Source organism: Medicago truncatula, chromosome 5, assembly GCF_003473485.1.
Source record: "Medicago truncatula cultivar Jemalong A17 chromosome 5, MtrunA17r5.0-ANR, whole genome shotgun sequence".
Taxonomy (NCBI): domain Eukaryota; kingdom Viridiplantae; phylum Streptophyta; class Magnoliopsida; order Fabales; family Fabaceae; genus Medicago; species Medicago truncatula.
The window spans coordinates 6,490,280-6,562,368 of record NC_053046.1 but is presented as its reverse complement, the minus strand read 5'-3'; the positions used below and the strand labels follow the sequence as shown (position 1 = coordinate 6,562,368).

The 72,089-nt window shown below is 32.1% G+C and overlaps 5 protein-coding genes across 7 annotated transcripts in view; 1 reads left to right on the top strand and 4 right to left on the bottom strand.

Annotated features, from left to right (window-relative positions):
• Positions 1 to 5,219: 5,219 nt before the first annotated feature.
• Positions 5,220 to 10,554, bottom strand: LOC112421812 (uncharacterized). Its single transcript, XM_024783618.2, has 3 exons — positions 10,381 to 10,554; positions 7,454 to 9,302; positions 5,220 to 7,242 (listed from the first exon to the last, which is right to left on the bottom strand). Exons 1-3 carry the CDS (start codon positions 10,443 to 10,445, stop codon positions 5,365 to 5,367), a joined length of 3,792 nt encoding a protein of 1,263 aa, XP_024639386.1. The 5' UTR covers positions 10,446 to 10,554; the 3' UTR covers positions 5,220 to 5,364.
• An 18,815-nt stretch (positions 10,555 to 29,369) lies between these two features.
• On the bottom strand, positions 29,370 to 34,366 carry LOC11407349 (uncharacterized). The gene is made up of 6 exons (XM_003611726.4): positions 34,181 to 34,366; positions 32,907 to 33,142; positions 32,568 to 32,826; positions 30,829 to 31,008; positions 30,599 to 30,754; positions 29,370 to 29,911 (listed from the first exon to the last, which is right to left on the bottom strand). The coding sequence occupies exons 1-6, from the start codon at positions 34,208 to 34,210 to the stop codon at positions 29,744 to 29,746; spliced, it is 1,029 nt and encodes a 342-aa protein (XP_003611774.1). The 5' UTR covers positions 34,211 to 34,366; the 3' UTR covers positions 29,370 to 29,743.
• A 10,408-nt stretch (positions 34,367 to 44,774) lies between these two features.
• Positions 44,775 to 53,343, top strand: LOC11409904 (patatin-like protein 1). 3 transcript variants are annotated; one of them, XM_039834891.1, is made up of 8 exons: positions 44,775 to 44,924; positions 50,513 to 50,574; positions 50,665 to 50,849; positions 50,996 to 51,182; positions 51,282 to 51,446; positions 51,779 to 52,072; positions 52,835 to 53,010; positions 53,089 to 53,343. In XM_039834891.1, exons 1-8 carry the CDS (start codon positions 44,876 to 44,878, stop codon positions 53,150 to 53,152), a joined length of 1,182 nt encoding a protein of 393 aa, XP_039690825.1. In that variant the 5' UTR covers positions 44,775 to 44,875; the 3' UTR covers positions 53,153 to 53,343. The 3 variants fall into 3 exon arrangements, with proteins under 3 accessions (XP_039690825.1, XP_003611772.1, XP_003611771.1); XM_003611724.4 differs by lacking the exons at positions 50,513 to 50,574; positions 50,665 to 50,849; positions 50,996 to 51,182; ... (2 more) ...; positions 52,835 to 53,010; positions 53,089 to 53,343 and adding exons at positions 45,083 to 45,270; positions 45,465 to 45,651; positions 45,789 to 45,953; ... (1 more) ...; positions 47,104 to 47,279; positions 47,389 to 47,613 and having other exon boundaries at positions 44,816 to 44,986; XM_003611723.4 differs by lacking the exon at positions 44,775 to 44,924 and having other exon boundaries at positions 50,357 to 50,574.
• A 4,552-nt stretch (positions 53,344 to 57,895) lies between these two features.
• LOC11408586 (protein PLANT CADMIUM RESISTANCE 2) lies at positions 57,896 to 59,430 on the bottom strand. Its single transcript, XM_003611722.4, has 4 exons — positions 59,094 to 59,430; positions 58,908 to 58,979; positions 58,367 to 58,579; positions 57,896 to 58,255 (listed from the first exon to the last, which is right to left on the bottom strand). The coding sequence occupies exons 1-4, from the start codon at positions 59,296 to 59,298 to the stop codon at positions 58,164 to 58,166; spliced, it is 582 nt and encodes a 193-aa protein (XP_003611770.1). The 5' UTR covers positions 59,299 to 59,430; the 3' UTR covers positions 57,896 to 58,163.
• Positions 59,431 to 60,097: 667 nt separating this feature from the next.
• Positions 60,098 to 72,089, bottom strand: part of LOC11409903 (exocyst complex component SEC8) — a 23,047-nt gene continuing 11,055 nt past the window's right edge. Inside the window, exons 12-25 of the mRNA XM_003611721.4 lie at positions 71,423 to 71,553; positions 71,280 to 71,329; positions 69,259 to 69,359; positions 68,105 to 68,217; positions 67,779 to 67,886; positions 66,521 to 66,718; positions 66,248 to 66,333; positions 64,077 to 64,254; positions 63,915 to 63,992; positions 61,903 to 62,004; positions 61,710 to 61,784; positions 60,733 to 60,828; positions 60,595 to 60,644; positions 60,098 to 60,524 (exon numbers count right to left, since the gene is read on the bottom strand). Coding sequence (XP_003611769.2) covers positions 60,437 to 60,524; positions 60,595 to 60,644; positions 60,733 to 60,828; positions 61,710 to 61,784; positions 61,903 to 62,004; positions 63,915 to 63,992; positions 64,077 to 64,254; positions 66,248 to 66,333; positions 66,521 to 66,718; positions 67,779 to 67,886; positions 68,105 to 68,217; positions 69,259 to 69,359; positions 71,280 to 71,329; positions 71,423 to 71,553 — 1,454 coding nt within the window. The 3' untranslated portion in view covers positions 60,098 to 60,436. The remainder of the gene's footprint in view (positions 60,525 to 60,594; positions 60,645 to 60,732; positions 60,829 to 61,709; positions 61,785 to 61,902; positions 62,005 to 63,914; positions 63,993 to 64,076; positions 64,255 to 66,247; positions 66,334 to 66,520; positions 66,719 to 67,778; positions 67,887 to 68,104; positions 68,218 to 69,258; positions 69,360 to 71,279; positions 71,330 to 71,422; positions 71,554 to 72,089) is intronic.

The following is a 72,089-nucleotide window of genomic DNA, read 5'->3' as shown; positions in this document are numbered from 1 at the left end:
GGTGTTACATAATACATAGGATTCGATGGATCATAATTTCTTGAAACCAAGCTAGGATTAGGAACCGGAACCGGAACCGGAGAAATGCCAATGCGAGTACCTTTTCATTTAGGTTGTGAAGATTTTTTTCGTGGTGAAGATTGACTTTCCGGATGTTGAGAATCAATAGTCTCCCACTTAGATGGGATCCTACGTGTAGTTTTGATTTTTTTGGGAGCTCCTTTGGTTGGCACCTTTATTGGAGGTGGTGACAACATTGTGGTCTCCGGAAACGCTAACGACCGCATACCCTCTTTCATTTCTAGTTTCATTTGAAACGGAACTCTTTCGAGACATTCTTGGATACCACACCACTTCTCCGCGACCGAAAACAAATCTTCATTACTTTCTTCTTCACCCATATACAACTTATGCCAATGCGGGTGTATCTCATCCAATCTAATGGGCTTGTTGTGACGGATTTTCATAGCAATGAAGCATGCACAAGGTAGGTCATACGATGTCCTTTGAACACAACCACAAGTTTTCTTCTCGATGCACAAGGTTTTCCTAGCACGCGCTTCTTCCACAAAAATAAAGTTCATGGCTTGTCTAGACATGTGACCCCCCAACCCGGAGTACAAAGTGACATCTTTGTACCTATGTTCCAAGACCGTAACGCTCCTACCAAACGATGATTGTATCTCCCCAAATTGGTTTGCCAACATCTCATTTATGTTATGCCAACAAGTACCCAAATCACCTTTGGAGGTGGACAAATATTCCTTCACCACACCATGAGCTCCTTCAACTCTATTCGTGGTCCTACACCCAAGATGTAACACAAGGTTCATCCATGCCCTCACTAGTTTGTCCTTAAAAGGCTTCAAAATGGTAATTTCAACATATTCAAGAAACTTTGGATGATCCTTACAAGCATCTTGGAATTCCACTAGATTACCCGCATATAACTCTTAAGTAGGAGATTCAGCCAATTTTTCTCATGCATCAAATATGGTATCAACTAACTTACTATGACTCTCCTCGTCGACAATCTTCTTTTGCTCATCCACCACAACAACATTTTGTTTAACTTTGCAATCGGTGATGATTCTTGATCTAACATTTTTGCCAACATGGAAATAACAAAGTATTTCAGTAATATCGGGGAGAACATTTGCTACAGCCTTCATCATACTCGGGTCCCTGTCGGTCACTACCACCTTGGGCATATCACTATTTGGTTCAAGAAGTTTAAGCAACATTTGCAAAGCCCAAGTAGAGATATCCTCCACCTCCGACGTCATAAATGCAAAACCAACCGAATATGTCAAATAGGTTGAGGTGACTCCCACTATTTCAAACAATGGCATTCTATACAAATTGGTTTTGTACGTGGAATCCATTATCAAAACAGTCGAAAAAGTGTTAAACAACTTTACCGAAGTTGGATGAGTCCAAAATATGTCTTGAACGGTTTGACTTTCCGGTTTTTCTCTTACGTAATGAACATATCCATTCTCTTCCAACTTTGAGATTAGATATTGCATCTCCGTCAAGTCACCCCTTTTTGCCTTTTTGAATTTGTGACGTTCATTGTAGACTTGCTTGATATTTGTGATGGACTCTTTCCTTTTCTTCTTCAAATTAGTCAAAATATTTTTTGATTTCACCGAAGAATCGGTCAAGTCATGTACAATCTTCTTGTCGTCCTCCATTAATCTTCCGGCAAGAAGGTGCCCTGCTACACACCGCACCATCTCATGGTTGTGAACGCCATTAAGAATAGCCAATTTCCAAGCATTGTTTTCCCTCACGACATACCCACGCACCTTGAACAAACACCCACATTTTCTTGATCTCGTTGCTTCATGCTTCACTTTTGTCTTCGGTAATTTATGTTCGCCGCTCCGTTCACAAACCAACTCCAACATAGCATTTCTACCTTCACAAGATCTTCTAATGATAACCGTAAATCCAGCCCTATTTGCTTGTCGACGGACCCTGTAACACCCTGTTTTCCCAACTTCAAATTTTTTACATAATAATCAGAGTAATCAACTTAAACAGGATGTCACACTACTTTAAAAGATAAATATAGTAGAATTATTATTTATTTAAACATCTTTCATCAATAATTCAAATTACATCGCAGCGGAAAAACATTTCATTATTCAACAAAATGGCACCACGGCCTCAACATAAAGAACTTATTAAAATTTCATTCTGGGTAGTTCATCAACATAATTCATAATAATATGTAACAAATGAAAAACAACACAAATATCCTCATCCCGTTACGTATCAGAGCGACCCTAAGACGACGCGTGAGAGAGTCAACTCACTTCAACAGCTAATCCTGGTTATCTGCACGTTACCCACGTAGAGGCAACATTCAAACAGAAGGGGTGAGATTTCACATTCAATAACAATAAGCGTATAATTCTTTAAAAGAATTTAACGACACATAACAACACATATTCATCTTTAGTAAAACTAATAAACAATAATTTAAGTGAGAGAATTTATCAACACAGAACAACAACAAATCATCATCAACAATGCTTCTCATAAACAACAACAACAATAAATAATATTGATACTTCACATAGTTCCAACTATAAATCATCAATCAACTTCAAATCATCATTAACCATGCTTCACATAAACAGCATAAACAACGACAATAAATAATATTGATACTTCACATAGTTAAATAATATTGATACTTCACATAGTTCCAACTATAAATCATCAATCAACTTCAAATCATCATTAACCATGTTTCACATAAACAACAACAATAAATAATATTGATACTTCACATAGTTTCTCATTAACAACTCATTAGTAATTGACAACTTGACAACAACGACAATGCGACACTATCGACATCAACTCGACAATGCAACGACAACAACATCAACTTGACAATGCAATATGCATGTGGTACCAATCAAGGCATCAAGCCCCAACGTATAGAGCATAAATATACTCACAGAGCATCAAGCCCCCAACTTATAGAGCAAATAGGCTCACAGGGCATCAAGCCCTCAACTTAATAGAGCAAATAGGCTCATAGGGCATCAAGCCCTCAACTTTAGATAAGTATGCATGGACTCAACAACCAACAACTTTAACAACATCGACGACAACAGCGGCAACCATGTTAAACCCTATTCCAGAATTATAAACCTAATTCCTATAACATCAAATCTAACAACAACTACAAGGTTAAACCCTTTTTCAGAATTATACAACTTAGAATTAGAGAAAGTTAGTCTCACCCTTACCTTAGATTGATCGATTGAAAGGTTATCTTCTCTGGTTCTCCTCTTCTCTTGGTTTTCTCCCTTATTCTCCAAAAACAGGTCTCACGTAAATCTTTCTCTTCTAATTCTAACTCTCCCTTTTATATAAATCTTTAACCTACTTATTTTCTCTTATTTCCAAATCTGCCCCCAACGTCTCAATATTTTATTTTAATATAAAATATTTCTATAACAAATAACAAATATATCTCTATAACAAATATATTTCTATAACATATATATTTCTACACCCAATAAGAAATATATTTCTACACCAGATAACATATATATTTCTACACCAAATAACAAATATATTTCTACACCAGATAACATATATATTATACTAATAAATACCAACATATAACATAACAAAATATCACTCATCAAAATAAATCGACTAAATTATAAAAAGACATCTAAACTCAATAAAATAAATAAATAATAAAAAAGGGCGTTACAGACCCAACCGAGCAATTCCTCTTTATCTTTTCATGTTTCTCGTGTCGAAAAGAAATGAGCCGTGTCCACTTCGTTGTCACGAAGTTTACACACATCGGAATTGACGCTTGAAGCCTCTACTTTAACGGACGCTTCAACCTTCACGGAAGCTTTGACCTTAATGGGAGCTTCAACCTTAACGGAATCGACAACATTACGTTTTCGATCACCCAGATCATCATCCGCATTCTCAACTGTATCTATAAATAAACAACATATAATTTGTAAACTAATTAATAAACATGTATCTAATATCATATAATAACATAAACAAACAACAACAACAAAAAAAAAAAAGGAAAAAAAAATTGGGCAGTAGCTACTGCCATTTGAAAATTTTGAAAGTTTTCTAAGTTACCAGCGGCAGTTAACAACCGCTCACACCAGCGGTAGTTAACTGCCGGTACAGCTCGAGACAGTACAAAAAAAAAACCAGAAAAATCAATGAAATTTAATGACTTTTAACGTTGTAATATCTATTCTTTGATGCATATTGTGTGTAGAAACGTCCTAGCAATCGATCAGCAATGATTTGGAACCAAGATTTTGACACAAAAATATTTGAAATTGAATTTTTTTTAGGAATGGTAATGGTGAGGTAAGGCAATGAGTGAATAGGAGAGGTAGGGGTTTTCTGGTTTTGGGGGGCAAAAAACAACGGCAGTTAACAACTGCTGAGTCCCAGTGGCAGTTAACTGCCGGCGCATCTTCTAACGGTTGTTAACTACTGTTGGGAACTTTTTAGTAAATTACTTATGTCAATAGGAAGTTTCCTACATAAAAAACAATTTTCTCCATTTTATACTAATGTGATGTGATATTTCCTCAACCCTCCAACAAACTTGGCCAACAATAACGCAACTGAAATTGAAGATGTTGTCATTGGTCAATAGTCATAGTCAGTGCATCCAAAAATGAAAACACTATCCAGAGAATAGGTCCTGGTTAGAGAAAAACCCGTACTACAAGCTGTATACCAACCAATGTAAAACAAACTTTTGGAATCCAATGACTAGTACTTCGTAGGATTATATAGCACATCAATAATGCAGTTTCTGGCCTAGGAACACATTTACGTTTACAAAATTACTTAGATTACATTTCCTACATGCTAAAGAAAAACAATCTTACTAAATTCATAACCTTAGCATTTTTTTCTCTCACAACCAACGAGAGATCATATGACAACTAGACCGAGGAAATTGCTCTATAGATCAATCGCACGAACTTATCGGGAGATACATCGCTATCTACCTATCGACTTTTTTCATGGGTTGGGCAACCTGGGAGGCCTATTGAGCAACCTTCCTAGACTAATATGGACCAAATATCATATAGCCCAACCAAACCAGAACCAGGTCCAACATTTCAATATTTCATTTTCTCTGATTCTCAAAAAAAAAATTTTATTTTCCCTTTACTACCAAAAAATGTATAGGATTTTTGTCATGCACTGATTTGGTTAAAATATTCACAACATCATAATTTGTTTTACACTACTAGTTGATCATAGTGAGTGTGCATGAGTGTAGTAGTAGTAATAGCAGCTATGCTAGCTTTTTATTTTTCAACTTAATTATCCTTCTTGAGAATTTGTCACAAGGGCTTGAGGACCCCTTACAAAAAAGCTGTCGAAACTATTGTTGGTCACAGGACTCGGCTTCATGTGAGTAACATTTTTCGGAACTAACAAGTGAGGTAAAGAAAAATGTTCGCCCCAAATATCATATTCATACTCATCTGCTGGTCCTGTCACTTCTTCAGCTCGAACATCTTTTTGGTTATCAAGTTCTGATCCAGGAGCTCTAGCATGTGAAGTAGCAACAGTACATTCTGATGACAACAATGAAGGTGTATGAGTGCCAGCGCGAAAGGGAGAAGTAGCATGAGGTAACTTAACAGTTATATTAGCAGTCGCAGCGCGTCTTGAAGCTGAATGTGACACTTGAGGAAAAGCAGGCTTCAAAACAGAACCTTGGTTGTTCACAGAATGTTGCGCAGCCACCGATGTTGTTGAACCAAGAGTCTCAAGGGGTTGCTCTACATCAGAAGACAATGGCCAGTTATATTTAGGCATAGTAACTGGTGATAAGGGGGATGAGGGTGTAGAATTGCCACTTTGACTACTTGAAACTTCAGACAATGCTGTTAATTTCGCACCAAGATTCTTCCTCTTTCTTCTTCTACCTTTATCTTTACCAGTTTTGACCACAAGATGACCATTCTCAGATGCTTTCATTTGTTCGGAGCTTGGAACTCGAGTATCCAGAGAATGATGGTTTTCAGAAGTCTGTGTCGGATGTTGAGACGTTCTATGTTCCGACGGATTTCCTATACCATATGAATAACTACCACTCTTCCTCTGGTTGTGATCCAGCAAAGAGGTTTTCCCACCATCTTTCATAGCGGTGGTGTGGACCAAGTTACCGTCACTCATGTGTGAGAAATCCAAGGAGTCCAACACAGTGCTTTGAGGGGATATGAACCAAAATACAAAACATATTAAAGATGCAACAAGAAGGAATCCAAAAAGAGTTCTTTTAACCCGCGTCCAAAACACGGACTTCTTGCAGTTACTTAGCATATCATGTGAGAAACTTGCCTTCATTGGTAACAGGAAAATACCAGTATCCAATGCAAGTTCAAGGTCCCGATGCACATAAGCTGTAGAAAAATCGGTTTGGTATGACATCGTAAGTTTGATTGACTCCCCCGGTTCAAGAGTGAAACCCCTGCAATTAAGAATCTTAAATCCATCCAACCCACATTCTCTCCCAGAAACTCGGATACTTTTAACCTCCAAGGGCAAGTCTCCCGTGTTCTTGGCATATAACTCTTTCACTAAAGGTTGTGAACAGAGAGAAGTTATCTCTTTTGTGTGAAGTAAAGAGTAGGGAAGAGAAAAATTGAGCAGCTTAGGCATTTTAAGATCAAAGTCTACACTATGAACATGCTCAGAACTCTCATCAAGAGAAACTAGAGAAAGCAACCCTCCAAATCCTCTTAAAGGTATTGACTCAACACCTGAAAGATTGTTTCTTACCAATGCAGAACCACTCCAGCTGCAACGATCGGATGGATAAAAAATAATTGGCCCTAAAGTTACATGATCGTAAGGATGCACATAAGCCTCGGTCAGCGCATTCTCTGGTACTGAAAATCCAAACTTTGTTGGAGTAGCACCTTCATCGACGACCAAACTGCCAGAAGAAGAAGGGTTTAATAAATCATGTAGTCCCTTACACTCGTTAATTAGTTCTCCTGAATTCAAGATAAGCTGCATCATAACTGGATGTTGGCTTGGATTCTTCACAGTGATCCACCTAGAGACATAACTTCCGACCTGAATCATTGGAAATAGCATCTCTCGGTCTTCAAGTACCGACATGCCACTCATTGTTCCTTGAGACTTCCAGTTTTCAAGAACTAGCTCATCTCCTGTTGTCTCTAAAACCTGTATACAAAAACAGCAGATAGAAATGTTTTAATGATTATTCGAAATTGGAAATATCAATAGATGTATACTCAACAATGGATGATTTAAAGAAAGGTAAGTAAACTTAATCCCAATATGATGTGTAAATTCCATTGCAGTGCATTATGAACATGCAAACACAGAACAACTTGCGATAAATGGAAAATGAAGGAGAGTAAAATTAACATACCTTGACATTTGGTGGCAATTGCATACTTCTGCTGACATACCCTTCCCTCGTATTGCGAGCTTCGATGTGTTTAGACTTGTCTTCTACTCCAGCAGATGAAAGCCTGTGATGTTCAGAACAAATATATAATATATCCTCACATGGAATCACAATCAGGGGACTACTCGAGTCATTTGTCAGAATTGACAGTTTACAGTTCACTTGGGAGTCAGAAACTTTAGGTGAATCCAAGTGAAGGTGACTACAGTAAATAATGCCAACTTGTGTAACGGTACCAGGGAAAAGCAATAAACCTTCCTTGTACTTGATATGGAAAAGCTCCATGTCGGCAACTTCTAGAACTTTAACAAAACTTAAAATGAAAGAGGCATCATTCCTTAGAGAGATAGTGAGAGCAATTTCACCACTATCACATGTGGCAAGACCCTCAAGAGTTGCTGAAACAAATTTACCAACAGTGTCAGAGGCAGAATGACTATCAACTTCAGCTTCAATAGGAACCATAATAGTATCAGACGTGTCTTGTGAGGATCTCAGTAAATGCAAACAAAATGCACCAAAGATTTTTCCCTCAAATCCAACTGTAATATCAACCTCGAAGAGAGTTTCGGAGCTATGTGGACCAATATTCCACTTCCTATGTGGCCTAATTGCTACTATTGGTGACCCTACTTGACTACTCCTCACAACCAAACGATCCTTAACGGTTGGGGAGAGACGGGTATCAAAAACCTGAAAATGATTTACGCTACAAATTCCTTCAGTTTCAACAGAATAATTATCCCCCAAAGATATTGATATCCAAACTGTTATTTCTTCCAGGTAAAGCGGTTCATCGAAGGGATTGAACAACGAAAAATTCCTGCTCAATCTTCCACCAGGAGAGATTTCCACCCCCAATAATGGCTGAATTCCAAAAGGAGACTCGGTAGCATGTCCTTTAGCCTCTACTACAAATCCACCAGAACTTGTCTGCAAAATCAGGCTTGCTGATGAGAAGCCGAGACTCTTAGGGAAGAAAACAAAACAAATTATAGCTGATTCACCAGGCCTTAGCGAAAACTCGCTGAAGTTACAGGGGTAGAACTGTAAATCCGTGCTGAATGGTTCATAGAGGTGCAATGTGCTCTCATTGCATGTATTCGCCACAGTTAAAAAAGCTGCTGAAGAAGAATGTAAATACTTTTGTCCCCAGTCCAATACCGTAGGGCCAATCTTTATATTAGGTGAGACAGAACCATCCAAGGAACTTGATTCGGTCGATACCTCAGAGGTCTTTGGCCGAATATGTTTTGACTTCAGCTTAAGTAAAGAGCCTCCGCACGAGGAAATATCATTTTTACTACCAATCTCAGTTTGAAGAGACGGTACCTCATTCAATCCCCCTTTCGAGTTCAGAGAACATGAGATAACCCCTCCACTAAGTAGCCTAAACACACCAAAGTCAGATGACCAGCTTTTGTTAATTGCCTGCAAACTATCTTGAGCTAATTCTACACAATGTGGACTTTTGAACTGACTACCAGATTCTTCTACAGACGCTTCCCTTTTAATTTTATCGCCGCGAAAAAACCCATCCAACAATGAAGGAAAGCAAAACAAATGACTGCTTGGACACACATTTCCAAAACCGTTGTGGGCAGCTGGAAACCCGTGGCTTAAACGAGAGTCACTAACGGTGGTGTCTGAAGAATCGAAATGGTAGCTTTTCTCAAAAGATGCACAGGCATCATAATCTGGTGAATTTTGTACGCCATTCACAGAGCATAATTCATACGCAACAAAGTAATATAAGATTAATGACAGAACCACATGACAAGTGAATTTTCTGGCCAGCTGCAATAATCCCCTATTCGAACCACAAATACATGTTAGAATTTTTCACGCCATAAAAAACAACTATAGCAAAGAATGCTTTCATTGATAGAAATAATGAGTTTAATTTTTATACACCATAACAAAATCACAACCAATCATATGATCAAACTAAGAGTTACAATTGATTGACAGTGTAAAAAATATTTATCTGACGGTGCATATGAATTAAATATAAAAATAATACACGCATTTCTACAAACATAAAAATGTCAAGTGACCAAATATTTTCCTATTCATAATTTCATTTGGCTCCAAAAGAAAATGAAAAGACATTTTGAGAGAAATGTCATTTAACAAAATCTTACATTAATTTATAAATAAATAGCAAAAGGCTGCACACAGAAAGGGTAATGTTTAAAAATTGAAATGGCCCAGTTACTAAGCTACCAAAATTTAATTTAACAAATTGCAGTTACACTTTACACAGCATTGATTACAAAACAAGTAATTCCATTCTTGACACAAGCACCATGTGTTATATACGTTAGATTAATATTAATACCAAGCAGCATATAATGCCAAAAGTAAATAAATAAACAGCATGTACACAAAGATAGGAACCAATTATAGGAATTCAGCTTAACATGCTAGAAATAGAAAAGACAAGAACCCTTATCACCCACCTAAGTGAAAACTCAAAAGTTTAATTAATTATCATACCAAACTTGCTTAAAACCAATCATCTATAATAAGAAAAATCAAAACTTTGGAAACAAAAATAAATAAGGAAACAAAATATACCATAGATAAACACTTAAATAAACCATTTTTGCTTAATCTTAACCATAAACCCAAAATTTTCAAATGAAATTAATCACAGTATTCTTCGCTCTAAAAAAAAAAAAAACTAAAAAAGAAAGTATCTTTACTCAAACCATATATCATAGATGACACAAATAAAACAGTGAAGGACTGAAAATGAAGAAAAAAATTGAAAAAAAAAATGAAAAATACCCAAGAAAGAAAAAACGGTGATGAAGTTGAAGAAAATGAAAAAGTTTGAAAATAGATTGAAAAAAGAAAGAAAGAAGAAGAGAGAAAAGTGGTACCGGCGGCTGAACATGGAGAAAGGGTTGAAGTTGAAGATGAAGATTAGGGTTTGAAGAAGGTCCATGATGGAAGAGAAGAACCCATAAGAAGTTGAACCGTATTTTTTGGGATGCTGCTTACAATAAGATGAATCAATATATGAAAATGAAAATGAAAATGAATGGTTGGTTTTTGTTGTCACTATAACTATAACTATGAAATTTTTCTATATAAGTGTGGTAAAAGAACCACCATGGTTAATTAATTAAAGGGTTAAATATGTTTTTGGTCCTACATTTTACGCGATTTTGAGAATAATCCCTACATTTCAATAAATGTTTTTAAAATCCCTACATTTTTCTTTCGTTGGTGCAATTGGTCCCTGCCTTCAGTGTCATATTGATGAAACACAAGCCATCATAACAAGTTCAAACCCACCCCACCAAATCTCCACCACAACACCTTCCACACCCGCAACAGCAAACACTTTCAACGATAACATCATCGCTTTCGGCCTCCAAATCTTTCCATCTAAACCAACATATTTCACTGGAAATGTCACGAACACTGGCGATCCGCATCTACGACGTTGCGGAGAAAGACCGTGGTGAAGTTCCCCGCCGTTTTCCAGCGAGATTGAACCACCAACATTGACATCACGTTAGAAATTTGACAACAAGGACTATTTACGCTAACGGAGGAAAAATGTAGGGATTTTAAAAACATTTATTGAAATGTAGGGACTATTCTCAAAATCGCGTAAAATGTAGGGACCAAAAACATATTTAACCCTTAATTAAACTCATATACTTTTTATTTGTTATTATGATATTAATAAATGAGTTTCTTTTCTAAAAAATTTAATAAGATAATTTTCTCTCCAGTTAGATATTCAACGTCCGCTACCGCCGTGAGGTCTTTTTGATGGATAATATGTGTTACTATTTTGATAACATTCGTCGAATTTTGACATATGTACTGATTTTAGTGAATCTTTAAAATCTAACTCATGTAAATTTTCTTTTGTTAAATAAATAAGTTCTGTTTATTTATTTTATATTATTTTATTTAATCATCAAAGGTCAAAAACAAGATTGAATGTTGCTGAAAGGCATTTTCGATGTTTTTTAAAATTTTTTAAAATAAGATATTGAGTCAAAAGGTTATTGGAATGGTTTTTAAAGAAAATAGTTTCATCAATTCAATGTTTTTTTAATCAATGTTTATGAGGCTTTTTTGACATTCTTATATGCCTCCGTGAATTATTTGTTATATCTTTCCAACAAAGTTGAATTTGATCTTGTAACCAAAAAAAAAATTGAATTTGACTTTCTAAATTTTCTTGAGAAAATATTTTTCATTTGAATAAGAAATGATTAGTCCTTTTTGGGTAAATTAATTTAGTCTTTTGACTATGAAGATTTTGTCATGTTAGTTAGTTTTTTTTAAAAGAATATTAATTAGTTAAAATATACTAATATCGATCTTTTAAATTAGTAGCAAAGGTACTTTCCTAAAAAACATAGTAACAATGAAAAATAAGTGCTACAAATTTATTTAATGGCTTAAATATGGAAATGGTCCCTGTAAATATCTGGCATTTTGGATTTAGTCCCTATAAAAAAAAAAATTTGTTTTAGTCCCTGCAAATATAGAATATTTGGTTTTAGTCCTTGGTATTTTGTTTTAATCCTTGTAAAATCATTTCATATTGAAATTGGTCCCTATAATATTCATTTTAATCCTCATTTTGAAGGACTAAAATCAAATATTCTACATATTACAAGGACCAAATCCAATATAAATCAATTTTACAAGGACTAAAATAAAATACCAAGGATCAAAATCAAATTTTTTATATTTGCAGGGACTAAAACCAAAAAAATATTTTTACATGGACTAAAACCAAAATATCAGATATTTGCGGGAACAATTTTCATATTTAAGCCTTTAAAATATCTAAAATAAAGCATGCCCAATCTCGAGGTTTGGTTGGGAAAAGTGGCATGGCAAAGTCACAACCGAGACCACTGTTCAATTGACTACCAAAGCACTTTCATGGACTTTTCTTTTTTTGATAATACTTTCCTGGTCTTTACCCCTTTTATTGAAGGTTGTTTCATGAAATATTTCAGCTAGTTTGTAGTAATTTTGAGTTTTTTTATATCAAAATAGCACTAATTTAGAGTTTAAAGAACAGTGTATCGAAAAGGTAAAAGGATTCCTTAAAAAAAAAGTTAAAGAATTGTTGTCGATCAAAAAAAGGTAAAATGCTATAATGATGTACTCCCCCTCGGATTTTAATTATAATCCACTATAAACTAAAATACTTGACTTTTATAATTCATACCCCAAAAAAAAACTTTTATATAATTCATATTTTTGTCACAAATGGAGTTTCCTTATCTCAAAATTTTTCTCGAAGGAAATTAAACCAAAGTTTAGGATTGAGATAGCTTCAAGAATCCAGATTCAGATGGTGTAAATTTTGGGTTATAAAAGAATTTGTGAAAATGCTTAAAGTTTTTTCAAAGTTCTTCAAGAGTTCCATAACAATGGAAGATATGAGTGGGTTAAATATAACATTTATAGCTCTGATTTCAATGAAGATAAAAGTCCTCAATCTTTGTTGGGTTTTAGACCTATTTTTTTTGTTGGATGTGTGTTCAAGATATTTTTAAAGGCAAAATTACACTTTTAGTCCTTTAACTTAATTTTAGGTAACAGTTTGATCCTTTATCTTTTTTTCATTTTAATTTGGTCCTTTTTGTCCACTTTCATATATGTAACGCCCACTTTCGTTTAATTAATTATTTAATCGAGTTTAGACGATTATATTATATTTATATAATATATGTGTGAATTTTGTTGATTTATGACGGTTTAGATGATTTTGATGATTTTGTTGAGATATGAGACTTATTTTATTGTTAAATAAAATAAGATTTGAAAATAAAATAAAATATTTAGTTGAGGGCTGTTTTGAGATTTTAGAGAGTTTTGGGGGAGAAAGTGAGATAAGATAAGATATTAAGAAGAGATATAAAAAGGAAAGACCTAGGTTTAGAAAACGTTTTGTACGTACGACTGTTTTGGAGAAAAAGCCATAGAAGGGAGAAGACCAAGAGGGAGAGCTGCGATTCTGCAAAACAAGGTAAGGATGAGACTAATGATTCAATAATATTGATTCTTATAATTCTGATGATCAATTAACAAAGTTAGGATTGAATTAGAAAAGTTTTGAAATTAGGGTTAATAGGAGAATTTGATGATCCGATGACGTTTAACTGTTAGATTGTTGTAGAAAACGTCCCTTGACCTTAGATTATGCTTAGAATGAATTCTGGAAGGGAAATTAGGCTTTTAACTTTGAGTTTAGGTGAATTTTTGAAGAAAACTGCATTATGCCCGAGCCAACATTCATCGCTCGCCCTGGCGAACGAAGATCCTCGCCTCGCGAGTGATGAAGTTCATCGCTCGCCACGCGAGCCAATACCCCTCGCCTCGCGAGTTACAAGTCGTAGCTCGCCACAGCGAGCAACCTTACTCGCCATAGCGAGCATGACCAGAGACTTATATTGGTTAATATTATTGTGTTATGAAATCTCACCCCTTCTGCTTGGAAATGTTGCTCTTCGTATGAGTAACTTGCAGGCGATCGTGCTTAGTGTGCAGTTTGCTGTCGTGAGTGGCCTTGCCTCACTGAGTCGTCTAGGTCACTCTGATACGTAACGGGATGGGGTTTTGATATGCATGCTTCATTGCCTTACGTGATTATTTATGATGTTGATTAACTGTTTTGAGATATTTTGATGGGGCCTAAGTGCCAAAACGATTTATGAATTTCGAATTACTTTCCGCTGCAGTGCTTAAGATATTTTTGTTGAAAGTTAAATTGTTATTTAAATGATTTTTGGATTATGTTTGAATGTGATATCCCGTTTATGATGTTTACTCTGATAACTGTTTAGAAATTTTCATATTGTGAAAACGGAGTGTTACAATATACATTTTCAAGTTTCAAATCTAATATTCTTATCCAAACATAGACGAGGATCATAGATTTGAAGACTTAAGGACCATAAGAAAATAAAATCATGAATTTTAAGCTTAAAAATTCATATGAAAATGGAGACCAAATTGAAATGAAAAAAAGATAAAGGACCAAACTGTTACTGAAATTAAGTTAAGGGACTAAAAGTGTAATTTTGCCTATTTTTAAAATGCTTGGAAAATTGTATGTAAAGTTTTTTTTTTATGGGTCTTGCTAACCAATGCCCTCAGGGCAATGGTTAAGAATTTAAAAATAGAAATAATTTATAAGTTTTATGTAGAAAATGTTACTTTTTAAACTTTCAATGTCTTGAATGCATCATTTTCAAAACAAAACTTCATTTTTAAACTTCTTAACTAGTGCCATCAGGGCAATAGTTAGCATTTTCCTTTTTTTATTACCAAGTTATAGGTAGAAGTTTTCAAGGTCGTTTATCAATGATTAGTTTTTGTCAAAGAACTTATGGAACACATAAGGTTGATTCTTGATTCTTAATTGAATTTTTTTATCCTGATACCTCACCATCAGGGCGGATTTGGGATGAAATTATGATCTAAGATATATGTATAATTCTGTTTAAAAATATGCGATAATAATTTTGTATAATCACATTTTGACAAACATTTATTGAAAAGAAACTAAGATATAATTGATAAATAAATGAGAAATGATATTGAAAAACAAAATATAAAAAATTACACTAATACAAAATCAAGGATAATTTCAACATTTCATCATTAAACTTAGAGGTAGTTTTGAAAATACTCCACACACCCTCTTCTTTAGCTCTTTCTCTTGTGCGTTCTCTCTCTATTCTTTTCTCTTCTTTCCCCTCTCCTTCTTCTCTTTTTCTATGTGAATTCTCCTCCTCCTTCTTCCCGTTTCGCTCCATCACCCACCAACAACCTTCACTCCCTTCAAATTTGGACCCATGCACCACCTTTCACACGATCGTTTATGCTCCTGCACCATCTCAACGACAAATCAGTTGCAGAGAGCGAAGGTTGCAGCGAGGTCGGAAGGAAGATAACCAGGGAGGAAGTAAAGAGTATATGTTGCGGTGAGGTTGGAAGAAAGATGACCAGAGAGGGAGAAAAATACAGAGTAGTGATATTTGAACAATCATTTTTGATAATTATGACAACTTCTTTTTCCTCTATTTCTATTGATAAAAAACAATGGAGTGAGAAAAAGAAAGAGATAGAATAAAAACATAATGTGAATATGAAAGAGAAAGTTGTCAAAAAATTATCACAAAATAATTGTACAAATATCATTTCTCATTTTTTAATTTGATTAAAAATTTCACAAGTGGTTATCATAACCCTGTGGATGACCATGCATTAATTATGTCACTAAAAAACAATGTTCCATACATTTTTTATATCTCCTTTTTTTTACAATTTTTTTCATATCTACTTCGTAACACTTTATGTTCTTTAAAAAGAACAATATATCTTTCACCAAACCCGGAAATAGATAACTAATATTCATGAGGTAAAACAAATTATTATTTTTTTGATCAGATGAGGTAAAACAATTTTATAAAATATAACTGCTGTAATTTAGTGCATGAATATGAAATATCTCTTGCTAAAGTCAAAGGACATATATTGGTTCTTCTTGCTTCATCGTTAAGAATTGCTATTACGTACTATGTTTCAGCTTTAGCTTTACCAATGTCAAATACTCCTTGGTCAATTTAAATTATTTAATAGACATTTGTTGAAGAAGATACCAGTGAAAAAATGTCACTATCTTCTACACTGTGGCGCCTACAAGAATACGCAAGCAATAATACACACCCCCTTTTTCGTAGCCATTTGGAAAACAAAGAACGGCGCAATAAACATATACTACACTGGTTGAAAATTACAAAAGCTTAAAAAGATTAAGGCTATATTTGTTACGGATTAAAATAAAAGTGGCTTCGATACAAAATAATTTAGAGATTATATTTTAAAGATTTTAAGAAAAATCAGAATCTATTTTGTGTTTGTTTACCGTGATAAAAATTATTTTTTTTAAATAAATAATCTAATTTCTTTTGATACAACTATATAAAAGAGATTTTGATCTTTTAAAATATATTTTCTCTCTCCTCTAAAAAAAATTATTTTTTGAGAAGCTGGTCTTAACAGCTTCTCATTTGAAGCTGTTTTTAGATTCTATTTTTTTTAAAAGTTGTAACAAAAGGATACAAAACTCTTAGAAGTGATTATTTATTTAAAAAAAGTGATTTTTTTTTTTTAAAAAAAATTATAACAAATGGACTCTAAATATACTACAAATAATTTTTTTAATCTAAAACATACTTAAATGCTCCTATATTTTTTTTATCTAATAAATTTGCATATCATATTGGTGCAAAATGAAAAACCAAACAAAAATATTAGTGCGAAATGAGATTCTCAGCAATCAACCTAATCACATATTCACACATTTGAAACATCGGTGATCATCTGATCTTAATCAAATAATTTTTTAAAGGACCTACTCTATTTTATATTTTATATAATTTAAAACGCTAAACTTAAATTTGAACTAATTTTGATTGTACGAGCACCAATGTTATAATTGCGTGAAAAACTTGCCGTAGTACTGAAGTGTAATCCTAATAATTGATGACAAAAATATTATGTGATATCATTTTCTGCATATAGATATGTTATATTGATTCCTCATGTTCTAAGATACAATTAAAAAAACAAATACTCCTTCCATTAGTTTATATAAGAGACTAGTTTAAAAAATTGCACAGGCCAAGAGAATTAAAATTTTGTATCAATAATTCTAGTTTTTTTTAAGACAAATGCTACTATGTACTCCTTTATGTTAATATTTTTCGTTTGTCGAAATTCAAAGCATGAATTTTTTACTCTTAATCCCATAACTCAATCAAATGAGTTATAATCTCTCTTTTTTTTTCTTTCCAAAAACCATCATTCACATTACAGTTTTTTTTTTTTTTTTTTAAGAAACTAAAATGGATGAAATTACTGAAACTCTGGAGATTTCAGCATAAGGAGTGCCAAAATCTAAGCTAAAGAGTCAATTACAAAAATGTCAAAAAGGCCAAAACAGAAACAAAAAAAAGGCTACCATGTTATATAAATATTATCAAGCAAGGTAAAGGGTTCAACCACCATGAATGGTAGGAGAAAACAAAACTAATACTCTATCGATAATCGATTACGGGCAGGGGCGTAGCCCTTCACTGACATAAGGTAGCCATGGCTACCCCAAAATAAATATTATTCTTGAATCGTTAGGTATGTTTTTATATTTAGCTATCCCAGATAAATAATATTTAGATACCCCAAATAAATTTAATTGTTGAAAATTAGCATAAATAAGAAAATATTATTACACGATTGATAGACTATTTGTATTAATTTGTCACTTTCAGTCTCAACAACAACAAATATAGAGAAAACTGTTTTAAGAACAAAAATTTGTTAAACAATAGTCGAAAACAAATTAAACATATAACGAGTTTCTTGCAAATTACTTATTTGTTTAGATTGAAAAGAACATTACTAGTCTATTTTATATACAATCAATTATAAATAAAATTCACTTTTTAAAACATGTTGTACCCAACTTTTCTAAATAGCTTATCAATTTTTATTTTCTTTGTTATTGCTTTAACTTTCATTTTATGTAAGTACAAATTATTTTGATTTTTTGTTAACATATTGGTTAAGTTTGAGATTAAATTTGGATTTAATCTCTGAAGTACTCACAATTTTTAATTTAAATTTCTAAGATTTTGTTTAATGTTAATCATTGATTCGTTGTTATCGGAATTAAATAATGCATGACTAAAAAGCACTCTTGAATTGCAAAAATTTGTGACAAAAATTGAATAATTTTTTTTTAGTGATTAAACCTAAAAAGTTATATTTTATGTTTACATTTAATACGTTGGTTTTATAACTTTTTTATGTTTTCTTTAAATTTGACCCCTGCGTGAAATTCATGCTAGCTTCACTGCGGCTGATTACGGATAAAAATCTCCTAAACCAATTACGTGCAAATGCATGAACTCTCTCCATCTATTTATTTTTTTTCATTAATATATCATTTTTATTGAATTTTACTCCATTTAACTATTCTAATAACTACAATTAATAAAAATATTTTAATAAATAATACAAACTTTATTAAAATCAATTCAACTAATATCTTTTTTAAAAATCACGCACAACCTTTAAAAGACAATTAAAATGAGATCGAATAAATCGTGTATCTAAGCTACTTGTACCGGTGATGTTTGTTGTTATTATAAATTTTATTTTATAGGGAACACAACAAATGTATAAAAAAATTGGATAAACGAATACATATTTTAAAAGAGACCTATAATTAATACTAATAACGAAAGTGGCAAACATTTTCTTACAATGTAATTATTTAATATTTTACAATTTCTTTATTTTTTATTTTTGACTTAAATAAGCAAAAGGTACATGTAAGTTAGCGGTTTTTTATTTTAGTCCATGTATCTTTTTTTTGTTGCGAAACAACCCTTGTATTTACTTAACCTTTTGAAATTGGTTCTTGCCGTCTATTTCCGTCAAAAAAATGCATTGCTGGCTTGAGGGGAAAAATGACAAAGAAGAAAAACTGCGAAACAATTATTGTTTTTGGAAAAGAAGAAATTGGGGGATGAAAAAATATGTACTTAATCAATGGAAGAAAAATGGCAACAATAAGAAAATCAACGCGCCACAATTTCTATCTAAATTTGCCGTAATTTGTGCTTTCGTTTGAGCTAGTATAGTTAAAGCAATACATAGATACGATGATGATGGCGATGATGAAGATGAATATTTTGCTCAAAAATATTCATCCCAAATTCATGATACTCAAGTTCATGCTGCTACTCAAGCAAACAACACCTTAACAAATTGAATAAGATGCCATTTGATATAAGAAAAATATAAGGGTTGATTTGCAAAAAAAAAATACAGGGATTAAAATAAAAAACGTACTACTTATAAAATCAGTATATGGAAAATGAAGAAATTGATTTCCCCACGGCCCCCTCTAAACCGAGAAAGAGAAACACATCATCATCATCGTGAAACATCTTGGCGGCGCTGTCACCGTCATCTAGGCCCGTGATAATTATCATCACTTTCTTGAATGTTCTTCGTTGGATCTTAATATCCCACTCATCCATGACCGTTAGATTGCAACAACGTAAGCTGAAGCATTCATTGGTAGGGTCACTTGTGGGCCCCTAAAAAGGATGTCAACAATATGACAATGAGATGCCAACGTATTGGAGAAGATTCCTACCTTGTCCCTACCCAGATTCCCTAGGGTATACCCACACATTTATGTGACATTGTGATTCATGCTCATCCAACTTGCATTTCGTTTCTTTCAACTTTCAATTTCAACTCTTGCAACTCCACCCCATACCCATATTAATAAGGCTATTATTGAATCTGTTAATAATTGTCCTAAAAATATTGTTTATGAATTTTATTATAAGAAACTTTATCTTAAAATTATATTAGTAAATCAAATATGTAATGAATCTATTATTACTTAATTTTTATGTAGAAGTTAGTATCATTTTAGTTGTTTAAACAACGTCTTACAAATATTTATTAGAATATTTTTACGACAAATCATCAAGTGGTGAAATCCTACTTAAATTCAGATATACATGTTTTCCTCCTACCCATAAATACATAATAACATATGTATGTTTAAATGTCGATCTTCTATCTAATGGGTTATTCAGAAAGTTCACATGCGTCTCTTTCTTCATTGATACTCCCGCCCACCTAAATATATCAAAAAGTATATCCTTAACAAAGTTATATGTGTACTTAAAACCGGAAAGCTTCTTACAATGAATAGCATGCTCCATAAAAGTATCCAGACATGCCTTACGACAAACATGACACACCTCATCAATAAGAAATAATAGAATCATTTTGCAATATCTAAAAATAATATGGTATTCGATTGGTGACATATGCTGACCTAACCCATCAATCAGGATAGCTAGAAATTTTTTTTGAACATGTGCCGCTTACAAACATCATAAAACCATCTTCTATCTAATGATCATGTCAAACTTAACTTCCATATCTTAAACACTTTTACACCTGACCACAAAGATGTGATTACTTTTAAAGGTTGTTGATGCTATAATTTAATGTTAAAACATTTTTGCCACTCAATCATTAAACACAACAAGCTGTAAATCGTTTCCATCATTTTCTCCTTCTTGTGTTGCACAGATTCTCAATACAAGTATAGTATACAGATAGAAGGCCTAATATTATCGAAACTTTATTACTACAATTTACCTCCTTCCTTTAAATTTTGTATTCCTAACTCAACAAACAGTTGAACTACCTAAATTACTCTTAATTCAAATAAATGGGAAAAAAAAAAAAAAATCAAACTCGTTTCCTTACAGCTTGTCGGAACGCAAATGAATTTCTTCAATTTAAAGCTATTCCATAAACATAAAATTTCATTTTTCGGAACAGAAATATGTATTGACAAAGTGGAAGTTGAAAAGTCACATAAAAAAATGGTGGAAGTTGGAATTTTCACAAACTCAATATTGAACTTTTATTCGGACAAATTTAAGGTTCGAGTTCGGCGGAATACTAGCAATTTTAACATAAACTCGGAATAAAAGTGTGTTCCGAAAAATTCAAAGTTTAATTTGCAGGAACAGAAGCACGAGGACTTGAGTTTGTCGGAACCTAAATGTGTTCCAATAACATTCCGAAAAAGTCAACATTAAATTTACCAAATAGTTTTTCAATTCTGGCAATTTGAAAAATTCATCATGTTTACAGACAAACTCGTATGGTGAGAGTTGTCTGGAATTCGGCTTGTTTGAAAGTTTAGAGATAAGGAAATGACTTTGTAAAAAAGAAAGGATGAAGTGGAATAATTGAGAGCTTTGATGATTTACTTTTCTTAATAATATCAAATTCTTCTAAGTTTGGAGAACTTAAAAATTGTATTAGAGGAGGACTTTGAAAGGTTTGGAAGACTTGAATAAATTTCCCAATTTAATCTAATACATAGTATATATTGTTATAACTTATAAGAGTGTTTCTAACCGGATAAGATGCAATAAATGGACCTCTTTTTTCAACAAAAACTATCATATTAATTAGGGAACTTTTACTGTACATCCGCAAATTACGGTGTATCGATACTCTCGCTTACAATTTTTATAATTTAACTATCATGTTTTATGAAGAAAATAGGTGTTTGTTAACATATATATTTTAGAAAATATCATTTTATAAGATAAAACATCATTTCATTTTTTATAAAAATCATACTAAATTTTTTTTACATTTTATTGTAAAAAATAATCAAAATTCTCTATTATGAATAATAAGAATTCAGAAAAATCAAATTTTATTGCGTTGACATTTTTGGTAAATAAGATTTAGTTATTATAATTATAGGTGATAGAAAATAATTTTTTCCTACAAAAAATAACTCATTTAACTATTAATTTAAGAATTTGGTGTACCAATACACTTAAATTGTTGGGTGTACCATAGAATTTGCCTATTATAATTATCCTTTTCTTGAAAAATGATAATTTTCTCTATCATATTAATATTCACTATTTTATTTTTATAACTATTTTTTTAAGTGCATGGAAATTATCCATGAAATAAATGGAATGCTAAGTGCATAGAAGAAAATTTATTTAGATAGAGAAGCCAAAAAAAATTTTAACGTAGAAGATTATGAAAGCAACAAATTTTGGAAGGACTTAGATAGCAAAGACCAAATTTAACTCCAAAAATTTGGATAGTGGCAACAAATTCAAGGACTAACTATGACCACTCTTTTTTGTTGTAATTTCATGATACAACTCGAAAAATTTAACTAAGATTTTAAATATAAAATAGGATTTAAATTTTGTTGCTTGAGCTTCATTCTTCCTCTTTTTGATGGTTGATGACGGAACATAACCTTCCTTGTCTGGACAAGTTGTAACATTGTGACCACTTCTATTACAAAAGCTACAACTTCTTGCTTCTCTTGATAATTCGATTCCACCTTTTGATCGTTTTGTTTTGGGACGACCTTTTGTTATTGAACGCGGAGGATTGCTAATAAATTCTACTGCATTCTCCACATTCTCAATATATGGACCCTTGCCTTTACGTCCTACTTCACTAAGCATGACATTTACTTTGACTGGTCTTTGAAATTCATCACGGCAAAGAATACCCCAAAACTCAAAATGCTCACAACTACAACCAACAACATCACAATCCCATAAGACTTTATGCTTTTGTGAATGTTGCTCCTTGTAATATTTCACAATAAATTCTACATGCTTTTCTTCACATATTGAGTTGCATTAGTTATTAAAGTAAAACATGTCATTAGTTATTAAAGCATCATTTTCTACATTTTTTTAATCAACAAAATTTTATTCATGCATAGCTTGAAGATGCCACACCTAACAAATGCATAAACCACACTTGTGAAGAGCAAAACACCTAACAAAGACATAAAACATGATAGCCAACAGCCCAACACCTAACAGATGCATACTACACGTGCTCCTTTTGTCCAAAACTATCCTCCAAAACATAGTATAAACACAGGAAGGTTTTTACTCTACTCTACTCTAAATTTTTGGAGTTAAATTTGGTCTTTGCTATCTAAATCCTTCCATAATTTGTTGCTTTCATAATCTTCTGCGTTAAATTTTTTTCTGGCTTCTATATCTAAATAAATTTTCTTCTATGCACTTAGTGTTCCATTTATTTCATGGATAATTTCCATGCACTTAAAAAAATAGTTATAAAAATAAAATAGTGAATATTAATATGATAGAGAAAATTACCATTTTTCAAAAAAATGATAATTAATATGATAGTTTTTGTTGAAAAAAGAGGTATATTCATTGCACTCTATCCTATGCAATGTTGCATAGGTTAGAAAAACCCTTGTTATAATTCTCTCAGTATTAAAAATATATTAATTGTAATCTTATTATTGATAAAATTTCCAAACAAAACCTAGGAAAAGTTGATTTTAAAAGTGTCATGAGCAAAATTGAGTTTTTTAGGATTTGTGGAGGGTAGGAGTCAAATATGAAGGCTATGAAGTAAAATTCTACTAATCTAAACAGTACAAACATTGTGTACAAGCCCACTTCAATATGGAAATAAACTTGGAAGATTGCTTTATACCCACCCCCATGTTGCTCATGCCCTTAATAAAGCCGATTGGTAGATTGCTTTCAATGGATTTTTTATTTATCAAAACGTATTTTCGGATGGATTGATTATTGGGGAATACGTTCTGATAAATTAACGGATTTTGAGCAATCACGAAGGGCCTATATAAAAACCTTCATAAACTTGATGGTATTATTTTTCATATATACTAGCGTTCACACAAGCACGCTCCCATGCTCTTTTTATTACATCAATACATTTAAATTATGGGCGCTATTTTTTAATAAAATTTTGATTTTATGTAAAATTATATTTATAGATGTTTGTGATTTTGAAACTGTGACAAACTATTACTATCCTTGTCAAAAAAAAAAGGCTTAAGTGCAGTTTTGCCCCCCGTATTTTGACAGAATCAGAATTTTACCCCCCCAATTTAATGTTTTTCTGAATTTTGGCCCCCCTATTTTAAAAATCTGAATTTTACCCCTCCAATTTAATATTTTTCGGGAGTTGGCTGATGTGGCTTAAACAATATTAATGAATTTTTTCTTCGTTTATTCCCTACATTTTATCTTTATTTTCTAGAATTTTTTCTGCATTTTAAGGTATTTTTTCAATTTTTTGTAATTAAAAATTATTTAATTTAAATAATTAATTAGGTGGATAATAAGATAATATTTTAAAATCCAAATCACCACTGCCACATCAGCCAAAATGCACTCAAATGTGGTGGGGGGCAAAATTCCGAAAAACATTAAATTGGGGGGGTAAAATTCCGATTCTGTCAAAATAGAGGGGGCAAAACTGCACTTAAGCAAAAAAAAAAAAAAAACTATTACTATCTTTTACCAAACTTATTTTGGGCTTCTATAAATATTGGATCAAGAGTAATGTTATGAACACTCTATTTTCAAGGATTTCTCTAACATCCATTCTCTTATTGGATGAAACTAATGTATGTCCCACCATTTTTAGTGGAACCCATTTCTAATGTGTGAGACTCACCTTAATTTAAGCCAAAAATAAAGCGAGTGTTTGAGAAAGTGTTGAAAAGAGAGTGTTGCTAACATTACCCTTGAATCAATCCTGAGATTCGGTTCAATTTGAATTGTTTTCTTAAATAACAAATTGTCTAAAGAGCATTGCTATTTTCAACGACAAATGGTTTCCCGAGAACTTAGCGAATAAACAACTACCAATGAATAAGCATGTATTAGCGGAATTCAAGGAAGGTAGTGGAAAAAATGAAGTCAACAAAAAAAAACGTATATGTAAAACACATGTTGGGACAGTTTTGGGACAATTCAATTCGCTACCTCCCTTGAATTCCGCTAATACATGTTTATTCATTGGTAGCTATTTATTCACTAAGTTCTCGGAAAATCATTTGTCGCTGAAATTACCAATGCTCCTTGTCTAAATTAATATTCATTACTAATAAGTTGATCCACTGAAAACACGCAAATCAAATAAAATGTTAAATATGTTTGAGATTCTATCATCGGTTAGAAGTGTAGCGCAACGTTTGTATATACCTCATTCCAAAATATATGAAGTTAATTTTCCTTATAATTCATTTTGGAAGGAGAATGGAGTGGATTTTTTTTTTATTTGTCACAAGTTTCCTCCAAGGGATGTCATCATGTTCGAGTTATGGTTTGATATTCACATCTTGATTCGTCACATCTTAAGAAATTGGTCTCTTCAAATTGGATGGTGTGATGCAACATTTTTCATGTATAAAAAACATGAGTAGTGTTATTTGAACAACCAAATGAGACAATTTCTTTTTTTTTTCTCTTTTCAATTGGTCAAAAACAATGGAGAGAAAAAAAGAAAGAGAGAGAATAAGAGTATAACGTGAGTATGAGAGAAAAAGTTGTCAAAAAATTGTTAGAAAATAATTGTACAAATATCATTTCTCAAAAAACGTACACGCTATACATTTATTAAAGTACAAGGTGCAAACTGCACTAATACAATAATACATGCATGCATAGTAATGAAAACCCAAACTTGTAGAATAATATGGATTTTTGTCCCCAGAATACATCTTATCACTAATCTTTAAATGAAATAGCATTGGAATATATAAAAGCATGTATTATTCGAAAGAAAAATACTAGCAACACACTCTAATTCATTAATTCTTTAGGGAATGTCCAACACCGGGGCTATGTCCCGGGGTTGTTGGTCGAAAAGCTTCAACGGATCCCTCTAGATTTCTACCATTATTCTGCAACTGCCTTGGGCTCAAAACAACACTTCTCGTCATTGTCTCGACCGAGGCAGCTTTGGGTGAACCAATGCTCTTTCTCAAACTTCTTCCTTCTATGGAGAGTAGTTCACATGAAATCAACAAGAGTACAAAGATCAAACAACTACGAGTGAAATGTGCCATGGTTATGTGAGAATGAGAAAGTACTAATGAAGAAGGAATGCTAAAGAAGAGGAACTAAGAGAGAGTTTGGTTAGGGTTTTAAAGACGGCTCTTGAGGAATTGAAAGGAAAAATATTTGATATGTGAATGTTCACTATAGCTCATTGGTATTTAAAGACCATGAAAAGCATAAGCATGTGTTCCAAACAATGTGGGAAGATTAAAAAATAATATAAATGGAAAGAACTAATGAAGAGCTAGCCAAGCATCAAGGAAAGATTCCATTACCATATTCGCAATTTCAACTAAAAAATGAACTAAGTCATGGCTCATGCAACTTTTTAGAATCTAAAAAGTTTTAACCAAAGTTAAAGGGTAAAAAGAGGTAAGTATAAGTCCTTCAAGTTTGGAAGGCCTTCCTAGTGGGAATGGGTTTTTGTTATTTGACGGTAGAATATGCATTGTAATATGGATTGGTGAGTAGACAATTTCACCAAAAATGAATACTTACAAACCAATAGTTGTGCTTACACTATAGAATAGCCAGATATGTGTCTAAGAATAATAAATATGCACCATTCTTTATGTTCAGCCTTTACCATAAGTCATTACTTGCCCTCGTGGTTAATGTAGATTTTAAGAGAAGAAAATATCGAAAAGAATCGTTTCAAAAAGAAGAGAAGAAAAGAAATGTTTATATGGAGATCACCATAGTAAATATCTATACTAGATTTGGTTTTAAACTAATTTTTGTGTAGCTTTGCTTATTTCCACTCTATCACTAAATATAAGTACCTTTTAAATATAAACTTCATTTTCCCTCAAAAAAAAAAAAATATAAACTTCATTTTAATTTACTATTAAGTATTAACATTATTTATTTATCTTGAGAAATATAAATTGTAGAGAGAGTTTATAATTGTAGAGCCATTCTAACTAGACACAATAACTTTCAGCTAGTTTTTACTAAACCACAAACTAATGAAGTAATGATAGTGCTCATACCCAAGATCATTAACTTAGGTTAATACATGTTTACCCCTATAATATTAGCGATTATCGGTTTACTCTCTGTAAAAAAACTGTTTAAATTCCAACTCTATAATTTGAAGGTTATTTGATTTTGGACCTTCATAAATTTTGACTGTACAAAATCGATGACATAGCAGGGGGTATACCGAAAATACGTTAAATTTTGTAATTTTATGTCATGAAAATCCAAAACCAAATAATCTTCAAATCACAGGGTTTGAGTCTAAACAATTTTTATTAAAGGAGGATAAACTAGAAATTGCTAATATTACATGATAAACATATATATTAATCCTTTATCTTTCATACTCATCGCAGTAACTTTCATTTTCTCTAGTTTTAAATTTAATTTGATTTTCAATAATTTCTTGAGTAAAAAAACTCTTTTTGTTTATATTTTTCTTTAGCACGAGTTGTACAACTTTACAAGTTGTCAAAGATTTTGAGAGTTCAGTACTTAATTAAATAAAAATCTTGAAAAAGGTAATGTAAGATTGTTGATTATGTATTTAATTAATTTTCTACCTGTCACTCTACAGAAGAGATGTCTTTTTTAAATACTATATAGAACATTGAAATTGTAAAGCAGTGATGCAACTTGCATTGTGTAACAATGGCAACTATGGCAAAACTGTAATGCACCTATTCACATGCTGGGAGGTTTGACTCTATCTGTAAATTGTCGATTCCTTTAGTCCTTGGGGCTTGGACATAGCAATTGGAACAATATTTTAACCAATCTATAAGGAATCTAGCTTACACCCTACAGAATCCATGTCTTTCTAATTTGCGGCTGGTTTTAGTTTGCAAATATAAGAGTTTTTAAAAAAAAAAACGTTAAGATTTCTTCCACTGGAGATAATTATATTCAAAACTCGATAAACATAACAACTCTTTCAACTTAACTTTGAACATTGGTACGTCATATTGTGAAAATTTAACTCATTCAATAAAACTCGGCATGTTAGGTTAACTATTTTCAATTTTAGTAGTGCAAAACAAATTTATTGATCTTAACATTTTCAAAATTGTTCTTTGTAATTTATGTCCTTAATTTCTATTTATTTAGTGCTGAACCGAAATAACCATCATTACCGTTTAAAAAGATTTATGTCATGTCAAATAATCTAACACACTTCAATCTCTACCACCATATAATAGGAGTAAGGACTCCTCTTCAAATTTTTTAAAACTGCTAACAAAGTTTTTTAACCAGAAAAAAATGAAGAATTTACTACTAATAGTTTGTATGTACATGTTCATAAAGTTTTGATTGTCACCATTTTAAAACAAACATGTACTTTTATACATAAGACAGTAGTAAAAGAATTCTTGCTCACAGACAATGTCATATTTTTTTTTTAGGTCTAGTGGCTAGAGCTCACACAATTTAATTGTGGAGAAGTGGAGTATCCGGGGTTCGAACTCCAGCCCCTGCATATAATATCCAATATCTCTACCAACTGAGCTAAACTCACGGGGATAGACCATGTCATATTATATGATTTCAAATGTATAAATTAATTTAGCATTTTTTTTTACAACCAATCTTTGTTTTTTTGGTAGCTAGAAGAGATGACAAAGTCATCATAAACTCACACACACAAAGTGGAGGTATTGGGGTTCGAACCCCGATCATACGTCCAGCCTAGCAATTTCGATATTGACTTATGAGACTACAACCAATCTTTAATAATACAAAGTATTACTAACTCAATAAACTAGTTTAACATTAGTAAAGCTAGTTTAGTTATTTTGTCGTTTGTTTTGTCAAAAAATGTAAATTGTTGTTTAATATGAAAGAATATACCACTAATTTTCATGAAACCGCTTTGACAGTTGGATTGGTTAGTTTTCTCTTTACATTTTTGGCATTTCCCCCCAAAAAATCCAATACTAACCAAAAATTAAAACTAATTGTTTACGAGTAATAGTTACCCAAAAACACTTAGATTAGATGATAAATGATCTCTTTCAACTTAACGAGATCTTGAGTTTGAATCCAATCATGGTAACACAACAATGTTAAATCTCTTAATAGAGAGTTTTACAATCCATTGCGGTGCTATCTAACTTGAACGATTGGTCTCTACAGTTGCACACAAAATACCCGAGTCACACCAAACAAAAAGAATAGTTTAATAACAATAAAAACAATTTTTTTTTCCAAAAGAGAATACCAACAAGGCAACAACACATTGGGTTTCTTTCGGTAAAAAAACACATTTTTTTCTTCTAATATATTTCAAGACAGATCTATATAAATTCATGAAACAATAAACTATGAGATTTTTTAAAAAAGGTTAGAATAAATCTTAGTGAGACCTAATATAGTTCAATCTATAAAGGGTATAAATAAACTAATCACAGAAAATTTGTTGAGTAAAACAAATGCTCTACTTTACATAAATTAATTGGGTTACGATGGCAAAAATTACATGTTCACTCAGAGTGAGAGATGAAAAGTAAAAGGGATTATAATGAACATAGGCATTCATTTCATCAATTAGGAGGTGGTGACAAGCAAAGGCATCAGAAACACCAAGGCAGTGTTCCAGAACCAAAACCAAACTCTTTCATGAAGTGTTGGACACTGATACATGTCGGACACCAAACATGTCTTTAATCAGAAGTGTCACTGGTGCTACATAGGAAGTGAAGTTGATATGTACAACTTTGTCTATGGTTGGTTAGAAGAGACTAAAGAGTTAATAGTCAGCTTCAAGGAAACTCTCATAAACGGTTCCTGTCAACGTCTTGTTAACATCATCCCAGTTCTGAATATGATCCGATAATGGTCCTTTATGTATCTTTACCTGCCGGCTCGTTAACTCCATTTGCGGCAATCCTAAAAACTCTTGCACATCATTTAGCTTCTGCAACAAACAAAAGAGTGAAATTCAAAGGCTAATGTCAAGTGAAAACTACTAAAGCTTCTATATTCTACCTTTAACCTCAAAACAGCGCAAGCAGCCTTTCGATGCTTGGTTACAAATCTGTTAATAACCTCAAAGCCTATTCATTACCATAAAGTTTTCAGAATTTGGTTTTGACTTAATTCAACCCTTACAAAACCAGTTTGTAAGGTAAACGGTGTCTCTCACTTATAAAACTCATTTTTAGGTCTTATCAATGTGGGACTATTATCAGCCCTTTGTTTGGTTTCATGGTGGAAACCACCATAAATGACTTTTGTTCCTATCAAAGCACAATTTTAACTAACACACATGTTTGGTTAGCATCGAGTAAAATTGATTTTTTTTCCTCGAGACCTCGATTTGACTGAAAGTGATCGTGTGCGTTTGTTTGAAATATTTACAAAAATTCATATCAAAGTTGCTTTCAAATTATAGTAACCTACGAATATAAATCACTTCAAAGTTCAAACTCAATTTCACTAAGATAATTTTGCACAATCAATGCTTGTGCTAATCAAAATCACATTTGAGAAATGCCACACACGAATCATACAAAAGATGCTACCGGTAAATGGTGACTGTTATATTCCAAAGAATTGTTTCAAAACTTATTGTAAAACTTAAAAGATATAGAGAGGTCCTTACAGTGTGATTTCTCATAAGATCCTCATAGTACAGGATCATATGCCGAGAGCTATTGAAGTATTTTAAAGCCTTTTCAGCTTTCGTCTCCATATCCTTTAAGTCCACCAGCAATGATGTAGAATTTATGACAGGCTTGTACTTTGAAAGAATATCAGCCTAAAAGACCAAATGTAAGCTTCATTTCGCAAATATTAAGAAAAAACACACAAAGAAAAGGTGTAATGAAAGACCTCTTCTGCAGAGTGTACGTGAGATTTATGTGTTCCATTCAATAGCTTTGCGTAGCGATCGTAGGAATTGGCTAGCATAGATACCATCCTGCGTAGTAAGTTTCTCCTGAAAAGAAATATGACAGAAACACTTCTACGCTTGAAGTATTCCTCTATTTCATTATGGTGCTCCATTAATCCCTGCACAAACCAAAATATTTCTTGGATTCTTCTACTTGTCATAATAATGTGTCAAATGAAACGTCAACTTAAAACTGAAGGAAGTAAACAGAGTGAAAAAGAAGGAAGAAAAGGCATGTAGATGTGAGGTATGCATGTGTCCAAATTCCACCAATTCTAATAGCCACAAGAAGTGCAAGTGTACAAATACTAGAGCTCCAGTACCAAATATCCTTAATACTATTTTTCAACATCGCAAAATTCTCATTAGAAACCATAAAGGCGAGGATGAGAAAACATAAAACTTAGGGAACCTAGAAGACGAAGCAATGTCATATGAAAAATCCTACAGAGCAAAGCTTCTACGGTAAAAACAAGCAGATGTAATTTACGAGTGTCATCTCATCTTGAAACATAAGTGGAAAGGTCTTAACACACATGTATGATACTCCTTTAACAAGTCCCTTACAAAGATATAAACATGTGCATGAATATAAATGTTTGAAATGTAAAGTTTGTAGAGTGTGCTTGCGTGTAAAATTATTTTAACATAGGGTGCCAGAAATGAAATTCCGAGAACAAGACATTGTGATCCCCATTCTTTTTGCAAGCAGATCTATTTGTTCTTTGACAAAGTTTACAATGCTCTGAGTCAACATCATCTGGTTACAATAAAATTTTCAGTGACATAATACTTGCACTGCAAGTTTCAGAACTCATGTTTAATTCGTGAGCAACTATGTAGCGCTATTCTATCCAATGATTACAACTTAGTTAGAAATTGAAACAAATGTTGAATATTCTGAGTGAGAAAATATCCTCTTCACAGAACAAATTAGAAATACAAGGGAAGGGGATATAAATTAGATTAGCTCAGAGGCACACTTTGTCACCAACTATAACAAAAACAAAGGCTCGTGAGAATTTGATATACATAGTTTAAGAGTTCGGTCCAACAACAAGTTGGCATAGTATAAAACATTTCCAATAAAGACTTAAGATGACCGTTGAATGAATCTTGAAGAGTATTTCAAAAAATATAGTCGTTGCTTCAGCTTTTAGGCCAGTACATGCACAAAACAACAGAAACCAAATATAACAGCACAAATCTCAGACAATCCCGTGACAGATAATCAAGAAAAGTATCACAGCAGTCTTTTCAGGCAAAAAGCCACAAAATTTTCAAGCCTGTGGACTAGCATTATATCAATACAATTGTGACTGTGTTGAAAACACTTCTAAGAAGACTTGATGGGTATGGCTCATAGATCACTGCTAAATGGAAAGGTCTCTTGATTGGGATACGATTGAGGTGGTGCGGGAGGCGAAGTCCCCCACAGTACAGTTCAGGGTAGTCTTGTAAACTAGACCGTAGTATTTAAACACAAGTTGTAATTTGTAAATCCTAAGTTTGAATAATAGAAAGGTACTACAGCTGCTCTGCAGTCTGAGACGTAGGCACAATTGGCTGAACCCCATGATCAAATCTCGAGTGTTCTTTGTCTGCATTTTTTTGTATAGGTTTTTTTTCAAACCAGTGTTGATGTTCAAACTACTTAACAAGAAGTACATATATATACCTGATTAAGCATCCACTTGAAGCCAATTGCGGCAGAACACTCATTCTTGGAAGCACTACTGAGCCAGTCCAAATTGTATACTCTATCTAAAGTCTGCAAAATTGAAGAAGCATTTTGCCTTCTTTCTCTAACAGAAAATATCTCGCCGTTCGAGCTTACATTAATGTGACTATTCAAAAGGGTCTCAAACCACCCACTGCCAGATCTCTGATTCGACAATATTGCAAAGAACATGACAGGATTAGGAGCACACTCATTCCTGAAAAAGAATAACTCGTATAAATAAGTGCCTAATGAAAACTAACTGATAATGATTGACAAAAAAGTTCTCCCCATTACCTGTTAAAGGATAAAGGTTCGGGATAATGTAGTATGTCAGGAATATGCGTTTGCTTCACTATACTTCGAGTAAGGTTATCAATGACATTCAAGTCCATAAATTTAGTCCTCACTTCGGTGCCTATCTGCTTTCTACAGACATAGAAGATAAAAATGACGCTGACCATTGAAAACATAAAAACCGCCGTCCTTAACAACATTGGCGATTTCTTCGGAGGCTTTATAACAAGAATATCCTGCCATCCACATACAACGAAAAAGTTACTACGATGTAAACAACGTGACAACTTTCACTTATTGAGTATTTACATCCCTCATATCCTAAAAGAAACATATATGAGATTGTCAAAATGGTGTTGTGGCAGCTAATAGGGGGAAAATTTCCAAAAACAAAAAAAAGAAGATATTAATCTTAATCTGACTTTGGGCCTGTTTGGATTGACTTATTAGAGCTGAACTACTGACATATGTTTTGTGAGATTGTTTGGGAGAACTTATGAAAACGGACTTATGACAATTTTCACAAGCTTTTTTCGGCTTATAAAAACAGCTTACAGCATATACAAAAATAATTTATCTTTATTTAACATTTTCTATAAAAGTAGTTTATGAAAGCTTATGCATAAGCGCTTGAGCTATAAGTTGTTTATCCAAACAGGCCCTTTGCTGTTGCATTAGTAATCCATGCATGTCATAGAGATTCGACAAAGTTTTACGTTGACTGTCGACTTCCCAACTCAACCCTCTCATTTTATCCGGGCTTGTGACAGACTATGCAAAGCTAGGCTAACATATGCAAATCAATGCAAAGTAAATAAATTAAAACAGTGAAGTGAAGAGGAAAAAAAGAACTTATACCAAACAGAACATATACAGTTATACACACATTTGGTAACAAACATACCATAAAAAAAAAAACCTCAAATTTTTTTCCAAAAAAATAAAAAAAAACCCTCAAATTGAAATAACAAATTCATATACAAACATGCAAAATGAGCTCAAAGGACTTGTCATTAAGCTAATATTAGTTAAGTAAGAGTCAAAAGCACCAAAATTTGATGATAACATATCAATGAACACACAAAATCAAACTTTACAAATTACAAAGAATATTTTTTTTGACAAAAAAACCCTTAACATGTTTGAAAGCTAAAAACATTACAACAAAACAACACTTAGTGTGTGAGCTAATAATAGTAGCTAAAAAGGGTAAACAAGATAAAAAGCACAATGTCTGAAATAAGAAAAGGAACAAATAGGAACAAGAAAGTTACCTTGTAAAGAAAACACATGTCTTCAACCATTGCTGTTCTAGAAACAGAACAACATGGAAGAAGAAATAGGTGTGTTGGATGAGACCCAAATGAGAAAAGGTTTAAACTTTGGAGCTTAGAGAAGAACAAGATGAAGAAGAATGCGTTTTTCCCTATGTTGGGTTTCTTGTTTCTTCTTGTTCTGAATGAAACTATACCAGTAATAACAATATTATTTATTTATTTTTACCAAAAATATATATTTGTTTATTACTTTTCAATTTCGTTTTGTTTTTATCTTTTTCTATTTATTTATCATATTTAATGCAACTCTGTTTTCCTAGTCAAAATTTATTTACCAACCACTTACCAAAAATTAGACTACTCAATTTTATTGAGTCGACACCAAACAAAATTAATAATTTATCCTTAAAAAAAGTAGTTAAAAAAATTGAAAGAAAAATTAATGATTTTAATTTTTGTCAACTTAGCATATGTAACAATATCCATCTTATCGAAGGTAAATAAGAATTTGCCTTTGACCAAAAAAAATAAAAATAAGAATTTGCCTAAAAATAAACAAAAGTTAAAATGTCTATAGTCCAAATTTATATCAAATGTATTTTGACCTGTTTTTTAAAGAAATGTATTTTCACTTTTTGTTTATATTTAAGATCGAAGATTTTGCAAAACATACTTTTAAAATCATTTAGAATCCTAATCGAATACACTTCCTTAAAATGAATGATTGATTTAACAATTTTATAATAATTAAGAAAATGGAAATGTTAACTTTTGCTCTTATGACATGTGTTAAAGAACCTAAAGTGGAAATTTTATCTAAAAAATTGTGTCAATTTATTCTTTTAGAGATTAAAAATTAATGTTTTGTAATAAATTTATCTCGTTTATGAAATCCTTAACATGTACTCTAAGTAAACAAATTAGCACAACCCTTAAGAAAAATGTATAAATATAAAAGAGTGTGATATTTTTACTAAATTATGTTTGCCATGCATATGTTGATGCAATCTCCATTGTCATAATTAAATGCATAGTGAATATGTTGACTCCAAGGTGAAGAAATTTATATCAACTAAAAGTTAAAGCAATTAAAAAACAATTAATATTGCCCTTGAAAGTCAAAATAATCACATGAAATATTAATTTTTTAAGTGAAATATTTATTATTCATTCCGTTTTAAAATGAGTGTCGTTTTAGTTAATTACACACATATTAAGGAATGAAATAAAGTAGTAAAATGTCATAACAATTTTATCAAATTATCCTAATCAACTATTGATTTGTTTTTCATTAAAGAAAAAAATAATACTTTGAAAGTAGTGTAACATAGTATTAATTGAAGGGTACAATTGAAAAGAAAAAGTTATTATTGCATTGAAAACTGAAAGCGACATTCATTTTGAAACAATTTTTTTTTTGCTAAAACGACACTCATTTTAAAATCGAAAGAGTATATATCAATTAAATGTATGGTGGAATATGTTGACCTATAAAATAGTACTAGTAGTATATTAATAAGAAGAAGATGGAACATCCCCGTGAGCTTAGCTCAGTTGGTAGGGATATTGCATATTATATGCAGGAGCTGGGGTTCGAACCCCGGACACTCCACTTCTCCACAATTAAATTGTGTGAGCTCTAGCCACTAGGTTACTTGACAAAAAAAAAAAAAAAGAAGATAGAACTTGAAAACAAATGTAAAAAAAAAACATGAAAACAATTAATATTGTCTTAAATGTCAAAATGGTCATTCATTTTGAAATAAATTTATTTTATAAATAGATCACTCATTATGGAAGCAGAAAATATTAATTTTTTGGTGAAAATATTTATTATTGCTAATTAAATACATATAGAAATTTGTTGATTTTAGAGCGGTAAAGTTTTATTAATATGATGATAGAATTGAAAAAAGAGAAATTCTTGTGTAGTAACGAACCTAACTATCATTCTTACAAACAACAAATTAAAATATGATACATCATTTTTTTCCTTTTAACCATGATTGGTGGTGGTGAATACTAACGGCAAATAATGGTTGAGAGAGAGGAGGAACAATTATTTTTCATTTCTTAAATTATTTCCAAATTATTTTAAAATAAAACAATGACATGCAATGTTTTAATTTGTTGTTTGTAAGAATGATATGTTAGGTTCGTTCCTACACAAGAATTTCTCATTATTCTTTATTTTTTTTTATCACAATATAGTTATTATTCTATTTTTTACAATTTATTTCTATTATTAATTAAATAGAAAGGAAAAAAATATGATTAAAATAAAAAGAAAATCAGCACAACCAAAAGAAAAAAAAAAACAAATTTGGCGTGACGGAGGTGCCGTGGTTGAGTAAATGTAGATTGGGACCCACAAAGCAAAAAGTATTGTAACAGCAGGCAAGGATTGAGTTGTGTGACGGAGAAGAAAAATGCATATAGGTTTTGAGGACAAATGATGTCCTAAACCAATTCAATAAGATCAGTGTTATTTGAACAACCATTTAATTGATAACTTTTAAGATAACTATAATTTACAAAGAAAAAGTAGAAAAAGTTGGTATTTGCACGAAAACCAAAGCAATAGAGAGATAAAGTAAAAAGTAATGTGAGTATGAGAGAGAAAGTTGTCACAAAAGTTGTCATAAAATGGATGTTCAAATATCATTTCTCATTCAATAAAGATCATTAAAAATTGAAAGTCAATAACATTGTTTACTTGTCTACTCCCTCCGTCCGTCCCAAATTGTATGTCATTTGACAATATCAATGAAACATTAATGTTACTTTTCCTATTATATCCTTAACTATTTATTACTCTTTCTTCTTTCAATTCTTTTATTTATCTTTCTCATATCATTTATTAAGGATAATTTTGCAAAACAACTCATAATATCTCTTTCCCACACAGTATTAATTACATTTCTTAATATGTGTGAAATACCCAAAACATCATACAATTTAGGACGGAGGGAGTAATATTTTATTTTATTTTACCAGACAGAATAAAATATATTAACAATAATAATCATTCCTCCTAACACAAAATGTATTAGAGAGAAACACAAAGTCAACTTATTAGCCGATTTTGTAACACACTACACCCACTCATATTATAAATAGGGATAATCATCACATCATAAACTGATTTTGTGAGATTGTATTAGACTGAACCACAATTTCTAAGAATAATAGATTGCAAAGCTTTTGAATGACCTCTTAAATAGCCAAACTCAATAATATGGTTTAAAATACTAAAGATCGTTTGAAGAGAAATCTATCTAATGACGAACATGTTGTTGAAGAAATTAAAATCCAAAAACAAGTGATTAGTTGATTTTGTAGAGCCACACCCACTCACACAAAGCTGAGATTCTTAATTAATGATATCTCGCCTAACTAAGTTGTCCTTGGTAAGAAGCTAATTTATTAGATGATGTCAAACGAACACTTTATTTAACGCTCTATTTATCATTTGACGGATTTTTTTTTTTTTGAGAGAATCATTTGACGGGACTTATTAACCACTCATTTGCTTACCTTATTTATATATTGTTATAGATTATAGGGTTAAATGTTTTTGGTCCCTATAAATATACCAACTTTTCGTTTTAATCCCTCTAAAATTTTCCTTCAAGTTTTAGTCCCTATAAAATTTTCAATCACTACTTTTGGTCTCTATTTTTAAGTAAACTTTTGTATTTTTTAATGAAATTGTGCAGAAATGTATGGAATATTGTAAAAATCACTCCAAAAAAAAATTAGAATTTTTTAACAAAACATGAATTAAATATGAATTTTTTACCTCCAAACATATAAAAATTCATATTTAATTCATGTTTTGGTAAAAAATTCTAATTTTTTTTTTGGGAGAGATATTTATAATATTATGCATTTTTCTGCAAAATTTTATTTAAAAATATGAATTTTACATATGAGTTTACTTTAAACGGGGGACCAAAAATAAAGATTGAAAATTTTATAAGGACTAAAACTTGAAGGAAAATTTTAGAGGGACTAAAACGAAAAATTATTATATTTATAGGGATCAAAAACATATTTAACCCTAGATTATATTATGTCTTTCTAGTTAAATCTATTTGTATATTATTATAGATTATATTATGCTTTCCTAATTAAATAAATTCAATTATCGCTCCCATAGAGGCATAAACATTGAATTTCCTCTAAAGAAATTATTTAAGGAAAATTTCCTTCGTTTATTTATTTTTTGTTGAAGGAGTTTTCTTCGATTCTTATTTATTTATATTATATTATATTACTTTAATTAAATAAATAAAAAAATTCAACCAAGTATCCTTCCCTTCACAATAATATCAAGCTACCATCCATGCTCAAGATGAACACCCTATCATGTCGCTCAATAATATCAAGCTCAAAACCTTTCGTTTTTTATACTTTACTGATTCAACCTTATATCCACAACAAACTCGAACCTTGATCTAAATCATGAATCTTTCATGTCTATAGCTTGACTCGAAGTGCATATATTTCTTAGAAACATAAAAACTCCAAAATCTATGAGGCCACACCACACATGTTCAATTTGTGGAAACCATTTTAGCTTTATTGAGACACCCATAGTCAGCCAACCCCTTCAACCATACACATGGATCCCACATATATTCCAACTTCCCTACAACCCCTAAAGACTACACCTCAACCTAACTTACCTTAACCACAATCGCATGGACAACCCCTCTCACCCATTACATGAGCACACACTGTCTAGTGTTTACTTCTCAATCCGTTGTAGAGACGTCTCTCCTGTCACCATTCACTAAGACTCATTCCATGAATACTCGTGGAAAAGCTGATCTTTTCAAACTCACTAAACTCTTTTCATTCACCAAAGAAAAATGATATTTGTACAACCACCTTGTGACAACTTTTTGAAAACTTCCTCTATCATATTCACATTATCATCTTATTCTTTCTCTTCCTTTTTTTCTCTCTATTGTTTTTAACCAATGAAAAGAGAGAGAAAAAATTGTCACCAACAGTTGTATGAAATGGTTGTTCAAATATCACTACTCTTCACCAAATATCTTTCTCCACCATAAATACAACCAACATGTGTCACACAAGCTCTACAACATATTAAGTGGAAACAAGCTCTACAATATTTCTTACCTTTTTTTTTTTTTTTTTTTTTTTTATTGTTAGTCATTATTTATTTACCATAAACTCATTGTTGTATTTATACATTACTTGATCAATGGAAATATTGTGCTTCAAATTATCTTTATTTAAGCTCTAGGCTAAATGCATCACGCGTTCATTTGAATGTACTATATCAAAACTTTAAGTTGTGTTTTAAATTGGTCCTTTATATCATACAACATTTGTATCATTACCCTTTTCATCTAATTCTGTTAAAGAGTGCTTACATGTCAACTTGATGCTTATGTGGCTTTTTGGTGCTTACATGACATGTCCGAATCAACATATTAAAATTTAAAATTTAAAGATAGAAATAAAATCATGAGTTTCAACATCTAGATCTCAAAAAAAAAAAAAAAAAACCGAAAACATTCACATTGTGAATCAAAAACAAAATCAGATGAAGCCGATCAATTGTTGTCGAATGATCTTGTTGTTTTTGATTTTAAAACTGTTGTATTTGGATTTCCAAATTCTATTATCTACCAAAGTTGTTACTAGGTTGAGTCACGACCAAGTCACTCTCTTTAAGACGTTTCGTGGCACTGCCCAAAATTTTGCAAGGCAGACTATCAACCACGCCGCCTCCAGGATAAAACAAGCTTAGCTACAACTGTGTGGTTAACTACTGCATTGTAGAAAATCATTCGAGATTTACACCTTCAAATATGGTACTAAAACCACTCTTTTAATATTGAAACCACTTTGATATTGTATTGTTACCACTCTGTTATGGTGCTGAGACCACTCAAATATGTTTACTATAGTTTTAAAACTCGGCTTGGTCATTAACTCGGATTGAATCGGTGACTCGGTCACTTTAGAAACTAAAATAATTAATGAGTGTTGTAATTTAAAAAAGGTTTACATTTAAGGACAAAAATAAAATCAAATGAGTGTTTAAATATATGGACGAAGAGAGTAATACATATTCAAATAAATATAGTAAAATAAAAAAATTCTTTCAAAAAAAATATTGTAAAAAAAATGTTTATTAAAATATTTGAGATGTCGGACAATAATATTTAAATGATAAGAGTGTGCTTGGTTCCTTAAAATAAAAAAGAGTGTTTAGTTCCCTTTAAAAAAAACTTTTCAGTTATTATATATAATTGATAAGAAGCAAGATAGAAATAAAAGATATACACAGCGCAGTGGGTAAAGGGATTGCATTGCAATCTAAGAGACGCGGGTCCAACACCCTGCGTTGCCATTTTTTTGAAAATTAATATGATTTAATTTCTGCTTCACATAGAACCGGTCCGGTTTGTCGAACCCGTCGGTTCACCAGTTTTCCCCGAGTTTGGTCGAGTCTCACCGGTTCAGGCCGGTTTGATTGCATGACCGATCCGTTTATCAACTCGAACCGGTCACCCCACCGCTTCATGGTCGGACCGGTTCAACCGGGTGGTCCGGTTTTCAAAACTATGGTTGTTACCACCATTCTAACTTTCATTTCTCCAAAGTATCAATATGGCACTACGACCACTCAAATATGGATACCACCATTTCCACTTTTTAATTTCTCCTCAATTAGAAAAATATTGAAAGAATATTTATATACCTTTAAGATCATTCTTAATTATGACGGGACATTATATTCCAAAAGGGACTATGATCTTAATAGCACTCTTTATTCCGAAGGGACTTATATTATCGGAGGGACTATGTTTTTAAGATCATTCTTAATTTCGAAGGGACATTAAACCGAAATAGGAAATGTGGTCTTAATAACACTCTTAATTCTGAAGGGACAGAAAAAGGAGATGAAGAAAAGAAAGACTCGTCAACACAAGTAAAGAAAGGGAGAAGAGAGAAAGAGTTCCATGAAGGTGAGAAAAACACAAGAAGGAGGGGTTGAATTGTGTTGGCTTTTTCTTCGTTTTCTCTTAAGCTGAAAACACTGATCATAAGCAAATAGAGTTCTGCTTCTGAAGTGATTTCCAGAACTAAGTAGCAGCGGATAAAACAGAGAGAGAAAGAAGAAAGACACAAAACAATTATACAGGTTCCTTCCACAAATCGGAAGTCAGTCCTGTCCCCCTTGCACTTCCAAGGAGAGTTCACTATAATGTAGTATCTGATTACAACTGCTCACTGCTAAACATAGCAAGAGACTTTAAATGCTCAAGCACAACTGCAAGAGACTTCCTATGCTCTTGAACAAAATCAAGAGACTTCTAATGCTCAAGCACAACTGCAAGAGACTTCCAAATTCAAATAGAATTACAAAGAAAAATGTTTGAGGTTGAACACTTGATATACAATCAGTGGTGTTCACAATAAAAATAAGATGCAGACTCTTAAAACTCTAGAATTTCTAAGATATGAACTTTGATAAGAATTTCTAAGTGAACTTTTGATGCAGAACAATTTTGACAGAGTTTAGGCGCTTTCAAATTGTTGTTGAGTCATATCATTCTCTAAGTCTTCACTCCTTTATATAGAGGTGTAGAAAAGAGACGTTGTCACATTGCCAGCACATCAAAATAGAGTCGTTTGAAGCTTTGATCAATCACCAATGATCTTTTGCCTAATATGGTTATTGTCCTTTGAAGGATCAATTTCAAATCCATTCCATGTATGTAGGAACATTGTTGCAGGCGTAGCTATTATCCTTGTCGTGTAGCAGAGACACAAACTGAGTAGTGAAGATAGTGGTTGTACACTTCGTACAATTGTACTTTGTCAACGCTCTTCAAAGAACAAGCCAATGCCTTCAAATCCTTTCAAAATAGTCGTTGCTTCACTCTTCCAGTCTTCAGCAATGCTTAGACGAGATTAAATCCACTGAACAACCTTTGAAGCTTTAAGTCTTGCATCTCCTGATGAACTACAACTTCTAGTGATCTTGCTTCTGATGAACTTGCTTCTGATGACGTCATCACTTCAGGAACATTTCTCTTCAGACGCCTTAAGCTTCCTTTTTGTTGATTCATTTGCTATCTTTTGTTCTTCAAGAACCTAATAATGATTTCAAATTTTGTCTATGGTCCTGTACACTTGAACAAATATTAGCATATCCAATTGACAATTTTTAATACCTTGTTATCATCAAAACCTTCAAAGGGTAATGTTAAACAGATTTTGTTCCAACATTCCCGACAACTCAATGAAACTCTTTGATGTGTTTTTTGAACTGAGTGGAGTCCTCTATTTATATAGAGATTCTGCAACTGTTTTAGCAAAAAATGCGACAACAGTTAATCTAATGGATAAGATTAAAATGAAGTTTATCCATTAATCAGTTTAACAACACTTGTGGATAGGATCAAAAGAAACAAATCCACAAAAGCGGAAGAAACAAACTATTGGATTTGAATGAATGAAATATAAAAAATTTAATTAAATTCTTATTCTTATCACAACCACCATAAGCAGCTAAATTTATAGGAAGTGATATTCTCAAATAAAAATAATAATTACTATTATTTTTATCATTATCAAGTATTTAAAATTAACTTGTCAAAAAAATATTTAAAATTAAATACTGCAATTTAAACACTACTAATGTGTGAGTTCTATTTTATGTGGGACTCCCACACTTAATTTTTTCAATTCACACAACATTAGATCAAAATATAATTTTTTCAATTTATTTTCCAACATCACATTAATATTCCTAACAGATCCTCTATTTCTCTGCTTAGGTCTGAAGCCGGTCAGTTGAATTCTTGATGTTTGTTTGGTTTCTTTGCTTTGCTCTTTCGAGTTTGGCTTAGGCTGGAAGCGATCTTGATATAGTTTAGTGATACGGCCTGAGTTTGCAGGCCTGAGTGGTTTTAGTATAAATTAAAGGGATCTAAATGCACCAATGATCTCCTCATTTGGATATTCAACGATGAATAACCAACAATTTAACCAAAGACCAGGTCTAGTTATAGTAAACACTTTGTTTTTCATTTTTTTATAAGCCCTATTATAAACGTTTAACATAAATTTGATGATCATGATATATATATATATATATATATATATATATATATATATATATATATATAAGAGACGAATATGATAAACCCGTGGGACGATCAGTGATAGGTCCATAAATTTTGATAACTTAGAGCAATATAATATAATATATTATAAAATGTTTATATAAAAAAATACATATTGATGGCTCTTAAAAAAAAGATAGTGATGCATTCAAGATAAAATAATTTTATAGTTATCGCTAAAAAAAATAATAGAAATTTAAAAATATATATTATTTTACATCAAAAAATTACTCAAGACACATGATTATCTATGGATTATATTTCTCCACGAGTATTCATTTATATTTTAGAATTATTATATAATCTTTTTCATTATCAGATATATATCTCAATATATGTCTAAGCATATGACCAAACAACCATTCAATAATTTTATTTGTTTCTTCACAAGTAAACTTACTCAATATTGTTTGTGGGGTCCTAACTTGATTTTTACGTAGAACAAAAACAAAATTACCATAAAAATTTCAACAAATAAAAGATATGCTCTGTCAATAAATAATAATTTTACATTAACAATCAATCAATCATTCTTCGTAAACACAACAAAAAAGAAACGGGTAATCCCATTTTATTTAAAAACCATCAAACGTTCTATAATTTAATAATTTCCAACAAAATTTAAGGTATAGTAATTTTTTTTAAAGAAATTTCAGATATAGTAATTAAAAGTAAAGAATAAGAAAAAGATAATTATCCCATACTTTACACGGATATATTCGCTAGTTTAAAATTAACTTATGTTACTCCAAGGTTCAAAACCAATACTATACCAACCTAACCCAAGTGGGTTATAAATAATCAATTATTAATTTCTTATTTTATAAAAGGCCTAGTTAACTTATATCTTAAGGATTCCAAAAATATAAGTTTTATGTTGAAAATACAACATTTTGACTTTTAAAAAATTGAATGCATAATTTTTAAGATTAATACTTTTTTTATTGAGTTGCTAAACATCAACAACATATTGGCATTTTCCTTTTATAAAGTCTAAGGGTGTGTTTGATCTAAAAAAAATAAGGGATTGAATTGGACAACTTTTTTAATACATGTTTTCATGAGATCGGAAAAAATAGGCAGTAAGAGATCAGAGAAAAACATAAATTTTTGTCCATCATTAAACATAGGCCAGTTTTTTTGTCTATTACAAACTATAAAAATAAAAAAAAACCAAAATATCATTTATAATTTCCAACATAAATAAATATTATCTTAATCGAGTATAGCTTTGTCTTGTCCTATACTGTTTTGTCATGTCTTGTACTCCTCTCCGTTACTTATTGTTTTGTGAATCAAACACACCCTATATAAATATAATCAAATTAAAAATATTTTTATTTTATAATGTAGATAGCCAGCCTTTAAACTCCTAATAAAATTTTGGAAAAATTTAATTAATGCTGAAACTCTTGAATTTTTGGATATATATATACAAACACATACATAGCCTAAAAACATCAAATTCTCCATCCCCCCACTCACAAAGTCACACACCTGTTTGATAGCATCAATGGAAGCAGTTAAGCCAGTGAATTTCATTACTGTTCTTAGCATTGATGGTGGAGGCGTCAGAGGAATCATTCCTGGTGTTATTCTTGCTTACCTTGAATCTCAACTTCAGGTTTTATTAATCAATATATTCTTCATTAATATCTTAATTAATCTTGATATAGTTTTACATTATTTACATGTATATATGTTGATTAATAATTTACAGGAGATAGACGGTGAGGATGCAAGGATTGCAGATTATTTTGATGTAATTGCTGGGACAAGTACAGGTGGTCTCATTACTACAATGTTAGCAACTCCCAATCGAAAGGCTAATAACCGTCCTTTATTTGCTGCTAAAGAAATTGTACCATTCTACCTTCAAAACTTGCCAAATATTTTTCCACAGCAAAGGTCTGTATGTTTAATTTTTGGTGTATATCTATATAATTACAATATGAATGCATGCATATAAATTATAATATAAAGTATAAATATATGAAAATCTGGTTGGGGTGTGGGATTTAAGGAGTCAATAAGGGTTCCATCCTCAATCACCCGCCACGAGGCCGCGACATAAAAACTAACAATACTAATATTATCTGCAGTGGAATATTTGCACCCCTCATAAGCACAACAAAGGCTTTGACAGGATCTAAGTATAATGGGGAGTATCTTCATAAGCTGATAAGAAATATGACACAGGATACACTTTTGAGCCAAACTTTGACGAACGTTGTTATTCCATCTTTTGATGTTCAAAAACTTCAACCTACCATTTTTTCCTCCTACCAGGTAGTTTTTTTTTGTTAATTAAATATGGTTGATTCTTGTTTTTGCATACAAAACATAACACAGTCATGCATGCACGTTTAAATTATATGAATTTTTCAGTCATCTTTAATTTGATTATATGTATATATTTTATGTAGATTGAAGCTGAGCCAGCATTAGATGTACTACTCTCAGATATTTGCATAGCTACATCGGCTGCTCCAACTTATTTACCAGCTCACTATTTCGAAAAAAAAGATGAACATGGGAATGTCATCAAAGAATACAATCTCATCGACGGTGGTGTGGCTGCTAACAATCCGGTAAAGTTCTGGCTCAAAGGACCAAGCATATTGAAAAAAACTCAAATCCCATGTTAAAAAGAAGAGAAGATCTTTTTTCTTTTTCTTTTTTATATATAGTTATATCGTTTAGTTTACAAATTAATTACTAATTTTGTAAGGACCAGGGTCGATTCATTAATAATCTTCAAAAGTAACTCAGGTTTAAAGCAAGTTTTGATATATGGTGTTTTTTTGTCTGTATAGGAGACATTTTTGCTTATAAAATATAGTAAAAAATAATTTTTTTGCTGGTAGATCTAAAACGAGGACTTTAGTGATCTTACTCTTGATTGACGACACATATGATTTATTGCAGAGTATGGTTGCAATAAGAGAAGTGACAAAGCATATCATAAGGAAACCAGATGGGAGTGGGGACAATGGTATAGGGTATGATCGTTTTATTGTTATATCCTTAGGGACAGGATCAAACAAAAGTGAGCGCAAGTACAATGCTAAGATGGTGGCTAAATGGGGTGCTTTAACTTGGTTATTCAACAATGGATCAACTCCAATACTAGATTGTTTCAATGAGGCAAGCAATGATATGGTTGATTATCATAACGCTGTCCTTTTTACTGCCCTTCAATCTCAAGACAACTACCTTAGAATTCAAGTAAGTTAAGCACATGTTTGGAATTATACCAAATCAAAATGAAATATTTAGTGATTTTGTTGAAGCTCTGAAGTGTAGTTTTTAACAAAATCACCGCGATTATGTCAAACTTACCGGAATTCAAATATCAGCAAAATTATACTTCTTTCTATTGGATGTCATCATGTCATTTTTTTATGTTTAGTTATTTTTAATTTAATTTAAATTTTGAATCAATGTCTATTGAGCATTGGTGGTCTGGATCCCTCTTTCTTGGAACCCAAGATTTCTTCTTTAAATAAATAATTAATATATTAATCAAATTCTGTTCTTATTAAAATCTACTTCTTAAACAAATGGATGGAGGGAATTTGGATAATGCCTGCACAAGTGTGCGGGCAGTTCCTAAGTTGACAAATGAATTTTTTAATATGATAGCCAGCTAGATTTTATTTTATTTGACCAAATTTTATCTATAGTACATTTCTTGTGTGATTCTATTTCTCATATATATAATTAATTTTTTTGAAATAGGACGATACATTACAGGGGGAATTAGCTTCTGTAGATATATCTACTAAAGAGAATTTGAATAATCTAGTAAAAGTGGGTGAGCAGTTATTGAAGAAAAAATTTACTCGAGTGAATTTAGATACTGGCATATATGAAATAGTTCCATATAAAGGCACCATTGAGGAAGAACTCAAAAGGTAATTACTTTTATTTTATAATAACTTATTTATTTTGTATTAGTCCCAACTAAGGGTAAAAAAGCTCCAAAATCGTCTAAAACTAATGGTATATATGTTTGCATTGTAGGTTTGCTAATTTACTCTCAGAGATTAGAAAATGCAAAAAGTCCAACCCACAAAATGGCAAGTAATTGATCACAACAAGATTGAATATGTCGATCCATTGTTGAAGCTTTATCTCTTAATTAATTTGCTTAATTAACAATTCATGTGTGTAACATTTTCTACTACCTATCTGTATTTTGAAATTTCAAAGTAAATAAGAAATCTAAAGATTTCATTTAATTCAACATGTATGTTGTGTTCAATTGAAAAATTATATAATAATCCATTATATATTGTGGAATGAGTTTTTTCAACCCACACAAACTCCAAGCAGCCTGGAAAATAAAATCTATTTAAATAAACTCCAAAGCAGCCTCGATAGTAATATTTTAAGTAAGTCTGAAAGTAACTTAAAAGATGTCCCACATACTATGGCGAAAGTGGATCAAAAATGACATATTTCAAAAAGTACAAGACATAAAATGACATATTACAAAAGTTGGGACAAACATGTATATGTCTAATAATAATAATAATAATATTGAAGTTAAATAATCAGCACCCCTTTTTCAGAATTCTGGATACACCATTGCCTATGATAAAACTTGCACAAATGAGCTTTTTTAAAAAAAAAAAAATGAATAGTGTCTTCGAGCTCGAGTCTCGATGACAACTTATAAAGACTAACCCAAACTGCTCAGGTAACATCACCAACTCCAACATTGACGACTTGAAGACTTATACAAAACTCAGAGGAAGAAGTTACAAGTCACGATCAAATGTCACACTAACTCTTGTAAGTGACTACAAGTTTCGTTGCCTAAAGTAAAAAATGTAGTTAATGTTGCTTCACATGGGGAGAACCCTGCGACAATATATAGTTGTCATGCAAAGGCAATAATCTTAGCTTGAGCCAAACTCTCCCTGATCTTTGTGAGGATCAAAACTCTCCCCGATCTTTGTGCAATTTCTGAACTACTTTACATTCTCCGTAAAGCTTTCCTCCTCCCTTAATTCTTGATAAAACCATTTCTTTTAACATCAATATTTAATGAAAGGATGAGAAAAGTACAAAATCTACATAACCCATAAGTCGGAAAAAGTACAAGGGACATTCTACCCAAAACAAAAAAAAAAAAAACCCTAATTTTGAATTAAGGCAAATGAGATAGTTCAAAAACCATTCAAAATACATACAAGCTCCTCCCCCCCTTACTTTTTAGCGAGGAACCACCTCCAAGATATAGTTTTGATCATGTCTACTATCCCTTCCTCTTTTTCGAAATGTTCGAGGAAGAATTAAACTCATTCCAAACCTACTACATCTTCTAAATTGTTGCATGCCAAATTAGAGTTATCCTCTTCCGATATTTTTTGTTCGATTAAGAGGAGATTCTTATTTGACTCTCATATATTATATTTTATCTTAATTCTTTATTCTCTAAATTTAATTAAAATAGATCTTAGACAAAATAATCCTTAGGAAGAGGATGTTACACCTCTAAGCTCTAAACTGAAAAGCAAGCTTACTTATATTCATTCAGAAAGTTTTTTTTTTTTTTTTTTTAATGTAGACATAATTTTTTTAAATGGATTTTATCAATATACACTTGGTCTTGCATTTTTCTAGAAGTTTTGTCAAATCCAACGTTCACAAAGGTTTCAGATAAACATTAGAAGGAGGTGATATTGAACCAAAATATTATAATATGTTTTGAACTGTCTGAAGACATATTATTATATTATTTAAAGGGATGAGAATGCGCCAATGGCTCCTCGTATGCATATTCAACGATCAACAACCAACAGTTTAAGCAACAACTTGCTGCAAATATGTCCTATTATGCATATTCAATGACTAAGAAAATTGCTTCCTATGATAAACGTTTTAATTTGTTTACCCAATAATGCTTAGATGATATGATATGAATTTCTTTTAGTTTAACTAAGGCACTGGATTCAAATCAAACCTTGAACATGCACCAACATTAAAATTTTTAGGAATTAGTCTCTGCAGTTGCGGGCACGAAGGATACCCAATTTACATTAAATAACGTTGTTATTTGTTTTATGATAGGTTCTATCATAAACGTTTAGCATACGATTGCCGATCATGGCATATAGAGATTATATTTATGTTAAAAGAGTTTAATAAGAATATGATATACTAGCTATCTAATAATAATACATTTATAACCAAGTGATTTAACTCAAATGATTAATAAATTGTCATTATGATGGATCTTATCAAACTCGAATCCTATTAGTGTGGAAACAATTTTTTATAAAATTTTACTTACCTAAAAACAACTTCATATTACTGTGACTCCTTCCTAAAAAAAAGATAACATGTTTTCCACGGATTCTTTTTTAAGGATGTTTCCTACAAGGTGTGAGTTTAAAAGGTCAACAATTCCAATTTCTATAATATTTTATCTTCCAACACTTGTCTCATTGTGTATATATCATCATTACCATCGCAAGTGTTCATTTCTCTTGTACTTCTTTTATGAAAAATGCTAACCAGTGCTAATAAATTCACACATTATATGCAATATAGAAATATAGTATTGAGAAGTGCGAAAAAGTTTTGTATTCAATTTTTTTAAGTAAAATATTCGTTGTTTTTAATAAATTTCTTTTTTTTTACTTTTAACTTTCTTAACTAGTGTCCTTTTTTAACTAATTAACATGACCATTCTTTTATTTATATCTTTTAGGTAAAATATAGTAATTAAAATTTTTATTTTTAAAGTAGTTAGTCTTTCATCACTATTGAATTCGTAAGGGATTTAATCCCTAAGCAACCGGTAAATTGGAAGAATAGAACTCGCCTCACATCGATAGAGATTAGTCATCGTTAATCGAGAATAAAAACTTTGTATCATGGTTAAAAAAATAAATATTATATAGTCTTTAAGTTGGCTATAGAAACGTGTAATTAATGTTGAAACTCTTCGAATTTTGGGGTATAAATACAAACATGGACATAGCCTAAAAGCATCAAGTTCTCCATCCATACTCACACACAGCAAGACCTATTTGATTATTTGTAATTTGTTTTTTCCAACATATATCAATGGCAACCCCCATATCTTACCTCGATATTAAGCCAGTGAATTTCATTACTGTTCTTAGCATTGATGGTGGAGGCGTCAGAGGAATCATTCCTGGTGTTATTCTTGCTTACCTTGAATCTCAACTTCAGGTTTTATTAATCAATATTAATATCTTAATTAATTTTGATATAGTTTTACATTATTTACATGTATATATATATATGTTGATTACTTTACAGGAAATAGACGGTGAGGATGCAAGGATTGCAGATTATTTTGATGTAATTGCTGGGACAAGTACAGGTGGTCTTATTACTACCATGTTAGCAGCTCCAAATCCAAAGGATAACCGTCCTTTATTTGCTGCTAAGGAAATTGTCCCATTTTACCTTCAAAACTTGCCATCTATTTTTCCACAAAAAAGGTCCATCTATATATATATATATATATATATATATATATATATATATTCAAATTTGTAACTACTTCCAATATATATATGTGCATATAATATAAAGTGTTGAACATTATATTAAAAGAACTAATTGGATTATCACTTAACATATGCAGTGGAATATTTGCACCGCTGATAAACATAACAAAAGCATTGACAGGAGCTAAGTACAATGGAGAGTATCTTCATAAGCTGATAAGAAATATGACAAAAGATACACTTTTGAGCCAAACTTTGACAAACATTGTTATTCCATCTTTTGATGTTCAGAATCTTCAACCTACCATTTTTTCCTCCTATCAGGTATTGATTATTGTTTTTATATAGACATGCATGGTACGTTTAATTAAATTATGAATATTTCAATCACCTTGAACTTTGATCATATATATATTTATGCAGATTGATGCTGAGCCAACTTTAGATGTACCACTAGCAGATATTTGCATCGCTACATCGGCTGCACCAACTTATTTGCCCGCTCACTATTTCGCGAAAAAAGATGAAAATGGGAAAGTCATCAAGGAATACAATCTCATCGATGGTGGCGTGTGCGCTAACAATCCGGTAAGGGCTGCCTCAAGGGCCAAGCATATTAGAAAGAAGAAAAAATAATTAAGTTTCGCATTAAAAATAGAGATTATAAGATCTAAAAAATAATTCTAAAGAGTAATATTATTTACTTTAATTTACGAACTTATTTTTGGACCGTTCAATCTAAAATCAATGGTCAAGATGTCACGCAGTTAAAGATTTGTACTGTTTGATATGAAATTAATGGTCGAGATTGTTTATAATCAATTTACTGAACGCGTAATTTCAACGGTCCAAATATTAATCAACTTTATATTGAAGTATATAACAAAGAATTAATGTGATTTTTGATGATTATTTTGTAGACAATGGTTGCAATAAGAGAGGTGACAAAAAATATGATAAGGCTTGGGAGAAGTGGGAATGGTATAGGGTATGATCGTTTTATAGTGATCTCAATAGGGACAGGATCAAACAAGAGTGAGCAAAAGTACAATGCTAAGATGGTTGCTAAATGGGGTGCTTTGACATGGTTATTCAACTCTGGTTCAACACCAATTATAGATTGTTTCAATGAAGCTAGCACTGATATGGTTGATTACCATAACTCAGTTCTTTTTACTGCCCTTCAGTCTCAAGACAACTACCTCAGAATTCAAGTAAGTAATCATACTCCTCTTATGCTATTTTCTTTTTATATTTTTTTTATTAAGAGTTAAATATGTTTTTAGTCTCTACAAAATAACAAGTTTTTAAGTTATTAGTCCTTATAAAATTTTTATTTATTATTTATGGTCCCTATATTTACATTTTATAGGGACTATTTTGGAGGACTAAAAGTATCCAATTTTTGTAAAAAGTTTTTCTAAAAGGTGTCCATTTCAAATGACATATATGGTGAAATTTTTGCTCAAAAAACTCTGGTAAAATTTGAAGTCATTTTTGTTTTCAGCTTACTTGCAAGTGGATGGATGGAATATTTGAATCTTGATAATGATTGCATAAGTGTGCGGCAATTTCCTAGCTTGATGAATGATTTTTTAATATGAAAGCATATCTAGATTTATTTTTGTTTGACCAAATAATATCTATTAAAAAATGGAACTATTCATAAAACGGATAAACGAATCCATTGCTACGTTTGTTGCATGATTCTATTTTTCTTATATAAGTCATGTTAACCAATGTCTTAAAATATTGATTAAGATAATAAAAAATGCAAGTTTTAAATTAAAAACAACACTTTTTAGATTTTTGTGAATTGATTAAGCAAGTTTTAATGCAAAACCACTGTATTTACTTCCTTAATCGGTGCTAGAGGCACTCACTAGCATTTCTATTCTTATATAAGTATTTGTTTAAATTAATACTCGTTAGTTAAATTGTTACAACTTACAAACTTATGTGGTTGCTTCAAACAGGACGATACATTACAAGGGGAATTAGCTTCTGTTGATGTATCTACTAAAAATAATTTGAATAATCTAGTAAAAGTGGGTGAGAATTTATTGAAGAAAAAATTTACAAGAGTGAATCTAGATACTGGCATATATGAAACTGTTCCAGATAAGGGCACCATTGAGGAAGAACTCAAAAGGTAATTACTTTTAATTTATAATAATATTTATTTTGTATTAGTCCTAACTAACTCTAAAAAATATTGATATATTTGTAGGTTTGCTAGGTTACTCTCGGAGATAGCAAAAGAGAAAAAGTCCAAGCTACAAAATGGAAAGTAAATTAAATGATCACCAGATTGAATATGTCATATCCATTGTTGAGTCTCTATCTCTTTAGTAGTTATTAGTTTGCTTAATTAATAATAAGTTTTGTGTACGATAATGATGCAAGTGTGTATTGTGTAATGAAATAAATATTGTTGTTGATTTTCAAAGTTAAGAATTATAAATATTTCATTTTGTAATGTTTACTGATTGGACCATTAGTACAATTATATTGTCATTTCCCCTTGCTCACGTATTCATATGTTTTGATTTAATTCAAGATAAGTTGAGTTGAATTGAAAAATATAATCCATAAGTTTATGGGTCTCAGGTCAGGCTGCGGATTTGATTTTTCAACCCATACAAATCAACTCAATCTGTATATAAAATTGATGTTGGGTAAGTGATCTGATACCACTATTGGGTAAGTGAGGGGAGCCTGGGGGACCGTCCACATCGAGGCTAGAATAACCGCACAAGTAAGAGAGACACCACACTCTTATCCAAAACCTTAAGGCAATGAGTTTATGGGTCCTTTTATTTATAAGGTGTTCAACCTTTACTATTTTATCCGATGTGGACATATAACTCACACTTGCAAACCAACACTCCCCATCAAGTGTGAGTCCATCTATTCATCATGCTCCCCCTTCAAGGGGAAGCTCTTACTTTGCTGTATCGGCGTTCCTACATAAGGAGCCACTTGCTGCTTATACCGCCGTTGCGGCTTTCTGCGCAACGACTGGCTGCCTCGGTTGCACCCTTCGTCGAACCGGAACTCTGATACCACTGTTGGGTAAGTGAGGGGAGCCTGGGGGACCGTCCACATCGAGGCTAGAACAACCGCACAAGCAAGAGAGACACCACACTCTTACCCAAAACCTTAAGGCAATGGGTTTAAAGGTCCTCTTACTTATAAGGTGTTCAACCTTTACTATTTTATCCGATGTGGACATATAACTCACACTTGCAAACCAACATTTTTTTAAACTTTTAATGCATTAATTATACAATTTTTAATATAAATATTATTCCATCCGTCTCATATTATATAACGCACTTGATTGTGTTCCTGTATGTTAATGCACAAATTTGATCTTAAATATTTATAATAATTTATTAGAAAAATTATGAAAATTTGATATTATAAAAATATTATCGAGACGAATACAACATCTTATATGCTATATTTTGTCTTTATATATTAATAGAAAAATAGAGTCAAAGTATGTTATATGAACCGTGCATAATTTTAAAGTATATCATTTAAAATGAGACAGACTCCCTCCAGTCCTATTTACAAGAAACATTGGACTTTTTATATTCATTAAATAATCGATGTATCTGGTATATATTTACAAGAAACATTCTAGCCCAAATACATCAATTATTTAATAAATCTAAAATGTCAATTGTTTCTTATAAATATGATCGGATAAAATATTTAATTCCTTACTCAATGCCTTGGAAGCACCCGATAACATACCCCTTCTTCTATCACTACAATTAGAAAAACATATAAATAGGATGATGTAAATTAAATGAAAATCATAATACAGTTTTATACGCTTGAAAATTTTATAATGAGAAGAGATCAAACTATACTCATTGAATACTTGCATATTATTACACCGTTTAATATAAATAACAAAAACCTTAATCACAAATTAACGGTTTGATCGAAAGTTCAACCGTCATATATGTTGGAACAAAATATGTTTAATATTACCCTTTGAATGTTTTGATGATAACAGGGTATTAAAAATTGTCAATTGAATATGCTAATATTTGTTCAAGTGTACAAATCATAAACAAAAAAATTTGATATCTTTATTAGGTTTTGAAAGAACAAATTGAGAGCTATGAAATCAACAAAAAGGAAGCTTGAAGCATCTGAAAAGAAGTGTTTCTGAAGTCAAGTGCTCATGAAGTGATGACGTCATAGAAGTACCTCATCAGAAGCAGAAGATCACCAGAAGCTGAAGTTCATATGAAGATGAGACTTAAAGCTTCAAAAGGTTGTTCAATGGATTTAATCACACCCAGTATTGCAGAAGACCAGGAGAGTGAAGCAACATCTATTTCAAATGAAGTTGAAGGCATCGGATGCTTGCTTTTTGAAGAGCGTTGACAAAGTACAATTGTACGAAGTGTACAACCACTATCTCCACTACTCAGTTTGTGTCTCTGCTACAGGACAAGAATAATAGCTACGCCTGCAACAATGATCCTTCATACTTGGAATGGATTTGAAATTGATCCTTCATAGGACAATAACCATATCAGGAAAAAGATCATTGGTGATTGATCAAAGCTTCAAACGACTCTATTTTGATGTGTTGGTAATTCACAACGTCTCTTTCACACCTCTATATAAAGGAGTGAAGACTCAGAGAATGGCAAGACTCAACAACAATTTAAAAGCGCCAAAACTCTGCTGAAATTGTTCTGCATCAAAAAAAGTTCACTTAGAATTTCTTATCAAAGTTCATATCTTAGAAATTCTAGAGTCTTAAAAGTTTGTATTTGATTTGTATTGTGAACACCACTGATTGTATATCAAGTGTTCAACCTCAAACAATATTCTTTGTAATTCTGTTTGAATGGAAGTCTCTTGATTGTGTTCAGGAGCATAGGAAATCTCTTGTTGTTGTGCTTGAGTAGTTTGGAGTCTCTTGAACTCTCCGTGGAAGTGCAAGGGGGACAGGACTGACTTCCGGTTTGTGGAAGGAACCTGTATAATTGCTTTGTGTCTTTCTTCTTTCTCTCTCTGTTTTATCCGCTGCAACTTAGTCCTGAACATCACTTCAGAAGTAGAACTCTATCTGCTTCTAATCAGTGTTTTCAGCTTAGGAGAAAACGAAGAAAAAGCTAACACAATTCAACCCCCTCTTGTGTTTTACTCACCTTCAATATATAGGTCACATCACACTTACAAAATTTTAGAATAATCTAGAAATATTTATCATCGTGATACACTGAAAATAATATGGTTTCAGATAATATGATAGAAAAATCCAAATAATATATACCTTGTGCACTTTTTTTTGAAAAGAATGTCATTTTGAATATCTCAATGACATAATAAATAATCGTACATTAATCTAAAATGTTATTGATATGATTTATATAGTGTTACAATGCTAGTATTCTTTCCAAACACTGGATTTAAAAAAGTGTTGTTGAATAACACTGCTAGAATAACTTTCATAGAACTTGGCACTCTTCTTTCAGAAAAAACTGTACTCATCACTAAATTAGAGTAGAACTTACGAAAAGCTGGAAGAGTAGCACTAATACATGATAAATTTTTAGTGATCCCATGAATGATGAATATTATACATACTGGAAAACTGGTAGTGGTATCAGATCAAAACTGGTAGTGGTATCAGATCTCTACTTGTAGAGGAACTCTTCTTATTTTTTTGTAGCAGTGCTTTTTTTTTCTTATGCTTGTTTTGGCAACTAGAAACCGTGAAGTATCACAGTAAATACCATGTGAAATCTGTCAAAATATGCAAAATATGCTTGTTTTGGCATGAAGAAGCATATGAAGAGTGTTAACTTCCCCCGCTGTAGTCAACTGCAGCTGATACAACGACAGTTAACTGTAGTTGAAGCAAGGATAGTTAACTGCGGTTAAGTAGCGAACTGCAATTATTAGTTGTATTTATGAAATTTTGGGGTGTGGGAGATCAATTTTCAGACCATTATTGTATAGAGGATGCTCCTGTTAATTTACAGACCCAATTGTACCTTTGATAAGTTCTTCTAATTCAATTTTTATGATTTAAAAAATATATATATAATCCTAATAACAATGACATGTTATAAAAAAAAAAATAGGCTTAAATATGAAAATTGTCCCTGCAAATATCTGACATTTTGGTTTTAGTCCCTGTAAAAATATTTTTTTGATTTTAGTTCCTGCAAATATAAAAAATTTGGTTTTGATCCTTGATATTTTGTTTTAGTCCTTGTAAAATTAATTCATATTGGATTTGGTCCTTGTAATATGTAGAATATTTGATTTTAGTCCCTCAAAATGAGGACTAAAATGAATATTATAGGGACCAATTTCAATATGAAATGATTTTATAAGGATTAAAACAAAATACCAAGGACCAAAACCAAATATTCTATATTTGCAGGGACTAAAATCAAAAAAATATTTTTATAAGGACTAAATTCAAAACGCCAAATATTTACAGAGACCATTTCCATATTTAAGCCAAATATGACGTGAACTTTGTAAAATAGAAGGGGTTAAAATTGATAACTGAAAATTTAGAGGGATTAAAGTTTAAAAGCAATTTTTAGAGAAATTAAAAATGAAATTGATATATTTAAAGGGATCAAAAATATATTTAACCCTTATTTATATAACATTTTAACTTTTTTCATTGTCATACCACATCCTTATAAGGTTCAACAATAATTTGTAGTTATTTAACTTAAATATATGTTTTTTAGAAAACTTCCTCACAAGGTGTTGCACGGGTTCAAAAAATTAGTGCTCCCTCCGTCCTAAGTGATAAGTCATTTTGAAAAAAAAATTGTCTTAAATAAGTCGTTTTACAATATATTAACTATTTATTGCTCTTTTTTCAATTCTTTAATTTATCTTTTTCATAACATTAATGAAGGATAATTTTCTAAAATAACACATAATTTCTCTTGTACATGCAAAGTTAATTACATTTATCAATTTGAACAAAATGATGAAAACTACTTATGATTTGAGACAAAGGGATTACATAACAAAATGGTTGAATCTAAAAAATAAATGTAAGTGCTATATATAGATGAGCTACACATAGAGAAATCATGGTGAGTGGATTACATTTGTTTGATATTTGATTACATTACATTAGCAACTCTTATTTTTGTTACCAGTGACACAAGAATCCTCATATTTCAGACACTATTGTACTAAATAAGATAAGATAAGATGAACACAAAGATTATATATGAACACACTCACTGAATGAAGCACACAAAATACATATGGATATCTTCACTCACTTCAACGACTCATGCCCTGTTCAACTGCTGGAGCTGTTGTAGTTGTAGCCATTGCTATTCCTCTAGTCCGTTGCTCAACATTTCCATGCCACCCTATCCATTCCAAAATGCAAATTTTATAGCTAAGATTTAATAGCAGCAAACCTTATTAAGAAAAGATTCAAAACAATGGTTCATACTTCATATCATATTATTGATACATACCAATGACCATGTTAAATCCACGGTTTTCAAGCTCACGATATTCTTGACACAAGGCGCATGCCTCGCAGCAGCAATGAATCAAGCAATCTGTACAATCATTTCCTTTCAAACCGTATTGTTGTCGCATCTTTGACCGGTAGAAGCAAGAATACAAACAAGGACACCCAATCACACAGCAAATCAATGTATACAAAGCCCCACTAGCACCACATGCTGCAAAACCACAAAAATACTCTCAAGTTGAATCACAACAATTAACTAATTTTTCCATTAATAACTTATTTCCAATATTACTTTTTTAGAACATATCCATCACATCAAACAAGTCAAATTAATCCTTACAAGTATCATGTGGTTTTTCAGCATATTAATCCAAAAATATATAAATATAGGAGTGAAATGTAAGCTCTAAAGTATTATGTGTTATTAAATTTGGTAAGAAACTGTACAATCCTATAATTTCTTTAAGAATTGTGCTACTCAATGCTTTCAATATATAAATTGAATTTGTTATTAGAAATGAATGGGTGTCTTGTCTTACAAGTGGATCCCTTGTCAATGATTTCTGCAACTTGGCCAAAAGTGATACATGGACACCAAAACGTTATGCAGCCTGAAACAAATTAGATATGCAAAGTCAACCAAGTGAAAATTAATATACATATAGTTATATAGCTGTAGGTATATGCATAATATAAATTAGTTTAGTAAAGGATGAGGGACTTACTTTTTCTAGGGTCAGATGAGGCAGAGCAGCAATCACAAAGACCGGTGGACCATTCAACTAGAGGTTTAGGCGGAGGAGGAGGCGCGTAATCCGATGAGGCACCGGAGTACGCCGATGTAGTGCTGTTGTAGCTCACTGGAATACCTGTGGCTGCTGCTGGTGGTTGATTGTATGTTGGCTTTCCTTGTTCTGGTGGTGGATACATTTTTGGAACTTACTAAATTGACTTGAAGCAGATTGTATGGATAAGAGTGTTATGTTGTGATTATGTGAATGATGGATTGGCCTCACCTTTATAAATGTTGAACATTGTGAGTGCTGAATGGTTCAATGATGAGACTAAATACACTAGTCAATGTTTGTGCAACTTGTTCGTTACTTCCATTCCACTAATATTATTAAAGCAAACAAAAATGTTTCTTTCAATAAGAGACTAGGGTAGTTACATTGAACCACATGATGCTACTGTAAAAAAAACAATTATAAAATTCTTATCATAGCATAGAGATTTTTTTTTATTTGACTGGACATATATAGAGATTGTTGTTTTCTTAGAGGATATATTTGTTATCACATGCTCTATACGGAACTTCTTTCAGTATACAAAACTAATCTTTTATATTTATATATCCAACAAATTTTATTCTCTTATTTACTTAGTTGTCCAAGGTTCTGACCTCAATTAAATTTGTAAATCACATTCCATAACAATTTGATTAAGCGCTGAGTTGTATAAATTAGTGATTCAGTTTTTTATTTATTAAAATATTTTAATTCATTGTATCAAAAAATATTGTAATTAGTTAAATATATATTAACAAATTACAATCGATTTGATTTTACCATACTGTAATTTTTTAATTTAATGTATACAGACATTTTAAGAGAAAAATATATACAGACAGACCGTATTACTTTCAAGTTTCAAGTGCTTTTAACTTAAATAATAATTTCAGTCAAAAGGAAAAAATTAGTGAATCGGAAGAAAGTAAAAAAACTAGTAATAATACTTTAATAATATAAGCATTGATAAGGATAGTTGTATTGAGAACAATAAACGTAGAATTAACGAAACTAAAAGGAAAGAAGCATCAACCAAAATTGTCATCATATTTATAATAATTACATTACAAACAAATGGAGGGGTTGGGTGGGGGTGAATGTCATTGCCATCATCAAGCGCAGAATGAAACCATCTTTCAACTAGTAGTGGTCTAATCAGTTGAAACTTGTGTAAAATCAAACATCTGCATCGGCTTGTCGCATCATCATTTTTCAGAAATCTAATTGACACGAGCACCCCAACTGTCCAAAATGAACTCTGGCATAAAAGTTTGAACGCACTACAAGGATAATATTTCAGACACTCGGTCATGTGCATCGGGAGGAATCTCCCTCCCAGGGACTAGAACATTTAGAAGTTTGGCGTACCTGTGGGAATATAATGTCAATATCATTCCATAAAAGGGTATTAACAACTAAAATTTGGGTATTAACTCACTCTGCAGCAGTAAACAAATGTGCATGTTCTGTAATGAAGGCAAGCAGGGCCTGTGAAAGGAATAGGAATACCAAGATAAGATAACTTGAGATAAAATTGCATTAAACATGAAGCTGTAAGGTTAGTTAGTAGACTTACCTCAAATGGCATGTTTAAGAGTTCATAGTAGGTGCGGACTCGATCCAATCTTTGTTGCACAACTTCACTGTTTATGGATGGAATAGCAGCCAATGCCTGTAATACCGTGCAAATTTATTATGAATCTTAAATTTCGTCAAGAACTATTTTATCTCCACTTTATTCCTAATCTCTTTTAATGAAGTCAAATAGTAAAACTGTCTAATTAATAAATAAAAAATATGCAACATGCAAAAATCCACACACAGTGGCTGTATCTAGTTAGTGCAAAAATCCACAGTGGTTGTATCTAGTTAGATAAGCTTTTAGTGAGATTAAGAAAAGCAAATACTAAACATACAATAAAACCATGCACATATGGTAAAAATTTAAAATTGTTTGTCATGGCTATTTTAATCTTAACCATCATTGGTTAGATCTAGTGGTATAAATTAAACCCTCTTAAGTTGCATTTAGGGTTCGGAGGGGAAGGGAGGAGAAGGAGAATGGTGAGGAGCCCTAATCAATGTGCCAAAGTGAGAGACCACCAAAACTGGCTAATATCATGCCCTAACCCAGAATTTTAGCGTTTCAAGTACATGAATCTCCACACTTGTATTTTACCGCTCACTAACATGCGGTCAAAATCAACCATCGCCCTGGTACAATTTGTTAGAAAAGACGCAAAATAGAGATGCAGGATCAAGAAGAAAGGACACGTCTGGGGAAAAAACTTTACGAGAAAAGATCACGAGCAAAGGACATTAAAAAGAGCAACTACTACAAACATCTTAAATGCTAAACCTTAGTATGTATATGTATTATAGTATATGTAAAACCCTAACTCAAAAGCCCAAAAACGCAAAAGGCTCATACATCACTTTAGAACATGTTTTGAAGTGTATGCATGCCTAATAACGAGCACTCTTTGAGCGCTGGAAGAAATATAGTCCTCGCACTTGATACATCTACACGCACACACGCACAGTATCAGTTACCTGTTCCAATGCAATAGAGTTTCGACATATTTGCTGAACACCAAAAAGATTAATAGACTTCATATCCGCCAAAGCCTGTAAGTAAAAGCGCCCCCTCTCATTAGCAGTGAAGAAACGAAAAAATACCCTTTTCAAACAGAAATATTGTAAGTATTTAGGTCAAAACAAAATTGTAAATTGTATACATTCGCACCTTAATAGATGCATTTGCTGCAACCCCACAAATTCCACCAAAAATGTAATTCCGCTTTGCATTTGAAATAAAAGGAGCCATTTCCTCATCTCTTCGGGTTATCTGGACATTTCATTAAAATAGTAAACATAAATAGTTTAACTTACATAAGCATAACATACATCTTTGAGTCACTAACAGGAAGATCAGACTTTTTTGAAATTCATCATTTTGGCTATTGACCGTTTACTTTCAATATTAGGGTTTATAGTAATATTCCATTGTTTTATTTCATCGATCAGATAATTTAGAATTCTTTTACTGGTGGGTTTATTAAGCCGCCATTACAACTAATTTAGTTTAATTTTAACATTTATTTATATTAGTATATGAGTTATTCCCACACTTCCCTAGTGGAGGAATATACATTCGGACTAGAACTCATGCTCTCAAGGTTTATTTAGTATGGTATGAATGTATGTTACTTTTTGGTTTAGTATTAGAACTTTAGGTTCTAATGATTAAAAAACTTACTTGACAATTTCACAAAATAAGCGATTGAAAGAAGGTCTCAATAGATATTGATGTGAGTGCAAGTGCATACACTTAGCTTGTAAGGTGAGGACTGCCCATCGTGTATGCACTACTTAGGCCATGTGTGTAGTCAATGTGGGACTCTCAACACTTCACTTCATGCTCTAGACTGCACATCTAAATTGGGACTTGTGTGGATGGAATAACATAGATCTCAACACCTCCCTCTCCACACACCTAAAACTAGACATCTAGAGCGTGGACAAACACAAACAGACTAAAAGAGAACTTGGCCCAATAATAGCTTGAACCAAGTTCTAATACCATCCAAGGTTTTGGGCCTAACTCAATCTCACAATATCAGTTTCTAAGGTGAGGACTATCTAGTCTAGTCTTATATGCACTACTTAGGCCACATCTTTAGTTTATGTGGGGCAATCAACCATAATTTGAAAATTTAATAAAATTCAGAAATATATAGAATTTTATTTAAACAATGTTGGAAATCTACCCTACTTTGTGGGAAAAGGCTTGGCTGTTATTGTTGTTGCTGGAAAATCTAACTTAATTGTGGTGATCCCTGTGGTCTATTATTGGGCCAGTTCGTCTATCTTCATTGCAGCAGAACAACACCTTTACGGTTTGTTTGGGAGTTTGGAGGGGAGGGGAGGAGCAAGTGGAAGAAATAGAAGAAATTGGTAGGAGAGGGCTTTGGGGGTTCATTTTTCTTCATAATACAAAATCTTCCTCATTTTTTGGGGTCTGGGAAATATAGGGGAAAATGCAGAAATTTTTTGCATATATTAGAGAATGATAAATTAATGCTTATGATTAATATATTTTTAATTTTAAGAATATTATAACAACATAAGTTAAATTTGAAGAATTCATATAAACCCTCCGAAACACCCCAAAATCTTCCTCCAATACAATTTTTGAGTTCCCCCAAATGAGGAAGATTTTGTATTATGAAGAAAAATGAACCCCCAAAGCCCTCTCCTACCAATGTCTTTTATTTCTTCGTTCCTCCCTTCCCCTCCAAACTCGCAAACAAAGCCTTAGTGTGTTGGTTTGGGGGGTGGTTCTAGTCCCACATCACCTAGTGATATGATCTTGTAAAGCTAATAAGACTAGGGTAATCCTCACCTTACCAATCAGTTTTGTGAGGTTTGATTAGGTCCAAAACCTAGTATGGTATCAAAGTCTGTCCTAGATTCATTGTTGGGCTCCCTACATCATCCACCCCCAGCCTAATTGATGGTGTGAAGGAAGGGGTCCAACAGGTATTGATGTCAGTGCATGAACATAAAACCAAATTCTAAGGTGAGGACTGCCCCAAGTTGTGCATGCGCTACTTAGGCCATATCTTTGGTCGAAGTGGTACTCTCGAGACAAGACATCTAAAGTGGAATTTGTGTGGGTGGAATAAGAAAGACTTCTTGAGAAATTGGGTGGCAGGATCTTTTGAAGACAACAAACAAAGATAGATAGAAAGACACCTGTGCAGTGAGAGAAATGATGAAGTCATCTGGTTCCTCAGCATCTTGGTCATCCAAGTATTCTGTATTTGTCATTTCCTGTTCAAATGCTCAGATAAGTTTGACGACAATCAAATCATCAAATTCTTCAATCAGAGAAAAGTAACATCACATTTGGCAAACCTGCATATGAAATATTGTTTCCAATTGCATTTCTATGCGTAAAACCTTAAGGCAGTCAACTGCCAATTTTCTATAATCTTGAGCAAATGATGCTAGACTCCTTGTAGGTGCGCTGTCTGAATGACTATGATGCTTTCCTCCAACATGATTTGTTGCTCTCTGAGTAGTCTGTCCAAGCCTGCCAATTTCACAAGAATTTTTAATGCTTGGAATTCTTTCATCATGAAAAGACAAAGGCTTAAATGCATTTTTGGTCCACCTATTTTAACTTGACTGAAATTTTAGTTCCCCCATTTTTAAACCCATTATTTTGGTCCCCCTGTACATTTCTTCGTTTTTTTTTTGTCCTCCATCAATTTTGGTGATTTGTCACTCTCATTGATGACACGGCGCATATCTGGCATATGTGAGTTGGATTAATGTTTGCCATATCATTATTTTTAGTTATTATTATATTAAAATATAAAAAATAATTAAAAATTATCATCATCAACATCCACCATCATCATTCATGGCTCCATCTTCGTCTTGTACATTCATAAACCCATAAATGTATGCTAATTAATTGATAAATAAACACAACATCCCAATCCAATTAACTCTCCCCATCCCCTCAAGAGCAAAGCCTGTGAATGTATGAAAGGAGAAGGAAGCGAGTGAAATTTTGTAAAAAGGCAGAGACTGAAACCAATAACTGAAAATTTTGTAAAAAGTCACTTAGAAGTTAGAACAAAACAAAACAAAATCCTATGGTCCTAACTCTGCAAGGAGTATTTATTTTGTTTTGTTCCTTTCAAATATACTACCATCACAGATGGTAAGGAGCTTGGCTCCAGCCATTGTTCTAGCTCATTTAATATTTACTTGCCTTCATTTTCACATAGTAACAGATGACACTTCATCTGATTTAACTCGACTTACACTATCGATACCAATTCTAGTTGATCTCTCTGTTGATGCTATGATTTTTGGGATATCATCCAACATATCATCCACGTACACATCAACATAATTTTATTGAGCATTGTTTTCCTGCACTATACCTAAAAGACTAACCTTCAGTAAAAACTTTCAGATGCCTTTGATGATTTTATGATATTCAATTTTCTCATATATAGGATGTCTGACACACAAGTTTTAGTCGAAGGATAGTCCGTCCTACAAGGATGCTCAAGGATTTTCAAGAGTACCCTACAAAGAGGAGCACTCTTGGATATTTTCCCTGCATTGTAAGCACTCTGTTGCGCTATATCTCAGAAAACTATGCAAGATTTGTCACACTTATAGATCCTGCCACCCAATAAGGGAGATACACATGTAAAATCTGAGAGATTGTAACACAGAACAAGATTTTACCTACAACAAACATTGTACTCAAGAATACATACATATAATATATTTTTTGGTGGTGGCCGGGGTTTGAACCCCAGACCTTGCATATATTATGCATTGTCCCTACCAACTGAGCTAAGCTCACGAGGACACATAAAATATAAACAAATAGATAAAATAAAACAAATTAGCATAATAACATTAATAATGTTGAGATCTCTGATAGCAGGTGGCCCAATGGATCTTGGAACTCTTTAACAAGATCTTATCTCTGATTTACTTTTGTATATATTTTCCAGTTTGTAATCATAATTAGATAGATATAGGATTTTATTCCTATAGCTATAATCAAGGGATAGGCTTTTGTAATCCTATGCGAATAGTAATCTATTTAGATAGATATAGGCTTTGGTAATCCCTAAAATGGGTTAAACTAAACCAGCTGGCACAGAGACTACTCACACAGGTCGCAGACTCGCAGCAAGCAAGTTGCACACAAGCATGGACCCAGTCTCACCCAAAAGAAACATAGATCTAAAAAGACGAGCACAAAACAAGTTTCATCCAAGGGAAGCTCTTTTAAATAGATTCATACTTGTGAAAAAGCAATGATAAAAAACTAAAAACTATGGTTTGCGAATGATTGGTGGTCATGCACATTTTACTGATCTTATTAAAATCCCAGAAAAACAAATGTCTTTCTGGAGATGCGATTGTTCCACAACCTGCAACTGAACTCTACAACCTGAATTGGATTCTGGCAGTCTCACGTTTATACTTACTTTATATACAGTATGCAATAAAACATTACTAGATTGCACAGCATATGCAAAACACACCTTTCAACAGAGTCTGCAACAAACTCCAGTGAGTCACTAAGGGATGCCAACAAAATAAGTTTATTGTCATCGTGGATTAGGTTTTCCTGAGGAAAAAAATACAATCAAGTCACGGGAGAAGCAAAATAAATAGGGGGAGAGACAGGGGATTTTAGCAAGAATGCATAAAATTGAAAACTTAATTATTATAGGTTGGTAAAATTAAACACTCAATAAGAAAATTATATCAATAATGAAGCATAGTAACTCGTAAGCATAAATGAAGAAAAGAACCTGCTTAATAGGACGCAAGTTTAGCAGTAATTCACTTAGCTCCAGTTCAGCCTCAATTGTTTCGGCATCATAGGAATTGCTTTCCGAATTAAAAGGACCTTGCAGATTTGGTAAATACCCACTTGAGGGGTCAAGCCTCATCAATTTCTCAATATCATGCCTCCCAATAAGCATGTAACTCTGCTTTTCAAGAACAGCCTGAAATATAGTTGACAAAATGTCAGAAAATGCTAGCACAGGAAAGATACGATTCGAGGCAACTATTTATAGGAATGCCAACGACCAATTTATCTAAATAGCCAAGGACGGAGTAATCAACAGGTCCATATATACTTTGTGCTGATAATTTATTTATTTATATATTTTTTTAAAACTAGGTATCCGGCCCAAGGACCTACTAATCGGGTGGACCAATCACACAATACACTAACGGAGAGGCCAATTGAAGCCAGAGCAAAGCCCTGTATAGACTGGCCTAACCCAACACAGGAATTGTTGGCACTTCAGGGATTCGAACTTAAGACCTAGGCCCCAAGCCTACACCGCCATGCCATCCCCTCCCCTGGGGATTCTTGACTGAATTAACAAATAATAGGACTGAAGAAGCAGCAAGGATCCAATTCTTGTGTGTTATTTGCTTCTTTATAGTCTATGATGCACCGATTCGCAGAAATGGCCACTGATACAGCAGCAACACAGCTGTGATATATGTACGCTTCTTCATGAATTTACATATTCCCCACTGAGATACATATGGCTCAATTTTTCTTATGACTCTCGGTAATCACCATAACACTTATGGCATTACCTGTTCATCTCAGATAAATGTATCATTCACACCTGCTCACTCTTCTAATAATTTCTCACCCATTCATTATATTGAACCCTTCACATGCATAATATCCTTCACCCATTCACTTTTCCCTCTGCCTTTGGCCATTTTTAGTTTGGAAATATTGAATTAAAATAATATATTTATTATATTTCATATTTTTTTAATATACATATCTTAAACTATTGTATCCTATTTTTTCAAAAAAATGCCACTGCATCGGATATGTATCGTATCCGTTACTCGTATTGCAATCATGCATCATAGTTTATGGTGCTTAGCCAGTCGTTATTTCAAATATATGTCTTTGTCGGGTAGCTTGAGGATTTAGTAATATATGTTCTCTGTTTTTTTCTAGATTATTGGAAGTTTTTCCGTCAAAAAAATAAATAAAAATCACAGGAAGTTTCATAAAAAAAAAAGTACCTCCATGTATGAAGTCCGGCATCTTTCATAAGTCCTCTCCAGAAAAGTTTGCACATACTTCACAAGATCATTAGCAAATTTGGGCATTGCTTGAGCCCAGCCAAGCACCTGCAGTAAATTTTATGCAAAAAGTTTCAAAGGGAAAACAAACATGTTCTCTAACTATCAAACAAAACTAAATGTTAAGCATGGTCAATGGAATAATGTCCAAATTCCAAAACTTACTAGTCCAGGTAACATATCATCTTGTGTTCAATATAGAAAAGTAAAAAATAAAATAGAACCCGACGTATTGTATTGACATTATTATTGAAGCTAAAATTTACCTCTTTTGTCAAGTAATCAATAGCCAATAATCCTTGTAATACAGGCCGGCCCTTTTCAATTGACGAGGTATAGGTACTGACCACATGTGCTCTTGGACGAAATGCAGCCGGACCTAAACATTTATAGGAAGAGAACAGATCTTAAAACAAACTTATGGTGATATTTGAGGACAAATACTAATCTCTCAACAAATCATCAACATTCATATGCCCGTAAGCCTAATAAGCTATTATTTCACATCATTTTTGATGCAACTTCATTAGCTTTTACATTACAGATTGAAAAGTTCAGTAAATGTTATGCACAGTGATCTTACAAATTAGGATCAAACTATGTTTAGTGTAGAAATTACTCTATAACTTGAGAGTAGTTTATTTCAATGAGAATGGTACTCCTTTTATAGGAGAGAATACAACTAATCAACTCCTTAATTTAAGGAGTGACATAATGAAAAATAAACAACCATTAAAATAGAATAATAATAAGAGGAAGTAATATATATTTCAACATTTAGTTTAATTGTACAAAAGAAGTGATCTATCATCTAAGAACACTTGATTAACTACGCTATCACAGGATTCTCCATTCCTATTTTTGTAAACAAATTTAGGAATTGCTCCTTTTAAAATCCCAACAAATTAACATGTATGAGCAAGTGTACTTTCAACAATATAAATACGAACAATTGCAACAACTAAAACACTCAAAAAACACAGAAATGCATACTTTTTCTGGGCTTTTGAATTGAACTGTAAGGAAAAGATAATCTAGCAAGGGAATGAGTCTTGGGTTACCGATTCCCATAACTATGGCCGGTACAACAAAATTACTAACTACTACAGTACCAACTACTTTAAACTAGGATGCCATAATTTTCATGGAAACCAAATTTGCTTCAGAAAGTTGTGTTTTGGGGTGGGTATTAATTATCACTCAAGTGCTTGTCAATAACACCTTCAATTAAGAAGTAAGAACAGGTCTTAGCATCAAACATTTCAGAGAAAGCTAACTTCAAAATGCTTTACTGCATGATTGACATTCTATGATGTTTCAAAATAATTAAGATTCGGAAAATATCACACTGACCCCAAGGAGGGCTTTTAAAATAAGGGAAACGGAAAAAAAAATAGCCAGAACAGTTTAAAAGACTTGCTTGATATGGCTTGTTGTACGCCTTTTCGGTAATCCACAAACATAGTTGGTAAAAAGTGGTCCTTTACAAAGTTCTCCACAAAAGCTAGCAACCCGTCATTGCTGCAATTCACAAAATTGACAACACCAAGAAGTAACATTAATGCATTAAAAAGTCACAAAAATTGAGCTTGAAAAGAACTTTTGCTATTTTTTTTAAAAAATCGATAAGAGTTTGTATCAAAAATATATACTATACAAGCATGATTAGTCAAAACCATATAAAAATTAATAGAAACTAGCTGATATGCAAGCAAAACTTGTAGCTTCCATTTTCATTATGTTTCCTTATATTGATTATGTTTGAAGTTTGTTGATCACTCGCTCCGGGCTTGCAAAAGTAGTACTACACTGGCACTAGACCTAATTCTTATAGATAGCATAGAAGTTATTTTACAAGTATCACCAATATCACATTATACATCGAGAGCCTCTGATCTAAGGGTGGGTATGTTTCAATTAATGCTATGAGATGGAATGGAGTTGAATGGATTGGATCGAAGTTATTTTCATTGTTTGGATTTTAAAAATAAGGACGGGTAGAATAGAATCTAATGGTATCTATTCCATCAATTTCATTACTTACCACTATTTTTCATTTCCCTGAATTTGGATGGAATGGTATGGAATCACAGCTGGACATATTTTTATAATTTAAATTAATGTTTCACCCAAGTAAAATGAAGTGTGTCGCGTAGCACAAGAACGCTTTGTCGTACAGCTGCGACTGATGACTTTTTCTGGCCAGTGCCGGCAAACAGTTGCAGAGCCGGAGACACAGAATTTTGTCCTTAACAATGGCTGGACACTGGGTATTGGATTTATGCTATTAATTTGGGGATTGAGCACACTTCACTTTTATTGTTATTTAATTTTTGAGAATGTGAGGTTTTGAGGTTGCAAAAAAACCAAAGACAAAATTAGTAATATTTTTTACTTATTCTGCATTTTACATCGATATTGGGATTTTATTAACATACAATTATTGGGTTTTTGACTTATTGTATTTTTATATTGTCAAAAATATTGATAACATTTTTGTTAATATTATTATTTTTACGTTTCACGTGCATTACAAAATGTAAATCTAGCATCAGATTGTTAATATTTTGAAATATTAAGTTTCTAGATTGTCTAAAAATGAACTATTATTTGAAATAAGGTTATAAGGGGAATAAAAAAGTTCTAACCCATTCACTTCACAAAGGATAGGATGGAAATTATGTTTGAATTTTAATGGACATTTCACATTCCCTGGTCCCTCTAAAGATTTTTGTTGCAATTATCAGGTTTAGACTAAGAAAAGAAAGAGAAAACAAAGACGGCTAACAATGTATCCAGTATATAATCAATAGATGAGATTCGATAACCTAACCTAATAGGCCCTATTTATAGTGGGTTCTATAATCAACTGCTTAAACAATTTGTGTTTTATTTTGACATTGACAAGTAAAACTATTTGTTACATTTCAACCACATTCTTGGTTCGTATTCTTCATCATTTACAAATAAGCAATGTCAAGAAAACTAGACTTGACTGGCCAATTGAACCAATTAGCTGGAACCAGACCATAATATAGATTGATTAACATTAATATCTCTGCCCTGCATCTACACTATTTTTCATTAAAGAAATTCTACCGAATAAGTTTCTTTCAAAATTTTACCTCAACAAACTCAATTCATTCTACTTTCAGAACCTGGTTTTTCAAGCACATTTAGCAGTAAATACTTAACATATTGGCACTAAATACTCAATGCAGAATGACACTCTGTCCCGATATCAATATGTAAGTCAAGGTAAAATGAACAAGCACATGTGCTTAACTTAGCACTAAATATAGAAAGCAACATTTTATTCGCGCATTTTTTTCAACAAAGAAAGTGAACAATAAAGTAGCATTTTGGTTTCGCATACAAGAAATCAAGGAATAATTAAAAAAAATATTGAATAAAGAAAAACTGCAATGTTTTTGAGCTCACCTAAGTTGGGAATACTTTGTTGGCAGCATTGAAGCAACTTTATCTGTGAACTGCACAAAGAATCAAGTCAGGAAAAAAAAAAAAACATATTGAACACTGGTCAAAACTTTACAGGAGGGATATAAAAATCCAAAATGCAACACCTGAAGCACAGGTCGGTATATTGATGCTGCTAAATATATGCCCTCCTCAGGTAAAACCGCTGCAGACCCATAACCCTCCTGCACCACATTGGGACCTTTCCTATTCCATCCTTGGCGAACAAGATCAACTCCTGAATATTAAAACAACCAGCCATAAATGTTAGAATTGGGAAAATAATTAATAGCTTAATAAACAAAAATTATAAAGAAAAAATGCTATAAATAAGATGTTCAGCAGTTAGGCAATGACTTGTCATCAAAGCATAAAACTGCTGCTAGAGATTTAATTGTCAAGAATTAAGTAAAAGGGTGATGTTATCAGAAACTTCCATAACTAATTTACAAATTAAAAGCTATTACAGAAATGGTACTGTCAGCACAGCATGCTAAAAGCTAACATATACGCAATATCATTCTAAACTGAAAGGGAAACAATTTGGAATTGCAGGTGCTAAATAACCAAATGGAAAATGTTCCTATAACAGTGCTTGCTTGTTTGTTTTTTATCCAATATTACTGGTAATCTTAAACATTGATGATTTTCCTGTCCATGTCATAATATTGATAAGATTACTATTCTCATATACCATGTCTATTAGACAGCAGCTGTAATCATTTAGTAGACAATTAAAAGTGGGAGAAGGAAAATAAACATGCCAAAAACTTT

Coding starts and splice junctions, on each gene's coding strand:
- LOC112421812 (XM_024783618.2), bottom strand. CDS start 10,445: ATGGACCTTCTTCAAACCCTAATCTTCATCTTCAACTTCAACCCTTTC. Junction 9,303..10,380: donor TTCTCCATGTTCAGCCGCCG/GTACCACTTTTC, acceptor TGGTTCGAATAG/GGGATTATTGCAGCTGGCCA. Junction 7,243..7,453: donor AATTGCCACCAAATGTCAAG/GTATGTTAATTT, acceptor TTTTGTATACAG/GTTTTAGAGACAACAGGAGA.
- LOC11407349 (XM_003611726.4), bottom strand. CDS start 34,210: ATGGTTGAAGACATGTGTTTTCTTTACAAG. Junction 33,143..34,180: donor ACATGTGTTTTCTTTACAAG/GTAACTTTCTTG, acceptor TGTGGATGGCAG/GATATTCTTGTTATAAAGCC. Junction 30,755..30,828: donor ACGTACACTCTGCAGAAGAG/GTCTTTCATTAC, acceptor TTGGTCTTTTAG/GCTGATATTCTTTCAAAGTA.
- LOC11409904 (XM_003611723.4), top strand. CDS start 50,446: ATGGCAACCCCCATATCTTACCTCGATATTAAGCCAGTGAATTTCATT. Junction 51,183..51,281: donor CCATTTTTTCCTCCTATCAG/GTATTGATTATT, acceptor ATATTTATGCAG/ATTGATGCTGAGCCAACTTT. Junction 52,073..52,834: donor ACAACTACCTCAGAATTCAA/GTAAGTAATCAT, acceptor TGCTTCAAACAG/GACGATACATTACAAGGGGA.
- LOC11408586 (XM_003611722.4), bottom strand. CDS start 59,298: ATGTATCCACCACCAGAACAAGGAAAGCCAACATACAATCAACCACCA. Junction 58,580..58,907: donor CATTGACAAGGGATCCACTT/GTAAGACAAGAC, acceptor GTGGTTTTGCAG/CATGTGGTGCTAGTGGGGCT. Junction 58,256..58,366: donor TGGATTTAACATGGTCATTG/GTATGTATCAAT, acceptor TGGAATGGATAG/GGTGGCATGGAAATGTTGAG.